Source organism: Ptychodera flava, assembly GCF_041260155.1.
Source record: "Ptychodera flava strain L36383 chromosome 3 unlocalized genomic scaffold, AS_Pfla_20210202 Scaffold_27__1_contigs__length_13241970_pilon, whole genome shotgun sequence".
Classification (NCBI taxonomy): domain Eukaryota; kingdom Metazoa; phylum Hemichordata; class Enteropneusta; family Ptychoderidae; genus Ptychodera; species Ptychodera flava.
Window position 1 is genome coordinate 12292194 of NW_027248281.1, and position 72089 is coordinate 12364282.

The 72089-nt window shown below is 37.9% G+C and overlaps 1 protein-coding gene across 1 annotated transcript; it reads right to left on the reverse strand.

Moving 5' to 3' along the window:
• Nucleotides 1-1874: 1874 nt before the first annotated feature.
• LOC139126360 (uncharacterized) lies at nucleotides 1875-56215 on the reverse strand. The gene is made up of 5 exons (XM_070692431.1): nucleotides 55952-56215; nucleotides 5781-6116; nucleotides 4652-4684; nucleotides 4098-4213; nucleotides 1875-3565 (listed from the first exon to the last, which is right to left on the reverse strand). The coding sequence occupies exons 1-5, from the start codon at nucleotides 55995-55997 to the stop codon at nucleotides 3524-3526; spliced, it is 573 nt and encodes a 190-aa protein (XP_070548532.1). The 5' UTR covers nucleotides 55998-56215; the 3' UTR covers nucleotides 1875-3523.
• Between the last annotated feature and the right edge of the window lie 15874 nt (nucleotides 56216-72089).

A 72089-nucleotide genomic window follows, 5' to 3' on the forward strand; every position in this document is an offset into this window, starting at 1 on the left:
TTTGTTTTTAAACAACGAAGGTCGTCAAATATCTCTAAACGACATAAAGCTGAATGTATTTCGGGTTTAAAAGTTGTCTTACACCCGTGGCCACTTTAGTGTTGATCAAGCCTGTCTGGTGCAAGCAGAAATTCTGTCTGCAGAAGGGTGATAAAACGGTTACTTTACCCTGTATCAGTGGTGATAATGATCCTACTATCGGTACCCCATGGACACGCCGATTAGCCTGAAATTAGGGAGTGATTATAAAATACACTGTATACAAATGATGTTGACCACAGTATTTGCCCTATCAGTATTTAGTTTCAGGTAAAACTCATGTGTTTCAAATGCAGTGAATGTTACAGAACATCACACATTTTGTGCCGATTTCAATATTGCAGTGAATGAATACCAACGATACTATAGCGTGTATCGTAAGTGTCGTGTTCAGACTTTGTTCAGACGCGGGAATTGAGAAAATGCCACTTTGAAAATGTTAGCAATTAAATTACAGACATCGCCCGTCTTGACTGCAAAACTTTCGAAATAAACATTCACTTGCACTAAGCCATGTTTCTTTCCTACAAACCGTGAATAAACTTACTCCAATTTCACTCGGTACGGAAAGGTAAGAGTAAAGTACAGTCGGGGTAGCATTTTACATGTGCATGTATTCACATGTGTGTAACCATGAACGACACTTTTCTCATCCCGGTTGAAGGGAACCTGTCCTGATACATGTATATCTCTTCCAAACTTTTCTGGCTCCCTCCACGCTTATCTTAAAACGGTCGCTTGCTTGTTTTTTGTAGCTCCTCGTGGTACCTCGCTAGATGTCAAATTGCCACCATAATGTCTTATATTTTGAACAATCAAGCTACCCACGTCCTTACTGAAGGATTTTCCCGTATGATATTCGCGACCGTTGTTATTGATGTTCATTGTCGGAGTGCAGACTTACAGCGTGTCTACAGTGCAGTGTCGTGATTGATTTGAATTGGGCAGGCGAGACATTTTAGTAGAACGTTATCTCAATCCTAACAGTGGGGTGCCGATAGTGAACCTTACATTTATTACACCGACCACCACTTAGTTTCGTTTCTACAAACAGAATTTCTGCTTGCACCAGACAGACTTAATCAACACTAAAGTGGCCACGGGTGTAAATCAGATAAATACTTAATTTTTGAATTAAGCGAGGCGTCTTCATGTATGAGAGAGATGAAGTTATCGAAAAAGCTTGGCCATTTCATGATTTCACCATAGAATTTTTCTAGAGTTTGTTTCCGTAAATGACTTCCCTTGTGTCTAATACCGGGGGTGGAACTTGGCGCCGATGACAACTATATCCGAAGTAGTCGGCTCGTCAGTATGTTTTCCAATAAATTGTTGATAAATAGTCAACTTATTTGTGATGTGATCTTCGTATTTGTCTCCTGCTTCAAACTCTTCTTGTAGCCTTTCGTTGTTGTTGATGCGTTGAGAAATTTAGTCGTCCGGTTTCTTGATAATTTATAGCTTGTTCGAGATGTTGTTGGGGGCTTTTGAAAGCGCTTCAATTTTTTTCTCTTATGGGGATTTCCTTGTGGGTTATATCGTCCGCTTGCTTCAGAAGTGTTGTTAACTGATCGCGTCTTCCATTTCGTTGGTATTCCAGCTCTGTAGGTTCCTTTGATCCAGAGAACCCGGAGGAGTTTCCGTTTCATTGCATCGTTGAAAGAATATTTTAGGCTGTAGTCGGTAGTTTTGCAATCTTGGTCTCGGTACCAAATTTTATGTTTGGAATATGAACAGGTCTGAGAAAGCAGTCGGGAGACGAAGTCGACTAATACTATAAAGGACTTCTTTATTCTATACTAATAATAGAGTGAAGCATAAAGTGAAGCATAACACTTGGATGGGAGACCGTGCATAGAGTCCAGTAACGTGAAGTGTCTCTGTTGAGTGTGGAGAAATGTCTCTGCCTTGGGAAGATGAGGTTTCACGTTGATAAGCACTTTTGGCGGGAAAAGTGTCTATGAGTCACGAGAAAGGCAATTGATGGATTAGACATATTGCCTTAGCAGATGGAATCTCTGGTTGGTAAAATAAACAGTGATAGGAAGTAGTGCCTGAAAGCTTAGTCTTAGAAGGAATGCTATCTGAGTATCTAGAGTAAGGCACTGTGCTAAAAATGACGTAATACAAGAATATATCTCCTAGCAGTGAGCAACACAACACTGTATATTTGATAAAATAATATCGATAAATAACGTTCACTACACGATTACAGTGGAGACTCTGTGCCAATTTGCCGCCGTTCTGTAATTTTTCGAATTTACTGCAATTTTCATCTTTCATATTCACACATTTTTTATAAACCATAACAACTTGACAGGTATTTGGTCTGTAAAACTTACGAGACGCTTACTGATTAAAATGCGTTCATTTAAGACACTTGTTCTGTATATGTAAACGCCGTCAGATCGCCATTTTACTGAGGGCAGGAATATATTTCAGTTATCGGAATAAATACAATGCAAATAAGATAAGTTTCGTAAGGAAATTCAAAAATTTAAAACAAAGGAATGTTGTATATCAGTCAAAGGATAACCGTGCCACTTTTCACCGTCATTGGTGTAGAATTGAGGAATTCGAACCCGCGAGAAGTGTGCAATATGTTTGGTACATTAGACGCAATTGTTTTCTACGGGAAATCGAGCTTATTCGCCACCTCGTAAAATGGAAATACATAAAAAACCGTTGGTTGAACTTTTTCATTTTGCCGTTATTTTTTACAATATGCGAGATAACACATCTCATGAAGGTTAATTTTATCTCTATGGTTTATTTTTTAGTTTCCCTCTCGTTTTTATTTTATGTAGGTTATGAGTGGGAGGTTGTAAAGTATTGTAAGGTGGATGACCCTAGGGTGATGAATTTATGGCTATGTAGTAATGAATACCGCAACCGTTGTGCTTTCGGCTGAGATCGACCATAGCTACGACCGCTTGGCCTAACTAGACTGGAACAGTAGTAAGTTGTCGCCAAAAGTACGTGGCACTCTCCATGCAAAATATTCATCCAGCAAAACGAAAAATAACGAAACATCCAAAATCGTATCATATCAATGACTGCAAAATACACATCAAAAGCGGGATAATTCGTAATGTCAAGTACATTAGTTTTCATGGTATAACTTTGTCAAACAATGCAAATTTTCACACTATAAGATAAGAGTTAATCACCAATTTAATCAAACCAATTCAGACGGGCCTATGTTTCGTTTATGCCAATCATTAAAACTATACATACCATTAAAAGAAAGGAAAAAACGTGATCCAATTCATTTTTCTGACTTAACAAACTCGTTGACTTCATTGAACTTATGAAGAGCGGCAAACCTCATTATAAAGTATCTGCATACACTTTCTTAAAATCTATAAAACAATATACTTGACAAGAACTTTTGGGAGCACGTTGTATTTTTGACAAAATATAATGCTTTAAACTCCACTAACATATAACATGCAATTCTTTCTCAATTACACTCTCCGAGGTTTCAGGTCACTTTCGGGCTGTCCGACGTGACAGGCATGTATGTCTGTAGATTAATAGGCAAAGAGACGGTGAAAGTAAAACATGAAGAGATAGGCAAAAAAAAGAAAATCATGAAGGGTTTTATCTCATCAGATAATCATAAAGAGAGATTAAAGGCGACAAAAGATATTTAGAATATAAAATGCGACACATCCTCAATAGTGGGAAAAGCTTTTGATCGATTTCGCATCTTTAAGTTTTTTCTTTAAATGATGATTTAGAATTTTCACTCGAACTAATGTGTAAAAGTGCATCATTTTCTGATTCAATTAAATCCAAGCTAATTTCACGATGTATGTTTTACTCTTGCCTTAAAACAAAGTGGTATCCAATTACCAGTTTGAACTAATAGGCGACAACAACTTCTCGCCTATCGACCCAATACATAGATTTTATGTGATAATCTCTTATTTTGTTACTCAGAGCAATGGCCCTGCAATAAATCATAGTCATATTTATGTTCATAGATACTGTCTTCGCACCCTGTTATCTCCAACTGTAACATATTTAGTAGACGTACAGATAGACGTACTCACTTTTTTCATGCGGGTAATAATTACCACCAGAACAACGACGATAACACAAAGAACAACAATAATTGTGATACAAACGGCATATCCAGCAAATGAACTCCCCGTTTGCTTCTGCATTCCTTAAAATCACCAAAAGATTAAACAAAAAGCAATGTTAACACCTGTTTCCATAGAATACAACCAATGGAATTCTCGAGTGTTCAATTATTTAAAAAAAGAGAGAGGTAGCAATGTTAGTTGCATCACACTTGTGAAGACCCAAATAAGCTACTTTTCGTATAAGCCGAGTGGAAGATTTGTAGGTCAGCGAAAGGGACCTTACATTTCCTAAGTCATCTATGTATTGAATATTTTCATATCATGTGAATGATATATTTTTGTACACTTTCGGTGAGTATATGTAATCGGTATACCACAGTGTTCACGTTGGTCTTTCTTCAAGATAAGGCGATTCAAGTTCGACTGTAACATTCACTTCTCAATGCAAATAAAGGTGTTTTCAAGGAGAAATTTGGCGAAATTAAATCTCAGACCAAATATCGAAAGTTACTACATACCATGTGTCGCATTTCCAATATCAACCAGTTCACCTAAGTTTAAAAATGTAAATAATTGTATAATGTAGAAATAGTTTGGACAGTACTTTAACAGCTCATACACTTGCAATTAGACCTTGGGATATTATGTTCTTTTGAAAAAAAATTTGGACGAACATTCATCCTTAAATATATTACGAGCCGTCTCCGTTAAACTGAATGTTTCTGACTGTTAAATCTTCGCTAGATAACTGGGTGCAATACGTTTTGAGTTCGAATCAGTTAGAGCAGTTACAGAATTCGAAAAAAAATGGAGTTTTGGTTTGTCAGGTAGATTTGTATTGAATCAACATTACCACCCTCTCCCTTGATATAGGTTTGCAGAAGGATTGCCAAAAGTATCTCGTGCCATCCATAGCCATAATCCCGACGTTGCCATTTCAGTCAGTACCACTGAGAAGATAATAATTGCGCTTTTTCGTATAAAGCTCAAACCGAAGTTGAGTGCCGGGGACTTGTGTCCGGCAAAATATTTAAGCTGGACAGACTTCTTAATTTTATATGAGCGTAGCAAAAGGAACAGAGAACCGTCGACTGTCTATTTCATTAACTTATGTTGCAACGTCTATAATACTTTTGCACAAAATTCTATAAAATGTTTGACTGGTATTTATCTCACTAATTGAGAAACTTTCTCGACAAGCTTAAGTATGTTTTCAAAACAAGGGTAGTTATTTTGTGTAAGTATGTGATTCGATCAAACAGCATCCTTGGGGACGAAAGGACCGTATATTTCCATCGAAATTATTTTTTTGTTCACTGTGAGGAAATAATTCATGAAAGACTCCAAATAAAGTGCAGTATTATTGATATTTTTAACTTTGCCAATGTTCATTTTCTGGAATATAACTCAACTTACAGTGACATTGTTTTGTAAAGAGTAGAGACAGTTGAAAATGTGGCGTTGTGTATCCATAGTCATTTGCACGTTCGTCAATTGAAACACTTTGTTGCTTATTCCGCATAGGAGACAGCAAAGGGCTTTTCTCGCCTTGGCGAACGAATATCTAACTATAATTATGTAATAAGTGGAAATGGGTTTCGCCATCGAGGAATTTTAGTTTAGTTTGTTAAGTTTATTAATACTTACTTTTGCTGACTAGTAATTCAATTGTATGGTGCAAAATGACATCGTCTTCATCATGGTTTTCCGAATCGATTTCAGCCTTACATGTGTATTTCCCTTGGTCCGAGTACTCGATATTACCAATCTTTAGGTACATCATGTTATCATCGATGAAGTATTTGTCTTCCATGACGTACTTCACAACACCAGATACAAATTTCTGAGCTATAAAGACACCACCATCCTTTCCCCAACTTACTGTCACCAATTTACCCCGGAATGACTGATTGATACATGTTAACTTTGTTGAGCTTCCTTCGTTCACCAGAAAGGTTTCGCAAAGACATGTCTGGATACCTACTGAGGAAAATTATGGTATATTTTCATAGTATTTTATCATTGAGATAAACAAACAAGAGAATACACTTTGAATACAGGGAATCAAATAATTATCACCTGTAGTATTTAATTCCAAGATTGTACACAGAGGCTGTAAGCAGGTAACTTCAACCTTAACCTGCAATCGTTTACATTGGATTTAAGGATTTAAATGTATCAACTACGTATGATGCAGAAAAATACAAAACATGACTCTGTAAAGTGCCGTATTTTTACGCAACCTTCAAACATTGACGTCGTAGGTACACACAGTCTTCTGTAGATATTTCAAGAGAAAAGCGTCATAATGAGTCTCTAAATCAAGGGAACGATGCAATGCGAATCAAAAAACCCCATCCCTCGTGAAAATTGACGGTCCTGATTAAAATAATAACACAGACAATATACCTAAGTATCGAATATTTATTGCAGTGTAAGATGCCTTGTTGTTAATGCAAAAGGTGTTGAAGATGGTAAAGCTTCCGTTCTTTGTGAAATGGCAAAGTGTGAACTTCAAGAATAAAAGGATTAGAATGGACTTGTTATCTAGATTAGGCGCTCACTCTGGCAACAAGTGTATATGCAAAATATACATTTACTTCGAATGTTTACAGACTTCCGACATTTTGTGGAAAACTTTGACACCTATAAATAGTTGATGGGCTACATTTATTGAATTAGTATGGCATGAATAAAGTGACATGGTCATTTTTTTAATCATGTTGACGTGGGAAAACTTCGTATTTCATTTAATTCTCTCCAATCATTATTTGGTGAATATGGCTTTGCCATAAACATGGTAAACGTTTGGGAGGACACAGAGAACAGGGCCTAAACCTTAGACATGTAAAGGTCACCATTCGTCACCTAGTCTTAGTGCTTGGTATATGTACTCGAGATGTAACCTAATCAACCACCTCCTTCCCTCAATTATTGTTGTCAAAACCACTTGAGTCATCTCTGCCGTGTCATTACCCATGCCAATTTAACTTTTGCCACGCTCAAGTTCACGATTGCATATTTCAATTCAACCATGCCAAAGACAAAGAAAAGCAGAGGCCGCACGCGCGGCCACAAGTCCATCGACGAGGTCGAAGAGACGCCCAGCGCATCTCTACAAGTACCATCTCCAGTCAGCCCCGACAGAAACCTCAACCACCAACCCTGTTGTCGAAGTTCAAACAGCCGCTACTGCATCAGCTAATCCAAAAATGGCAGACCACATCGCCAAGCTGATGGAAGCCAGCATTGCAACTGCCATTGACTCAATCCAACGTGGCCGACACCTACTGATGACACCAACATTTCGACACCTATCTCGACACTCAACCATCAAGTCCAGTCCAGTTATACAGCCGTTGGTGTTCTATCACCCACTTAAGTCATTGTCATGGGTCCTCAATGCTTGCCGCTCCGTCCACCTCATTACTTGCCAAGGCCAACCCCAGTCATCATCCCGTCAGTCACGTTAATGACCATCAACCCACCATTACAACTACTCCAACTCACCTAGCCACCAGTGGTAGCGTTAAGCATATCAAAGACAAACCCACCATTGGCAGCGTACCTCACAACAATGACAACACACAAAATATGGCCGCGCCCATCATTCAAGCCAACTAGCCAGCTGGTTACAATGCAACGCCATGGCACACGCTGCCTAGGGCCGGGCCGACAAGCCAACCTGCTGCTACCATACGTCGAACAATCAACGCTCAATGGCCTTGCTAACCTCAGTAAGTTCATCGAATTTGGTGACTTCACCCTGATGCCCTAGCTCCTAATACATCTCAGGCTACCAAGACACAAGTAGCCTTCCATCCAGACAATCCTGGCGTAGACACATTCGCCACTCATATCAAACATTTTATTACCCACTCCTGGCTCGGCTATGGATCTATCCTGCTTCACCTGCTGTCAACGTGGCCACGTGAAGACTACTTGCCCAAAACGCCTGAGTTGGGCCACCAACCAGTTCTACTTGGAAAGCCTAGCAATCAAGAAACAATCTGACCCACTTCAGGTATGTCAATCTTTTAACCATAGTTTATGCAAGACCCCTACCAATATGGTAAACTACACAAGTACTCCTTGTGTATTGCGGCTGACCACACTGCCCAGCAACACCACCAACACAACATACAAGAGACCCCGGCCCTTTTGAAGGAGCTTCTGTCCACCCAGCAACAATCTCAATGCTACAGCCAACAACACCAATCAATCTCACGAAACTCTGCACGACAACCCGCACACACAGTTTACAGCCAGCCTCATACACAATCTCATTCACGGTGCTGACATCACCTTCAGCGGGACCTGCACACCACATTTCACCCAAAACACACAGTCAGCAATGATCGATCCTGACATTGTCACCAATGCCATAATGAAAGAACTGGACCCCTTGGCCACACAATTGGTCCGTTTAGCATGCAACAACTGCCAATCTTTGCTGTACTCCTGCTGGGACTGCGGCCTAAAAAATCAGGCAGCCACCACATAATCATGGACATATCAAAGCAAAGGGAAGACAGCGTCAACCACTACATCAACAAGGAAGACTACACGCTCACCTACTCCCGTGTGGACGATGCAGTCACAATGGTAAAAGGACTTGGCAAGAGTGCGCTTCTCACAAAAGTGGACATTAAATAGACATCAAATCAGTTCCAATAATTATTATCATTCAAGGTTCAAGGAACATATCGAAAATGACAAAGGAAATGGGGTCATCTTGAGCCACAAAATAGTGGTAGTACCAGGTGTCCGGAATGGGTAAGCGTAACCTGCCAGCTAGCTGCACGCATCAAGATTGACCCACAGCGACAAATCCATTGTTATTTGGTGAATTCACCAAATTACTTTTGTGAGTCATAATTTGGTATCCTTTCACTCATCATTCGAGAAACAGACAGGTCATATTTTGATACAACTTCTCCGTATCTACCGTAGAACTTCTTAAATGATTTCACTAATCTACTTTCTGAGAATCCTTGCCTCACTAGCTTTTGAGATAATAGGCTGTATCTAACTCGAAAGTCTTCATACAATTGCATGCTCTACTGTATCTAAGGAGGTGGGAAATATACACACCATACGCTGAAGATGATGGTTTATTGCTCGACAAAAAGGGAAAGTTTATGATTTAAAAATTGAAATCGTCCCTTTTGTCATACAGCTTAGTATATAGTGTATTTTGTCTAATTTCAAAAAATACGTCTAGGTATGATGCCGAGTCCACACTTTCAGTTGTTCTGCCTGTGCCTGGTGCAGAAAGCAGACTGGCACCTCCTCAGCTTCAAATAGCAGGGGCTGTTCTTCTTTGATCGCGAACTACCCTTCGGCCTCCAATCTGCACCATTCATGTTCAACCGCTTGGCCGAAGCAATCCTCTTGATCATCCCCAAGTGCAGAGCAAACTCACAGGACTTATTGCATTACCTGGACGACTACCTTGGAGTTGGGCCCTCCAATGCCCCGCGATGCAAGTACCTCCTCGACACCATGTTCAACATATACCACAACCTAGCCATACCTACTGCCGCAGAAAAAGTCGAAGGCCCATCACCCATCATCATGTTCCTGTGCATCACCTCAGATGCGCTCACCATGACACTACGCCTGCCGGACGATAAGCTACAGGATCTGCTTCAAACACTCCCCACCTTGTTCACGCACAAAACAGGAGTTGCTATCCCTCATTGGCACTCTCAGCTTCATATGTAAATGCATTCCAGCAGGTTGCATCTTCCACAACTGAATGATCAACTTAAGCACAACCGCACATAAACTTAGAGCCATAATCACGCTATCCCATGCTCTCTGTTATGACACAAAATGGTAGTACGTTTTCCTACCAACATGGAATGGTACTGCCTCATACCTTGAAAGTGGACTCTTTCACGGCCTTGACCTCTACACCAATGCCCCGAGCACAGTCAGATCTTGTTGCTACTACAAAGTTCACTGGTTCACATTGCCTGGCCAAGTTCTTTCCAAGCCTCAACGGAATGGATGGAAATGTACCCAATACTCAGTGCCTGTTGAATTTGGGGGCATCTTGGCATAGCCGCCACATGCTGTTTCATTATGACAATCAAACTGTTGTTCAAATCTGGAAAAAGGCATAACGAGATGCCTCGACATCATGAAACTAGTAAGAAGCATGTTTTACGAGGCCGCCAAAGGAAATTTCCATGTTATGATTGCCCATGTCAGTGGAATAAATAACTCAATTGCTGATGCACTTTCCCGTTCACAGATGGAGGGATTCAGAACATTGGCGCCTAAAGCAGACACGGGCCCTACGCCCATACCGACATGTCTGCTTCCGTCCCGCCTGCTATACAAGGACTGACAGAGCTAGCAATGATGTATATCCATAACAGAGTCGCAGAGAACACGCGACGCACATACGAGGTAGGACAGACGTGTTACGTGGACTTCTGCTCATTGCACAGACTATTGCCCTTACCCATATCAGCCAGGTCAGCCATAATCTTTGCAACAAGCCTGGCAAAGCAAGGACTAGCATACAAAACCATGAAGGTGTAACTGGCCAGGGTGATTCATCAACATGCTGAATATGGGTATGTTGATGATGTGATGACCTACGCTGTTCCGCAACAGACACTGCAAGGGATCAGGCGAAGCATTGGAGAAGTGCACAGGTCTGTAGATTTCCCATAATTCATTATGATTTGTATCCTCGGAGATTCCCCAGAGAAGTCTACCAGGTCTCCCATGTGTAGACAAATTCATAGACAAGTTGCAAAAAATTCTGAAAACGTACTTTTAAGGACACCATTCTTCTCAATTCTCATTTTAAATTATTTGGAAAATAATGCAAGACTTAGAGAGGAGATAGCATTTGTGTAAAATTTTCTACTGATTGTGTCTTCAACCATACGGAATAATGTGATGGAAAGTAGGGAGACTAGCTGACTGTTACTTGAAACAAAAGGATATTGATTTTTCCAATGGAAATGACAAAGAAACTCAGAGAATGACCCCTTCAGTTCGTCCTAACTTGCTGCCTAAAAAGTGTGGCATTTGTAGTACCTACAGAACGTGACTTCCATGGTTTTTTAATGGTTGTTTGGAAACTTTCACTGAAATTTAACTTGATATTATTTATCAATTATTCTGATGCTGCTCATTATTGTATCAAATTGTAAAGAAGTGTTCTTGCTGTTCTGAATCAGGAATGGGAACTTCAGACCACAGTACGCGTAGATGGAGTAAATGTATAGATCAGGTGACACAGGAATTAACGTTGCGCTCGAAACTTTATTTCCCCAGGTCAGCCTGGTGGCTGCCTGTGGCAACTCTTAGCTCCGAGAGCCTGGAGATATGCTCACTCCAAGGCCTCAAAGTCTGACTCTCCAAATTTACAATACTTTGTCGACAAGAAAACTTGCCATAGCTAGTTTCACAATGATTAATACGTAGTATGCATGAGACATGTCACAACACCATTGTTTTAAATCCAAGATGTGAAAATATGAAAAGCGATACTTAACAGCTACAGTTCTGATAAAAGTTCTACTACATTGTCTTTCTATCGTCCAACCTTGCGTGACACATTCCATGCATAATCATAGGAATTCACGAGACATGCGGATCGCTGGAATGGCGCTGCCATCAAATTTAAACAGAAGAGACTTGAAAATGTTATTTGCCGCCAATTTTGAAGAATATTACACCTCCGGTCAATTGTGGAAATTGAAGCCTAAGTGGCGAAATATTGAAATTTAGCGAATTACTAGAATGAAGATTTACAGTAACCGGTACAAATTATAGAAACATGACAATTGCTTGCACACAGAACTGAAAAAGTTACAAGAAAAATAACCTTCAAGGATACAAATCAAAGAGAATTGTGGGTAATTTATTGTACTGTGAAGTGCACCAGCTGCGACTACCAATCACTATTGACTGCATTGACCGCAATGACATGTGCAGCAACAACAAACTCATGATATTGGCCAGCTTTCTGAGGCTTGCTGAAAGTAAGTGAGTCAACGCCAATGGAATCTGACGTAAACACCACATCGCTCGCCTGGAACATAGTGCTAACGGACGTAATTGAAATAAGGATAAAACCATCCAAGACTGACCCATATGCCATAAGGCATACCATCCGTATCGCTCTAGCTGGAACCTCTGTGTGTGTGGTCGGCGCCTATATGAAGTATAATGAGAGATGCGGCTTCGTGTGCCCTTAGGAACTGACATTCTGATTTGCAGACGGCACATAGCTAACACAACAAAGACTGAATCAATGCCAAAGGGAAGTGCTAACCTAGGCAGGAATTACCGACGCTAAGCTATATACAACACAAAGCTTCCACAGCCGTGCGGCTACAACCGCTGCTGAAACCTGTGTGCCTGACTGGATCATAGAAACACTAGGTAGATGGAGGAGTGACGCGTACCAGATCTACACAAAAATGTTGTGAGAGACCCTCGACGTGGTACCAAAGGCACTTGCTACAAGGAGAGTGATGCTCCAGCAATTCAACACTGGACTACGTCAGCGTGCGAATTTAACGCTGGTCCGCTGGTCCGAGACCAACAGAATCCCCGACGGACCAGCAACTTTTCCAGACCACTGGTCCTTCGGACCAGCGCAAAATTCACATAATAATTTTGAAAACCGAATTTGTTTGGCTATATATCCAACTACTTGTTGGTCCGATCCAGCTCCGCTTGCATGAGTTGTTTTTCCTAGTTTTGCTACTGCAGTACATAACGAATTACCAACTCTTCGGACAGAGAACGACAGCCACAATAGCTAAAACGTTTTAAAATAACGCACGCTATTGGCCGATTTCGCATGCAGGCTATTATTTTGACCAATCACAATTTTAGACACAGCCTATTAGCTCAAACGTTAGTGAGGCAAGTTTTCTCAGAAAGTAGATTAGTGAAATCATTTAGGAGGTTCTACGGTAGATACGCAGATGTTTTATCAAAATATGACCTGTCTTTTACTCAAATGATGAGTGACAGCACACCAAATTTTGACTCACAAAAGTAATTTGGTGAATTCACCAAATAACAATGGATTTGTCGCTTTGGGTCAATCTTGACGGGTGCGGCTATCTGGCAGGGTACGCTTACCCATTCCGGACACCTGGTACCACCACTACTTTGTGGTTCAAGATGACACCATTGCCTTTGTCATTTTCAATATGTTCCTTGGACCTGGTAACTTTCTTAGTTACCTTGAATGATAACGATTATTGGACCTGATTTGATGTCTATTGATACTAACAAAGTTTGTTAGAAGGTCATAGGTCTTACAAGTCTGCTGTCACACATGCGCGACCTGACTATGCTGTTCTAATTGCTCTACCAATATGTGGTGTGAGCCCCAAAAGAAGAATACAAAAACAAACAACAAGGAGAAGCAACAGGCAAGAAGGGAATACGATGCAAAAGAAAAAAAATTGTACTGTTCAGATAACCCGACCTACCCTATTTTGTGCCTGCCTACCCAAAACGTTTTAGAACAACGTAAACACGGAAGTAAAAAAAAAACAAAGAAAAAACCCGTAAAATCGAGTGTTCGTTACTTGGCGTTTGAGTTTTGCTTGAACGAGGATGTCTCTTACGTTTTTATTCCTTTTATATGTATAATAAGTTTTCCTGGAAATGTTGTAGCCAGTGTTTGATCGCCCCAAACCCCTGAAAAAGTGCATATTTGAAAATAAAAATATTTTGGAAAAAAATCCCTGTCGACCTACCTACCCTTTTTTTAAAAGCCACGATATCAGAGCAGCACAATTTATTATCATTTTTTCTTGCCTAATCCAGAAAGAAAAAACCGCGATCTTTTCGGCATGCATGGCAGAATTAGTTCCGCGACTGGTTATTATTTGATAAGTCGAAGATGTATGTACTGTATGCCATGCCGACGAGCATACGGTGATCTCTCTGCCCATAAGGTAGCGGCATATCTTGTAAATCTGCTTTCTCAACTTATTCTAAGGTCCGTTTGTGGTTAGTACTGACAACTTTAGACTCTTGAATTTAGTCTCACACGTACAGTTGGTCAGAGGTTCATAAAATCGCAGTGGAACACGCTAAGAACCGCAATATACTACTGAGACTTGTTCCCATGTAGTAGAGATTTGAGATGAAAACTGAAAGACTTTTCCCCTGTTTATTTGAAATGAAAACTGAAACTATTTCCCATGTTAATTGAAAATGAGGACTGAAAGAAATTTTTTCATATTAATGTGGAATGAAAACTGAAAGACTTTTTCCCCCATGTTAATTTTGGAATGAACTATAAAACCTTTTCCATAGAGATCTGGTTCTTGTGATACCTACCTCTAGTCATGGCATATATTATTGAGCAAAAAAAAATAAAGTTTAAAATATATATTTGTTCATTCATTTGTATCAATATTACATAACAACACCAGAGTCGGAGAGACTGATAATGTACCATGTTATCAGCTCTTTTCAATTGAAAGTACATTTTTGAAGGGCTTTTTGTCTGTTTTCTGTTGGACCAACATACGTCAAGAAGGACCAGTAGATTCCCTTTGCTATTGGTCCTTCGGACCAGCATGCATTTTACGTTAATTTCACACACTGGACTACGTTCCTGGCAGATGTTGCAAACGGTGTAACAGCATAACATGAATTTTTGAGATATGAAACATTAGGAACAATGAACATTAGCTACTGGACATCTTCCAGCAGCATGTGGACACCATAGGGGGGCATGTTGCTGCTGCACCGCAGCCATGCATGCACGCAGTTCTGACATAACTTAGCATGTTCCTCGATATGTGGTGGGTCCCATGAGGGACTCAGTACCGCCGTCCAGGCTGCCATGATGCCTCAACGCCCCATCATGGCAGTATGTTCATCCTGGTAGCATGCTGCCCTCCCCTGAGACCATTCAAATCTGCGAATGGCCATGGCCTGGATGTCGAATCACCCCTGGATTTTAGCCAAACCTTTGTCTCCATGTTGTTCTTTTTGTTTATAGGTTATTATTGCTTTGCCATAATCATGGTAAATGTAGAGAAGGATACAAAGAACAGGGCCTAAACCTTAGACGCGTATAGGTCGCCACATTTGCCTAGTCTTATTGCTCATGATATCTACTCGAGAAGTAACCTAATCTACCACCTCCTTCCCTCAATTACTGTTTTTCTAAACTACTTGCGTCATCTCTGTTGTGTCATTAACCATGCAAATATCAGTGTGATCAAGGCTACCTATTGGCCACTTTAACTTTTGCCATGCTCAAGTTAACATCGCAAAACTCCCATCCACCCTCCACAAAAAAGGAAAACATGCGCTTTGCTGCAGGGTAGCAGCTCACAATAAAGAGAACTATACTTATTTCTTCTATAAGGATAGCTTAAACATGATAAAGTTCCAGGGTGTTACTGTCATGGGCCTCTGGTGGGTGCCCGGTAGCACATTACCCAACATGCTCTGATCCTGTGAGGGACTCGATACCACCATCCAGGCTGCCATGACACCTCGACACCCTCGCTGTGGCTGTACGTGCATCCTGGTAGCACGCAGCCCTCCCCCAAGGCCATTCAAATCTGTGAATGACCATGGGAGAAAGATGGTAACAACGCCCGGATATGCCATCGCCCCTGGATTTCGGTCAAACTTTTGTCTTTGTTTGTTTCTTTGCGTTAATTGGAAACTATAGATAAATAAGTTTTAACATTGCTTATATCATCGTGACCTCCAATTTGACTGAAGTATTTAATATCAAAAGTTATTATACATCTCTGGGTAACTGTAGTAGTATCTGGTCCATGTCAACTGTCGGGAGACCGGGTGATGCAGCAGTTAATAGACCCAACCTACTAGAATTGCAAGACCGTTGACTGCCGGTTGTATCATTGTGGCCTGCAAACCAAATGTTTCGCTGGACTCGCTTATACCTGTGGCACTCACCATCGAGCGTTTGGCTATGCGAGTTGAGAGATGAGAACATTCTGTCGTATCTGTAACATTGGCTATGCCGGTATGTTTGGCCAAGAGGGCAAAGAACTCTGCCACTCAGAAAATGTGAAAATTGTCAAATAAAGAAACCATCCATTAGACAGCATACTTGCAGTTTCTACAGAAATGGTCAACAGAGACACCCCTTTCTGGTCCAATCATTCATGCGAAGGCTCGCATTGTGGCGCAACAACTCCTAGGAGATCAGACTGTTTTTGAGGCCAGTGCAGATTGGTTCTGGAATTGGCAGTACAGGCATACTCTGAGTACAGACACATTAAAGTGAGTGGTGAGAAAACTTGCCCTTTGTGACAAATACAACAAAACTGTCAAAATCTACTCCTTTTACAAACTTCTACGGTGTTACACGAGACTGTCCGCATACACTGACGTACTTAAAATTTGAGTCATGTTCACACGGGATTGTCTTAGCAATTGCTCGTGGCTTGCATATGAACTCAGTCACACACCTACAAAAATCCTCTCCTTCCCCATGCCAGCTCAAAGCTGAAATGTTAACCTGCCCGTATGTATGAACAGTAAAATGTAAATTTATGCATAGTGCATTGTCAGCTACTGTGCCAGCTCCAAGCTGACGCTAACCTGCCAGTATGTGTATGTACAGTAAAATGTAACTTTATGCATAGTGCCTGAATAAAAATAGATCATGATGGATAACCATATGGCACAGCTTAGCCGAAGGTCACTTCAAATTCAGTCACGTGGGATGCATTGTGCACATGTCACATCGATATTGCATCATCCTATGTGAGAGTGATACTGCATCGTCCTGTGTGAGAGTGATATTGCATCATCGTGTGTGAGAGACGGGAAAGCTCTCACTTTTCCATGACGTCACCTGGGGACTATACATGTAAAATTCCTGGTTTTAATATTTTCAAAAGACGAAAATTTTACAAGGGTGTACCTTTTATAACTGTAAGTATAATTTACTATGTACAATGGAGAAAATAATGAGTTCAAACAATATGTTTTATATTTATTAGCATGTCATTTAATTCACAGTGATTTCTAATGACCTTGTACAATATGATGGCTTGTTGGGAGCCGTGTTATGACTAAATCGAATTCGTGTTTTTCCTATCGTGTAGATTGATATTTGGTGGATAAAAATTACAGAGGTGCATAGTGCCTGAATAAAAGTAGATCATGATGGATAACCAATAGCTATTATTTTAAATTTAAACCCTAACAGGTGATTATTTGAAAATGTATAATAATGAGACTGTAGTGAACATTTTATAAAGATTTTGCTCAGAATAAATTTTCTTTATTGATGATGAAAGCATGAATACATTAGCATACATTAAATTTGAACTTTTATCTCTTACAGGCATGGTAGTAGTTTGAATAATGGATGGATGGATCATATGTTGATTGCTATTTGATGACCTTTAAACTTCAGACATGCTAAATCCTACTTCTGCTAGTTGACCTTTCAACTTCAGAGAAGTGAAATTCTGTTACTCAGATAAAATGTTATGGCTTCTCATATTGCTAAAAATTTAGTAATATCCTCCGAGCTCAAAATGTGTCGGAAGACCACTATTTCAAACAAAATGAGTCGTTTCAAGTAAAGGACACTGATATCCAAAGTGTAAGTGGTTGTGCAATTTCAAACAAATGAAGTTTTGTTATTTTCTATTATAACATTGACAATAATATCTAAATTCTTATGGTCATTAACGATAGTTATGATAATAGCACAAGGTGTTCGTGAATCTGCTTTCATAGAGATACTTCTAATTAAATCGTCAAAGTCAGTTCCTGTAGCTAATTTTATGCACCTAATAAAAATGCACCATTCTGAAGTATTTTCATAATGTCTGTCATCTGTTGATTGGCTGTCTGTTAAGTTAACACTGTGGCAACGGCTTCCTTTCTACGAAGGTTTCCTATGACCTCATTGCACAGTCGGATCTCAGCAAATGCCTCATTTATATAAATAATCTGACAATCTGTTCTCTCGAGAATATTAACATATTTACATATGAAAGAGAAAATTCATTACATGAATTTATTATCTGTAATAGAAGCATAGAATACACGAGAAATATGAAGTGCAAGTGAATGTTATTTGTCATCTGTGATTTTACTGTTTCTCTACCTGGGAAACATGCATCCATTCATGTGATCTCAAAGTGTTTACACTGTACACAAACTTTAGTAATTTTAGACGGCACATCTGTTGTTGCTAAAGTAAAACATGTTCTCATAAAGCTCATCTTTTTCTATCGCTTGTATATTTCAGGCAGTGAGAAGCCATGATGCAACAAGAAATCAAGTGTAGACAGGAATACAACGAAAGGAGTATTGCCGGTGGTACCGTGGACAGACCACAGACCCACGAACTGATACTAATTTTTCCGGAGTTGATTGGTTCAGAGCTTGGGCCTAAAAACCCGCTGCCAGATGATTCTTCAGAAGTCGAATGTTTTTTGCAAATATTCGACGAGGATCTGATAAGATTCATTACCCGATGCACTAATCGTTATGCTAGATAGCGGAGAAAGGCAAATGCGAGGGAACGTGAATGAGTGAATGCAATCAGCTAATTGCAATGAAGCCCAATGTGTGAACTGGCAATCGATGAAGGAGTCATCCTCCACCAAGGCCGCACAAAGAATGTTCTACAATCCAGCAAAACCGCATAAATATGGTATGAGAGTTTACACTCTCATTGAGTCCGCCCCGGGTTACGTTTACAACGACGAAGTCCATCAACCTATCTCTCATAACGGTCATCACCCTTTTGATTCTGATGCTGCAGACGACCTTCCAAGTTTTCAGGGAAAACAAACCTAGGCGAGTTGTTTCCCGGCTGATTCGACCGTACTGTGAGTTAGGATATCATGTCATTATGAACTCATATTAAATTTCTGCCCTGTTGTTTGACCATCTGTACATGAATAATATTGCTGCCAAGGGAACCTGCAAGATGAATACTTTGGGTTTACCTGATGAAATAAAAAAATGCCAAGAACTATTTTCCACATGTTGTACCGCCTGATGCTGATGACGAAGAGCGATGGCCACGTGGTAGTTTCTCAGTATTTCAAGATGGCGCAATGACAGTGTGTGCCTGGAAAGACACAAAAATGGTGCAATTTATGAGTATGGCAGTCAGTGTTTATAGACTGAACCGGCAGCAACTGAGGGGTGGATGTAAAGATAAAAGAACTGGACTGGTGCTTTGAACGAATTGAAGTAATATGCCCGAATGTTGCCTTAATGTACAACCAGTACTTCAGGGGTGTGAACTTGACTGATCAACAGCTGGCTTACTACATACTGGGTCGATAATCGCCATGATGGCATAGAGCTGTGTTTTACCATGAGCTGAACAAGGCACTCATGAACGCTTTCCACGACATGGCATCAGTTAATGCGTACAGCCAAAGTGGATTGAGATAGAGACGTCAGTTCATGTTTTCCGCCCAAGTAGCAAAACAGCTGATCGGTAATTTCTCATCAGGTAACGTCTCCCAAGAGCAACTTGTCTGACAGAACCACGTCTCATTCCTACCAATGCCCAAAGAGTTAGTCATCGAATGGGTCAAGATCCGGGCGGAAGACAGGGATGCGTGATGTGTTGATGTGTAGGGTGAATAGTAGGCCATGGAACTCGTCTTAATCGTGTTCTTGAGACTAGCAACTGTTGCCTCACTTGCCAGTTACCACTGTGTCATCCACAGTACAGACAAGCGTAATTGCAAGAGTATAATGTGTTAATGTCTTTGGCGGAGGAGCTTGACTCTGCACAGACTGAACATTTGTCGGTGTTATGACCATTTATTACACAGTTTACATGGAAATTAAAAAAAAAACACTCGCAAACTATCAGTGATTACTATGTACGTTTCTGTAGGACTGTGTGAAGTGAATGATTGAGTCTTTCACGTTTGTGTTTGGGGAATGATTGACTTACTACGATGGTTGCATCAGACGATTGCTAGACACGGTCACAACCAGAGCAGTTTCTTTTTCGGAAGAGAGCAAGTAAATGTGTAGTATAAAATGCGTCACAGTAGCTAATGGTCGATTTCCCCAATCTGTCATCTTTCAAATGCATAATAGAATTAGTTTTGATTATGCAAATAGTGTTCGAAATTTACATACGGCTCCCTAGGCTGTAAGAAGCTCGAAAACATCAACAAGGTAAAGATCTCATATCAGCTCAGGGTATTTCAAACTATAACTGCTCAAGCTGACAGCTGCCGACAGACAAACATGGAAAACTGATACTCTGTATTGTGGAAACCCATCGCCAAACTTTTAATACAGCTATCTCATCCCCCACACTCTTCGACCCAGTTTCTTTGAAGTTGTGTCCCGAAATAATCTTGCTGGGACCCCACTAGCAGTATATGAACAATAATTCTCCCCAGAATTTATCCATTTCCTCAGTGTATTATCTGACTTCATTATTGTAGTAAGAGAACTGGGTCTAAATTTTTGACTAGTTTCATTCAATGTCATAGCAAAGGGAGTGGGATCATTTGCAGCCTTTGTGGCAGCTGTACTTTCATCTACATCTTCCAGACTAAAAAACTCTACAGAATGTTTATGTTCTTGAATAGAAGCAGCTGCTAAGACAAAGTGTTTCTCTCTACCTTTATATCGAAGGATGTAATCCTTATTATGGTTACCTGAGACCTTGGTGTCATTGTTAACTTTAACACCACGCAGATCTTAGAGTTCAAGATTTAGCCCATAATTTACACCTAGACCGTAGTTACTAGTGCCAGACATGATTTTTGTAATATATACAACTGAGAAATTCATTAATAGCTTGTTATGAGAGACAAAATAGAGATGATTATTTGGATGGAAAGCAAAACTGGTGATCCGGTTACTGTTGATTTTAATCTAGCATTGACATAACACGGTTTACGAGGGTAAGATTCTTACAGTGCACACTTTTCAATTCATGGAATAACATGACATAGACAAACTTGGTGTAACTAAGACCTCCACCAACTCCACTTACAGACAACCAATGTTCAACAAATCTGAAATTTTGGCAAACCATAAGTAATTCATGGATAATTTTAATATTACCACAAAGGATGACCATAATAAGTTGCCTAGCTTATACTGGATACCAAAGCTCCACAAAACACCTTACAAAGCTAGGTTTATTGCAGGATCTTCAAAATGTTCAACAACAGAGTTATCGAAGATACTGACTTCTGTTCTTTGTACTGTTAAACGGGGACTTCAAGCATACTGTGATGTTGCCTTTTCTCGGAGTGGTATAAATCAAGTGTGGATATTAAAAAATTCGAAGCAACTCTTGGGAAATTTGAAATCAAGGTCTGTTTAAAAAATAACATCTATTAAAACTTTCAATTTTTCCACATTGTATACCACAATACCACATGATAAATTGAAAGAACGCTTGAAAAACATCATCAACCAAGCATTTTTCTACAAAAACAATTCACGCCGTTACAAATATGTGGTATTAGGTTATAATTCTACATATTTTGTTAAAAATATTACTAACGCTAAAGTGTTTTATACCGAGAAAGACATTATCAGTATGCTTGATTTCCTCATTGGCAACATATTTATTGAATTTGGAGGACACATTTTCAAACTGTGTATAGGAATTCCCAGGGGCACTAACTGTGCTCCCTTACTTGCCGATTTATTTCTGTTCTCATACGAGGCAGAATTTATCCAGAACCTTATCAAGCAGAAAAAGGTCACTGTAGCTCGTACTTTCAATCTTACATTTAGATACATACACGATGTTATTTCATTGAATAACTCTGAATTCAGTAAATATCTCACTATGATTTATCCTCCAGAATTGGAGATTAAAGAAACTACAGAAACGGCCTCTTCTGCTTCATATCTGGACATTTTACTTGAATTTGACTCCAATGGTCCCCTTTCTACTAGACTATATGACAAGAGAGATGATTTCAACTTTAGTATAATCAATTTTCCACACCTCATCAGTAATATTCCCGTCTCACCTGCTTATGGGGTATACATTTCCCAGCTTATTCGATATGCAAGAGCATGCAGTTCATATGGTGATTTTGTAGCAAGACATGGCTATCTCTCTTACAAACTGTTAAATCAAGGTTACACCAGAGCAAGATTTGTCTCTACATTGAAACGCTTTTTTGCAGGTATCGCAAGCTGGTAGATAAATACAATATCTCTCTTTGACAAATGATCACTGATGGCATCAGTGACATGGGGCCTTAGTTAGTGACCACTACCTATCTGACTTACAGATTGATATATGGCGGGTGCCACATGTTGGGCAGGATGCGCTTACTATTTTCGAAACACCTGACATCACTTCTTGGTCTTTTGGCCAGAGGTCCATATATCTTTCTTTCATGAATTTGACTTTGTTTGTGTACCGTCTATTTATTGTCTGTTTTGTGTTTTTTTGGTCTATGTTTACAACTATTGTCTTACAAATTCTGACCTAGAGTTATTGGATTATGGATTGGTATGATTGCGATTATTATGACATTAGAGAATAATGTAATAAAATGCCAAGAAAGCGGCCAACCAAAGACCAAATCAATACGTCCAGGTAACTACAATATTGATACCCTCAATAAAGCCCTTGAGATGCAGTAAAAATCATTATTTTTGAAAAAAGTCTGCCAACACACGGCATTTATTTAACACTGGCTGAAGATGTTTAACTCTTTTTAATGCCACAGGTAGCTTCGCTGACCTCGTCAGCTTTTCAAAACGTCCCGAGAACAACCCCATGATGGAAAGTACCATGAGTCCAAAGTGAGTAGATTCTGTAACAGTCACTAAATACACAGTTCATTCAAACGCTATCGATGTGACTGGAAAATACGTTTCAAGCTGCTCGGGTTAATATATACAGGGGAAAACCTCTGACTGTCTACAAATACTTATAGTCCGAGATACAAAAGAAATAGGTGAAATGGTCATCTACAACATTAAAAGCAGCTCTTTTCCCCTGCCACTGAGAAAGGGCTCAGCAAACATGAGTTCAATGCGTATTTGGATGACTGATCAAAATGGAGATATAGTCGATTTCAATAACTGGCCCACTAACTTTTGTATCGAACTGCTTTAGCTAGCGTATCATCGCAAACCATCCTATATTTAATCCAACAGCGATATAGATCATTTCATATTTTTTTTTGTTCAGGGCAGGGCTGATAATAATCTGAGAAATTTATAGCTTGCGCGATAGCCGTCTCTCTTGCAGACGCTGCTTCGAAGATTTTCGCATCTCTATCTGTATTTAATTCGGCGCCAGCATGTACTTCTTTTGCTTGATTTTTATCTTTCCAAATTAGCTTTAAGTTATTTTTTCTGACCAGATATTGCGGTCATGTTCAAATTTTTCAAGGTCCTTATCATGTCTCTTCTTTCTAAAACCATACTGATGTTTGTACAGTATGTTAAACTTATTAAGGTATGAGTTGAGCTGCTTGTTAACTACTTTTTCGATGACTTTACTGAACAATGATAGAATAGACACTGGTCTGTAATTCCCAACAATTTCTCGTTCTCCCCTTTTAAAGATGGGCATAACTTTAGCAATTTTCAAAGCGGTGGGGAACATACCTGTTGAAAAAGAATTATTTATAATATGGGCAAGAGATTTCGAAATGACAATGGCTGCATCAATGAGAAGTCTCGGGGGCAAATTGTCCCATCCACTTGCTTTTTTTGACATCCAAATTTAGCAGCAAACAGCATGCCACATAAGAAGAGAAAAAGTAATTTTAACATTAGGCGATTGGCAGTAGAACAAAAAAGAGCAAAGCAGATAGCTAGGGAGGCAGAAAAACATAGACTCCTTGAATGTCAGCGAATTTTGAAGGAGAAAGTGGAAAACAATACACTACTACTGGTAAGATTAGAGTCAGGACAGAAATAGCATAAATTAAACATAGCAAAATGGAATAGTGAAAGAAAGCATAAGATTGAAGAGGAGAATAACCAGATCAGACAGAAACAGCAGAAATTAGAAATAGGGAAGAAACTTGTTGACAAGGCAAAGAAGCGGTTAAGGACACTAACAAATAGACGGAGAAAACTTAGTCAGAAAGAAGACGGGGTCAGTCAGGAAGTAAGATAACTCTCTCTCTCTCTCTCTCTCTCTCTCTCTCTCTCTCTCTCTCTCTCTCATATACACACTGTATATATATACGTATATATAATGAATATGGATATTGTGTTTGTGTTTTTGTGTGTGACCATTTACTGTTGTCTTCACATCTTACAGATCTCAACACTTAATTCAGGGAAGACTAGACCTTGCATTAATAAGAGCAGTCAAGTCAGTCCCAACAACAGTGAGTGTCTAACTGTATCTCAAAGTCTCCAACATGTCCAGTGAACACAGAAAATTCTTGCTGCTACAGCTATCCATCAAGCATCAGCAGAGTCTAACTTCCAGCATAGCAATGTTAGTATCACAAACTCCCAACAGCCAGCACTTGATGGGCTGTGGGTAACTCTTATTAATTCCGCCACGCCTAGTCAGATCGAAACTCGTGTTCAGATAAATTTAAAGAAATAATTATGCCATCATTGCTTCAAAAATCTGTGTCAAATTTAGAAGAAAGCGAAAATATGAAAATAATCTCACCAGAAGCATCGAAGTTCTGTACAAAAATGGTGTATTATCAAAACGTAAATACAATGCCATAATAAATAGTGAGCTTAACTGAATTTTGAGATTAAAACAACCCAAAAGAGTTTTACAATTTCATGCAGGTTACAAAATACCAAGATTGCTACCATACAATAAGGTCGTCAGTTATGTTCATGACCTTGATATAGGTGACCTCCAACCTGTTATTTTATAATAAAAAGGTTGTTGGCATGAGGAGGGATATGGAGCAGATGCTCTTAAAAGTTGCCAACCTGTATTTAACACAATGTAAACACAACCCTCATATTTTGAATTGGTTTTGCAAGCCAGAGGTGAGTTTTCAAATTGCCCTTGGTGATGATGGGGCACCATTTGGTAAGTATGGCCAAGAAACAGCTTGGCTAATCAGTTTTGTGAATGTTGGTCACAGGCTGGCCAGCCCTGATGACAACTTCCTTGTTTTAGATGCTAACCTAAAAGAGAAAGACCCTCTACTAATAGAGTACGCTGGCTTCCTAGCAAAAGAGCTACAGGTCATTGAGTCTAAAGATTATGTGATAAATGACCTTAAGGTAAGTTTCGAGGTTTCTCTCCTGCCTTTTGATAAGAAAGGTTTGGCGGTGATTTCAGGTGAACTGGCAAATGCAGCTGGATACTTCAGCTCATTGACCGCTCAAAAGTGACTCGCTTCATAGCAAACAGGAAATCCAGACAAGAATTCATATCTAGACTAGGTAAGTATATAACATGTGCAAAGGTAGAGCCACTCCACCTCAAAGACAATGCGTGGCAGTATTTTTTCCAGAGACATCTGTCAGATGCTGTTGCCAAAACTGACCAGAGTGTTGTTGACAATGGTGTAAAGCTGGAAAAGCTACCAACTAATTCCTATCTCTATAAATTCCTGTATGCCCTTAGGTATAATGTCAAAGCAGGTAAACTGGTACAGCCAAATTGTGAAATACTTTGCAGAAAACAAGGTAAGTAACAGAGTCAAGCAGTCAAGGTACATCGCTTTACTGGGGAAGAGTCCAGGAAGGTAGCTTGTTACTTTGTATCATTGATTAAGGCCCTAAGGGGATCTAATGATAATGCACAACAAAGGGCAAAGTTTGCCTTGTATGCGTACATTGGCATGCTCTTTCGTGATATAACTTCACTGTGTTCAAGGTTTAATCTCAGTGAGGGTGATATCGCTGTACTTAAATAAAAGTGACGGTTGTATTTCTATTTACATTCTCTGTTCCTCGCAGTCAATTACACTGTCTGGCACATTGGATATGTTGTACCAAAGCACATATCTGAAAACTACAGGAAGTTCAATATGGAGCTGGGTCTTAATACAATGGAGGGAAGAGAAGCCAAGCATTTGCGCTTACTTGAATACGTTTGTAATTCAACACCCCGGAACAGGTGGTCTCTCATAATTAAGCATGAATACGTACTACTGTATTGGTTACGTACAAAAGACCCCTATTTTAATAATTATAGGGGGGATCATATGGGATTGAAAGCCGTAGAGAATGCCAAATATATTCCCGAAAGATATTATGATGACCCGAGTTACTGTTTTTGTGGCGATGAGAAGCAGTGTTCCTCTGAATCTTGTGAAATTTGGAGCTGCAAATTTATGGATGGAATTAAACGGTCCGCAGTGAGTGGGAAAATAAGCAAATTCTGAAAAATATATTGAAGTAGTGAGCTTTTGATGCAAAGTTGTGCATGCCTTCACATTGTAAATTTGAATGGATATAATAGGTATACAAAGATGTTGATAAGTTTTGCCTATGTAAGTTAGAAGGTAATTGTTTACATTTTGTAGGATTATTAGAAAATCATAAACAGCTGAGAATGAAATTTTTAAATAGTTAAGTGTAAGATTGAATTCAGTGTTTCTCTGAGAATGATTTTTGTGCTTTGATACATATATCAAAGAAATTTCAATTTTTTAGAATTGAGTGGGATCATAATTTAGTTTCACAATCACTGCTGAGCTTATATCCAAATGTTTTTGAAGTAATGTAATTTGAATATTTTGGCTGTATTTTTATGGAATTGTAAAATCTGAATTTGTAAATTTTAGTTTTAAAAAAATCTTCTTCATGGGACTGCAAATGTTCACTTCATTTGCTGAGTTACACATTGCAGCAGAGCTTTCAAAGAGGTGATACTCGAATACATGTTTGACCAATGCTTAAGAAATAAATCGGATGTTTGAGGGCGCTGTACTAGAAGCAACAAGGGTGTGATTGCGCTCCGCAATTTTTTAACGTCTACTTGTCCAAACGTAAATCTACAATGAAGTGCCACGATTGCCCGAGCACTAGGGGCGTGAAGCTCCGTCAAGGAGATTGTATGTTGTGCCAGAACTGCAATAAGAAGAGGTTTGGAAGGCTATCGACAGACCGGATCACTACACCAACCAAGATGGCCGACAAAAATAGCGAAGTGAAGGTCATTGATGCCAACTCTGATCAACTTCAGCGTCTAATACAACCGGTTTTAGCTCAGTTAGCGGAGATAGGGAGGGACTTACAGGATGTCAAACATCAACAAACACATCTGGCTAGCTCTGTGGACTTTTTCAACGCCAAATTAGAGGAGATGTCAACCGTATAGAAATCATGTCTCGGATCAACCTACAACTTCAAGAAGACAATCGAGAACTGGGTCAACGTGTACAGACAATGGAGAAGGAACTAGCCAGTCTCAACCAGTGTCATTTTAGGGTTAATCTAGAAGTCTCCTGTGTCCCAGAAAGTGACAACGAGGACGTTACCGCAAAAGTGCTGTCAATTTTTAATAAGATAAACCCGTCAATTTCCGATAACGACATTGACATAGCCGACCCTACGAGAGCTGTTGACCAATCCAGTGGTACGTCATCCGGGGCTCGACCTAGACCTATCATCGTTAGATTTACAACAAGGAAAGCCAGAAACTCCATATACGACAACAGTAGAAAATTAAAGGGTACCACTGCCAGAGACTTCGGACTTGATAGTACGTCAAAAATTTTCATTAATGAAAATCTACTACCAGCAACACGTCAACTACTATACAAGGTTAACAAATCCAGAAAGGAAGCCAGATATTAGTTCATGTGGACTTACAATAGAAAAAGCTATATCAAGAAAGACATCAATTCACGACCACTCATTTTTCCTTTTTTTTCCTTTTTTGACTTTTTTTTCTAATTTGATCTATCAGTGCACAGTAACTCATGAAAAACAGGACAAATAATTGATCCCATAATGATTGAAAGCAACAAACCTCATTCAAATTAGGTAGTTGGAATGTAAATGGCCTATATATAACGCATTGTATGAAGATAATTATTGACTATATGCTTTCCCATGATGTTGTTTGTATTCAAGAAACATGGTTAAATGATAATTTTAAGGATATAATATTACCCAGTAAACTGGATCAGTTGGAAATCATACGAAAAGACCGAACCAAACGGAATAAGTGCAACCGTAAGTGAGGTGGTGTTGCGATAGTTTACAATAACAAATTAAAGCCTTTTATTTCCATCGAAAAATCTAAATCTAACAATTTCCTGTGGTGCAAAATAGACAAAATATTATAAATAAGCCAATCCCAAAGGATCTTTACATTGGTTGTATATATATCTCCCCGGAAAATTCCGTAATACACAAACATAATATAGATCCATTCGACCAATTGAAGAAGATGTTTTATTATTCTCCTCAAAAGGAGATATAATACCGCTTGGTGACTTTAATGCCAGAATTGGTCAGCTTGATGACATAATTGACTACACAAACAACCAGTATATCCCTGTCGCACCTAACTACATAAATGACAATTTTAATACAAGAAATAATTATGATATCTTTTCAAAATGTAGTGTAAAAGAATTTGGTAAAAAACTGTTAGAGCTATGCTTAAATTGTAATTTACTTATTCTGAATTGGCGTACCATAGGAGACTCTATGGGAAAATATACTTACTACGCTTATTATGGAAGCAGTACAATAGACTTTGGAATCATATCAAAATCACTTAAGGTAAAGTACTACGAATTACGTCAAAATTAAGTTGTGGTGTCATTTTCTTGAAACTTTGCACAAATATTCTTGGAAGTTGTGCAAGTGCAAAAATGAAATAAAAAATGGGGGTCACCACGCTCATTTCCAGGGAAACGGACGTTAGAATGGCGTCGTTAGAAATAAATAACCAGATATGCTCCACGTTTTACAATGGGTTCATTAATAGCAAAAAGCTTCAAAGAACAATAAGATATATGTTATCACTATATGTAGCAGGTTTTTTCAACTTCGCACAGTACTCGTAGAGTTTAATCACTAATTACAAAACTTTATTTAATTTGCAAATGGGCTGTTAATTAACTTGACACTGCTCAATGCTTGATGGGACAATTTGATATCCATCAGATTAATATTTGTAGCACGTTTTATTTAATTTAATGCTGTAATTTTAGAGTAATGTCACTAATTACAAAGTTCATTGAATATGCAAATAAACCCTAAATTAACTTGATACTGTTCAATGATTCATAGCACAATTAAATATTTATCAAATCAATATCTCTATTTTAAACAAAACTTTATTTGTTTTGTGGAAAAAAAACTATATTGCATAACTTCATTAATACGCAAGCCACACCAACCAAAATCTAATCAGTTCTTCCAAGTAGCATATGGTACCTGTGTACACAATCTGACTAGAATCCGTTCTGGCGTTTTTGAGTTATCGTGTAAACAGACAGACAGACAGACACACACACTAACACACACACACACACACAGACGGACAGACAGACAGACATCGCTATGACATTAGCCCAGGTGTTTACACACGTGAACTAAAAATGATATAATTCACTTAAACTAAAGAAAGCAATTATAAAAAATCTTAGCAAATGAGTAAATTTTAATAAATACCAAGACTTAAGATCCATATCTATCGAATGTATAGTTTTCATGATGTTTGTAAAGAAATTTTTACATGAGTATAAATTACAAAATGACAATATCGAAATTATATCACTACATAATTTTCGAACTTTCTTCCTGTCGCTCTGAATGGTGTTATTTTGACCAAACTTGGCGAATAAAATCTTGACATAATACCATTTTGTTTACACTTTTAATAAAAGGGTGTCATCACGCTACTTGTTACAATATCTCAAGGTGAATGGGTAATATGAGCCATATAAATGGGAGAGAAATGTTAATTTTGTCGCTAATATTGAATAAAAACCAGCTTCCTTGGGGGTCAAAATATGGCAAGGTTATAGGTCATATGTATTTCTAAGAGACTGGGTCAAAAAATTAGGTAAAAGCGCAATTTCAACAATGACAGGTGATGTTAAATACATGCGCAGAAACGTTCTAAATTCGTTCGAATTCGTCGCACTTTACCTTAATGAAGCAGTACAGGATTTCAAAGTTAATAACCTAACACACGTCAGACCATTGTTCTATTTCCCTTGCAATTTCAGCCAAAATAGAAAATAAAGCACCTGAGCCCCAACATGTTCTTAGTCCCCTCCCAACTAAATATCTTTGGAATGAACAAACCAAAAGAGATTATGTTTCATGTTTACAGGCAGAAATAAATAAAATAAACAAGTTTGTTGAAAATAAGTATAATGATGCAAATGAAGCAGCAGCAGAGTTTGATGCAATGCTGAACAGTGTAGCAGAAAAATGTGTAAAAACAACCTCGTCTGCACCTAGAAAACGGAAAAAGCAAAAGGTTTATAAAAAATGGTTCGACAAAGATTGTCTCCATTTCCGGAAAGAACTTCAAAACGTTACTAAAATACTTCAAAAATTCCCTCTTGACCCTATAATACTAGGAAAATTCTTTACTTTGAAGAGAAAGGATAACAAAAACATTAGACAGAAAAAGAAAGAACTTAAATTGGCCCAGATAAAAAAAATTGGATTTCTCAAAAGAGAATTCTCAAAATTACATCCCACCTTCCAGCCTAACTTCTGATACAATACACCCTAATGAATGGCTCTTCTCACTGCATGAAAACCCGATAATTCAGATAAATTCACATTAATGAGTTGCCTGTATTATAGTATAATACACGTGAATTCACATGAATCCACATGAATACAGGCTTGCTGAATACAAAAAATGGATTCTTGACTGTATTCATCTGTATATGCACTCTTCAGCTAAAATACAGGCAATAATCCATGTTAATACAGTAAGTATTATAGGGTTTTTATGCAGTGTCTATTTTAAAAATCTTCTCTTTTAAAAATCTTCTCAATAGTAAATACCCCAAGACAAATACTGATAATAGTAGAGATACTCTAGATACTCAGGAACTAATCCCCAACCCATCTGATAATATCTTTATAAACGATAAAATACTGGAAAGCGAAATCAGAAAAGCTATCAGTCATCTTAAAAATAACAAGTCCTCAGCAGAAGACAAATCATGTAATAAAAATGTTTAAATGTGGAAGTTATTATTTAACAAAAACTATACAAAAATTATTTCATATTGTTTTTGAATCTTGCAAATTACCACAGAGAAATGGAATACTGGGCTAATAGTACCAATATGTAAATCTGGGTCTAAAACAGACCCTTCAAATTACCGAGGCATTGCAATATCTAGCTGCCTCGATAAATTGTTCACCAGTGTGTTAAATGCTAGGCTAGTATCTTTTTTAAACATGAATAATCTAATGACTAACAAACAATTCGGATTCAGGAAAGACTCCCGAACAACAGACAACTTGTTTATACTGAAAACAATTATCAACAAATATTTACATAGTAAACACACCAAGGATGGTAAAGGTCCAAAATAAAACCAGATATGAACTGAATATGCTCACGTGTTTTACAACAGGTTCATTAACAGTAGTGCGCTTCACAGAACAATGAGATATGTGTTATCACTATATGTAGCAGGTTTTTTTAAAACTTCACACAGTACTCTCAGAGTTTAATCACTAATTACAAAACTTTATTTAATATGCGAATGAGCTGTCAATTAACTTGACACTGCTCAATGCTTTATGGGACAATTAGATATCCATCTGATCAACATTTGTAGCACATTTTATTTAATTTAATGCTGTAATTTTAGAGTAATGTCACTTATTACAAAGTTCATTAAATATGCAAATAAACCCTACATTAACTTGACACTGTTCAATGATTCATAGCACAATTAAATATTTATCAAATCAATATCTGTAGCACATTTCACAAAATTTTAGTGCCGAAATTTCAGAGTTATATACCTAATTACAAAGTTTATTAAATATGCAAATGAACCCTTAATTAACTTTATACTACTAAATGCTTTACAACACATTAAGATATCTGTCGTATCAGTATGTGCAGCAGTTTCATCACATTTGATGCAGTTATTTTGGAGTTATATGACTAATTATAAGACTTCATGGAATATGCAAATGAGCTAATTATTAACTTGCCACTGCTCAATGCGTCTCAGTACAATTGGATATTTATCAGATCAACATCTGTAGCAAGTTTCATCAAATTTATTGCTTTAATTTTGGAATAATATCACTAATTACAAAGTTCATTAAATATGCAAATGAACCCTTAATTAACTTCACACAACTACAGGCTCTACACCACAATTAGATATCTGTCGGATTAGTATCTGCAGCAGATTTCATCACATTTGGTGCAGTTATTTTGGAGTTATATCACTAATTACTAAACTTCATAAAATATGCAAATGACCTATTTGTTAACTTGACACTGCCAAATGCTTCTCAGTATAATTAGATATTTATCAAAACAATATCTGTACCCAATTTCACTGACTTGGGTGCCGTATTTTCAGAGTTATATACCTAATTACAAAGTTCATTAAATATGTAAATGAACCCTTAATAAATTTAACACTACTAAATGCTTTACACTACAGTTAGATATCAGTCGGATCAGTATCTGCAGCAGATTTCATCACATTTGGTGAAGTTATATCGGAGTTATATGACTAATTACAAACCTTCATGAAATATGCAAATGAGCTATTTATTAACTTGACACTGCCTAATGCTCCGAAGTATAATTAGATATATATCAGATCAATATTTGTTGCAAGTATCATCAAGTTTGGTGCAGGAATTTCAGAGTTACGTCACTAATAACAAAAGTTCATTAAATATGCAAATGAGAAGATAATTGACATGACATTCACAGTATCATCATAATGTTCTTAGATTGTCATCTGTGAAAAGTTTCATGAAATTTTGTGCAGTATTTCTTGATATATGTCTACACTGTCATTACCGTCTCCATAGGGAAACCATTGTATGGAAAAAAACGATATTGCATAACTTCATTAATATGCAAGCCACACTAACCAAAATCTTATCAGTTCTTGCAAGTAGCACATGGTACCTGTGTACCAAATCTGACTTGAATCCGTTCAGGCGTTTTTGAGTTATCGTGTAAACAGACAGACAGACACACACACACACACTAACACACACACACACACACACACAAGGACAGACAGACAGACATCGCTATGACAATAGCCCACGTGTTTACACACGTGAGCTAATAAATTGTATGCCTGTTTCATTGATTTAAGGAAACCTCTTGACAGTCTTTTGCATGAGGGTCTTTATTAAAAACTAAGCAATAATATTATTTGCGGTCATATGTTTAATATCATAACAAATATGTACAATAATATAAACTACAGGATAACCAGATATGAACTGAATTGCCTCGCGTGCACATTTTGTAAAGTACTTCTTGGGGTATTGGCTTTTATGACATTACATTGTTTTTATTCCCGAAATTAATCCAATCTATCTAAATTTGACATTATCCCCACTGTATTACGCAATGAAAAAAAAGAAAAGAAACCATTTGAAAAATTATGATCCAACAATATCTGTCGATGCAAGTGCAAATGGCTGAGCAGGCTCTTAACTGGCAGAGGTCGCGTTTGCGTATAAATTCTGCATATTTCACATATAATTGCCATGTAGAACGAGTTGACCTACTTCACAGTATCTCAATGCGCCCAAAAACGATACAATCATCTGTGCCGCGCCGTGTAGCAGCAAAATGAGTTCGTGACCTTTGAAGTACGCGTTTCAAAAAATAAATACCCATGGGAACCTGCTCACCACGCCACGCAACTCATGTACAGCTGACTATGGTGCACTTGTCAGGCGATGGTCGATGATTCTGGTTATTGCCTATATTGTCAAGTTCAATGCCTAATTTACGGAAACACGAACTCTGTCTAGTGTATTCGAAGCTCTGCGTACAGGTTGTGCACACGGCCTCTACCACGTGCTGTCCTGTGGACAGTGTGGTACAAGCCGTCGGCCTACCACCGTACCGCCGGGAAACGCAGACCTATTGTACGCAGGAGCATGGCAGGAGCTAGCCTACTGCTCCTGATTTAACATCAATGCTAACATGGAAATCTCATGAAAAATTTGTCATTGTTGGTTCTGTAGCTAATACAATCTTGAAAAGCAACTTAAAAGACACAGACTGTTATTTTCTCGATCCGCTATCTGCGGACTACGTGCTGAAGTACATTGACTGTTCATGTCAACGATCGCTTCTCCCTCTGCAGAGTTTCTGTATCCCGTTCAACAACGCTGTACCTCGATCACACGATAGTGACGCTATGTAGCTGTGCAGTATTGAAACTTATCATAAAATGGCCACCTCGTCTAACAGTAACACGTATTGTCAGGATTATCGTACGGAAAAAAGACTGCAAAACTAAGACTTATGAATCTTCATCAGAATTGAACACATCATGATTGTACACGAGTATCAACCGTGAATGCACGTTGAGCTCGGCAGTTACACAAGCATGGTACGCTACATGCATAGCCCTACGAGTATGGCGACAGTGTCCGGCTTTGGCTACGCCTGGGGCTACGCCGCCTACCGGAGGTGGGAGGCGGCGTAGCCAAAGCCGGACACTCTCGCCATACTCGTACGGCTAGCTACATGCACTGCCGCGATGCCGATCGTATGCATTCCAAGGCCTATCCCGGAATTTGTTTCACAAACAACCTCAAAGGAGAGCAAACATACTTCTATGGACAATGACGAATACGTTTCTTGGCGAAGCAAAATCAAAACAGTGCAGCAGTACATGAAGTAGGTCATGGCCTTGGACTCTGTGCACGAACCTGATTGGACACTTCAATACCTTTGACCCAAAGTTATTATTCATCAGCACTTCCATGCCATGAGGCTAGGTAGAGAACGTATTACGTACGCAGTGTACGCTGTGTGTTAGGAACGCACACAGGAATGCACAGCGTACACTGCGTACGTACGCAGGGCTAGCGAGAGAGTTGCCGACATCGACGGTTATTTACGAAAAAAGAATAAAAGACTGGCATTTTGGAAGCGATCGAGTAGCTGCGGTAGGCAGGGATACGACTTGGGCCCAAGAACGCTGAATTTCGGCAGTAATTGGCTTTTTACGTCAAGTCCAAAAATGGATTTGAAGTCACCAACTCTACGTACGGGTCTTTGCAGGGCTGTGGTGAGCGGGGCTATTAATAGCTGTAGCGGAACACACAGCATCGTACGCAGGGCTAAGAACGTATGTACTCATTTCTGGCGATCGAGCAGCGAGGGAAACAATCAATTACCAAGGATGAAGCTAATTTGCTAAACGATATTTTATCTTGAATAGTGAGTTGAATGAGTAATAAAATATCATATTTTTAATGTTCAATACGAGGTTGAAACACGGAGGGACCGTGGTTGAAACCAGAGCTATCCAGCTGTAGCCAACCTGGACAAGCACATTTCACAGCGCCCTCAAACAGTCGATTGTTTTCACTTGTCATACGCGGCGTAACAGAAAAATTAAAACTTTCATAACTTCATTAATATCCAAGCCACGCCCACCAAAACCTTTTCAGTTCTAGCCATTTGAATTCTGAAGATGTCTACCAAATTTGACTGAAATACGTTCAGCCGTTTTTGAGAAAATGGACCAACAGACAGACAGACACACACACAGACAGACATCGCTGCGACATAACCTCGCTGCGCGCATGCGCACGCGAGGTAAAAACGAGTGAGGGATTAACAGAAACTTTTCAGTATACCACAGGAGTAAAACAAGGATGTAGCTTAAGCTCATCCCTTTTTAATATATTCATAAATGATCTTCCAATTATTTTTGACAATGACAGCTCTGACTCTCCTGCATTGCTTGATAAAGTAGGTAGCTGTTTACTTTATGCGGATGATGTAGTAATTCTATCAAAATCAAAGACAGGCCTTCAAAATTGTCTAGACAAATTATCAACATATACCCAAAAGTGGAAATTACATGTCAATACAGACAAGTCCAAAGTAATGACTTTTAATAAGACAAATCGGCTACTACATAACAATATATTCTTTTTTGAGGGAAGGGAACTAAATGTTGTGAATCAATTTAATTACCTCGAGGTCACGATAACACCTAACGGTAAGTTTAAAACAGGCATGAATATATTAAAGGAAAAAGGTGTGAAGGCTCTCTTTGCCCTGAAGGGAAAAATAGCCCCGGGTATCAACTTATTAAGCATTCCCCTACAACTCAGTTTATTCGGCAAATTGATCAGACCGATTCTTACATATGGTAGTGATATATGGGCTGATGAAAGTAAATACAATTCGTCTATTGAAGATGTGCTCATAAGTTTTTGTCCGTTTATTTTAAAATTTTTCAAGGCATACCCCGAAGATGGCAATATACAGTGAACTAGGGAGGTACCCGATTGAAACTTTTGTACAAGCTCAACTGATCAAATATTATAATAGAGTGCTAAATAGCCAAAATCCATTGGTAAAAGAAGCCGTCATAGTGAATAAAAATAACAAAAGCAACTGGTACACTAAAACTGAGTCGCTCTTAACTAGAATGGAAGAATCACAAATATTAAATTCTCACGACATCTGTACAGATAGTAAATTATCAACTGTCAAAAGAAGTTGTGTAATATCTTTAAGTCCAAATGGAAAGAAGAAATATTTTGTGACACCAAAAATAAAAAATGAAATGGAAATACGCTAAGAACATATAAAATATTCAAGAAGGATATAGCACTTGAAAAATACCTTATAGAAATAAAAAAAATCCATAGGTAAGAGAAACATTAACAAAATTCAGGCTCAGTAACCATAAACTCCACAGAGAAACTGGAAGACAATCTAAAACCCCCATCAACGAAAGAATTTGCAAAAGATGTACACATAATCATATTGAAGATGAGATTCATTTCTTATTTATTTGTGAATACTATAAATCAGAACGAGATACATTATACAATACTATTCAATCAGTTCACCCAACTTAAGAATCATTATACACATAACAGTCGATTAGAATTCATGATGAATAACAAGAAATTATACATTCCCATAGCCATATACATTAACAACTGTCTACTTATGAGAGATCAATAACAAACAGCAACAGTGACAAACAAATATTCTTTCCAGTTTGTGTTCTATGTATGTATGTACCTTTCTTTCTTTCTTTATTTATTGCTGATTTTGCATTTTTTGGCTACTTGTTGTATTGCTTCTTTGAAGTCTCTATGTATGACGATGTTAACCCTTTCCTTAGGGTAAAGTGTGTCAATAAAGTAGTAGTATTATATATTATTATTATTATTATTGGAAGTTTAGGGGCTATAAGTATTATATAGAAATCTAATAACAGTTTATTGAAGCTGTGGGAATTCTGAAAAAGAGGTGTTCGAATGCAGGCCCATCGTGGCAGTCGAGGGCGTGCACAAAACAAGGCACAGCGACTGTGGAGAGTCTATGCCAGTGTATATTTGCTGCAAATATACCTTCACGCATGCGCACTTGTCTGCCAGTGTAGTCTGCCAATATGAGCATGCGCAATTGAGTTTAACTGCGCGTGAATGTGCAGTCTGTACACTACGTCGCGTGCTATAATCTTGTCGTTGAGCTTTGCATGTTGACAGAAACTGGAATTACTGCAGAGAATACTTTTCAGGACATCACAAGTGAGTCCCTAAGGTAACAAGTAGGACGTTTAGGAAATACTTTCAGAAAGTTCACGCCGCCTGTGGCCATTTCGTGGAGTATAAGCGTATACGTACCTGAAGCGCCGGTATACTGTAAAATACAGTATTTCTACTATACATATTGCCAGATAATATGCGATGGAATTTTGCGATTCATGTCGTTCAATCATTCAGATGGAAATGTCGGCCTTCTCCAAACTTTGAAAGAATCAGGGTGACAGACTTTGGAATGATAACTCTTGTATAACATGACGTAATTTAATGAGAAGACATGTGTATTCAAGCTCGGCAACAGTTTTTGATTTGAGAACTCTCGTCATGGTGGATTGACTGAAACAGTGAGTATTCAACAACTTTTTCCTATATCTATGTCGCACTTGTGCAAAAATAAGCGAGTCCACAGGTTTTTGGCGAATCAATAAATGCGTTTTTCACCAAGCTGAAAGGCTAAGTTGAAAGATGCGTCCGTCACTTTGGGACGAGCTAGATAAATGCAGTCAAACCCAGCTGGGCATAGGAATTTGCCACTGTATGACTTTGTTCTGGAGATGACTGGCCGTGCGGTGGAACTTTGCAACAAAGTTTCCCTATCTGAACTGACGTACTTGAATGACAGGCAAGGATACGATGGCCAATAAAAATACATTCTCATTGCATTTTGATAATAACGTATCAATCACAATGACACGGAAATTATGCCTCCTCCCAACAGAAGGGCCATGGTCTATTTTTAGCCCTGCTACAGTATGTCTCAGTGCTGAAAAGGCCATATTGTTGACATGTTGTCATAGTGACTTTTAAATTTGCATACAACTGTGAGAGTGAAACGGGTTGTTTATAGGTCACAAAACTTTTGAGTCCCACTGTCGTCCATTAAACCTGTTTCCTTGGGCATTAAAGGTGTGCAAGCATACACATCAAAAGACTAGAAAATTCACTTCATGGGCAGAACCTTGTAAAATAGCCCTTTCTTGTCTGGTTAACGAAAAAAGATACACTTGATCTAAAATATGCATGGGCTACCAGCCAGTGTCACGGGGCTATCAACTTCAGAATATGGTTGCCCAAGTGGACTACCTCGGAAAAAAGTTAATTTCGAGCCCTGGGCAATATTAAACATGAAACATTTAACTTGTAATATTTCCCCTTGTCTTGGCCTGCTGGGTTTAAAAAAATGTTTAAAGGTATATAGGGACCATGTTCAAATTTAGCCATTGCTACCATGGAATGGGGAGATCTAGCTAATCATCAGAATCATAGAGTTTATGGGGTCACGCCAGGTCACACAAAAAATAATGCACCACTACATGGCCATAATTTTACTTTAGTTATACAATCAGAAATAATTTGTCTTCATTATTCTTCCTGGAATTAGGCAAATAAATCAATATAAATTATTATAAAATGAATATTATTATACGTCGTTAATTATATATCCATAAAATAAATAAGTACCAGTGAATTATGTTTTGAATAAAAAAACTGCGCTACTGTTACTGCTTGTGATAAATATAATGGTACATTAGGTGATAAGGAGGATTGGGTTCGGATACTAATTTCATCACATAAAATTAATTTGAAGGCACAAACTTAATTCGATAAATGCATAATAAGTTAGTAATATACTATCTAACACTTATTTGGGATGACTGCATGAAACACAATTAAAAGTGCTTGAAAAATTATTTCTGGTCTATGTAAAATTAATTCTAACACACTAAAATTAACGGAAAACATAATTTTGACCACAATGGCCCAATATACATTATCTTTATTATTCTTTCTAGAATGAAGCAAAGAAATTACAATTATTATTATACACATGTTAAAAGTTGTTACTTAGAAATCCATAAAATAAATAAAAAACAGTGAATTATGTTTTAACATAGACCCTCTCAAGGGTCTATGGTTTAAAATAAAAAAAACTGTGGTTACCGAAATGGTTACTATGGCAACATAAAACAAAAATGATCATGGAGTTCCTGCTGTTATAAATACACTTAGTAGAGCATTTGCATAGTAACTAGGATTACTTTTAATGGACTTAGAAAAAAATTGAAATTTTAAAACGCAAATAGCCTACTATGGAAACACAGGGCAGTAAAAACGGATATCATATTCTGTCTTTCTTACCCGAAATAACCCTTTGGTATAATATTTCTGTTGATTACTGGATTTTTACACTGGATATTTGGTCTTTCTAACCCAAAATATCCCTTTGATATATAACACATTGTGTTGATTCCTGGGTTTTAGATGGAATCTTTGAAAAACTGGTTATTTTTACTCTTGAATGGTTGCCATGGAAACGTCTCACATTAAAATAAGTGTGATTTTTTTTGGTGTGCTAACCAGAAAAACCCTAATTATCAATTTTTACATCAATTAATAGTTCTTTAATAGGAATTAGGGAAAAAGTAACATTTTCAATCCCAGAATAGTTACCATGGCAACTCCAAACATTAAAATAAGTCTGGTTTTTGTGTTCTCTGACCCGAACTCCCACCGGAGGATAATTTTCATATCAATCAAAGTAACTTTTCATTGGATATTAGAAAAACTGAAATTTTCAACCCCTAAAATGGTTACCATGGAAACATGAGGCGATGAAATCGATATCATATTTGATCTTTTCGACCTAAAATATCCTATGGTGAAATTTTCACGGAAATTGAACCTATTATTATTCGCGTTATTATTTCTATATAATACTTATATTAATTATTCTTATTATTCTTATTATTATTATTATTATTATGAAATGCATGTAGTGTTTTTTATTGATAAGTTATCTTGTTAATATTTATGATACCTTTCATTCTAAAATCACCTTTGTATGTTAGGAATATGGACTCTAATTTACGGTATGTCGCACTTAACTTTAAAACAAGGTAATAAAGATCACAAACTTTGATGAAATGTCCAATTGTTTTCTTTATTTCTGTATGATTGAACATGTGCAGAAACATCTGTTGATTTCATGCATTGAAAAAAGGCTAAAAAAATGTTGAACTCTTCACTGAAATGAAATAATTACAAAAAATGAACAAGAATGTCAAACATCAGCAGTTCAAAATTTCTCCATTACTATTACCAATCAAAAACTTTTCAGCCAGAACCTTGGGGTCACAATGATGTGGTAGAATCAGGGCATTGAATATGATGGTTTCGCCAGCTCTGCTGCTGATTCCAAGCAAGACACTTATAATCACCGGAAGCATAACAGAATACATCAAGAAGCTGCAGTACGCCACCGCCAAAATGAGTTTTGGCAACTATGATGGCGTCACCACCGAACCGTGGAAAACGTGGCCTACGAGATGGAACGGCCTCCTGCCAAAATAGACAGGCTCATGGGTGAGAAGCTCCGTGCAGGAGAAAGCCCCTCTCTCACGACACTCCAGCCTCATGCTCCTCCGTTTGCTGGAAAGGGGTGTGTGGCCCGCAACCCCACATCAGAGCCTGACGACGAACATGACCCAAAGTTGACAGGAATATTGGATGCCAAAGTGGCTCTTGAAGGGCTATTTCATTATTTGTCCTAAAGATGCGTCCATCATTACAGGGCGATTTTCAAAGACAGGCGCGGTGCATCCTTGGATCACATACTGGTGGAGTATGAGAAACCATACATTTGGTACGCTGGCTCAAGTACAGCATGTACGTAGGCAAGGAATGTTGGTCGCCAATGTTCTCCTTATCTATGTCTCAGCTGTGGCTCTGGCGCAGGCAACCTCTGTAGGACAAATGGGGATGCTGACAGTAGCTCTTCTTATCTTTCAAGCCCACAAATACCCTCGCAAAGAGATACTCAAGGCATGCAGGAGATACTATGGATCCTTTCTTTCAAAAGCCAAACAGGGAGAAGATCCTTGCGTGATGAGTTGCATGTGTCACGCTCGTAGTTAGGGTAATTACGAGTTGAGGTACCAGCCTGGATCGTAATGCTTTCAGTAACTGAAGCTGACACACCAATATTGTAACACAATTGTAACACACACCAAGATTGTAACACAACCTTGTACTTTATTGCAAGATAGCGACCGTGTCGTTCACCGTTCAAGGTCTCATCCCAAGTCCTCTAATCTACGCTCTCTACAAAGTTAAATACATCTTCAAACTTACATAATTACAAAAGTTATCATGTGGTAATTTTTCCGCCAGTCTTTGATTGTTTCTTAAGATTAAATAAGATCACACCATGGAATATCCCATTCTCGATTGTTCTCATTGAAATCTTAACCAATAATTAATTAAACTATCACACTATCTCTTATCTGCTTCTCATACGATCTGGGTCAATGACCTTCACACGACTTGGCCACGTGAGGGACGCTTCGGGATAAAATCTCTACAGGGAGGGGCGTTACACATGCATTTGCAGCGAACGCCATGTTCACATGCCAGTACAGTGTGTATCGTAACAAGCATGGGCACAAGCTACAGAGATGGATCCCCTCACTACAATGGCCCTAATCCTTATCTACTTTGTTTGATACAAAAACCGCTGCACAATAATATTTGTGCAACCCAGAAGAGCGATGGTCGAAAACGTGCAGACGTATTGCAGGAAGCAGGCTACCCCCCCCCGCCCCGGAGGGGGAAGAGGAGGACCCATAAAAAAGAAAATAAGATACTATGGATCCATGCTTTCCAAAGCCAAATGGGCAGAATATCCTTGCATGATGAGCTGCATGCTTTTTCAGTGAGCCCCATGTTCACATGCAAGTACAGTGTTTATCGGAAGAAGCATCGGCACAAGCTTTAGAGATGGACCCTTCACTGCATGGCCCTACTGGTGCCGTGGCTACTTATCTGCTTCTTTTGATACAAATACCACTGCAAAATAATAGTTGTGCAATGGATAGAAGCAATGGTCAACAAAGTGCGGACGTATTGCAGAAAGCAGGTTAACCGGTTAACTTTCTTGACAAATTTAGCTCAAGTTTATCATATATGAAACGGAGCTTGACTGTTCCCTGTGTTGACATTTCGCTGAAAAGATATTTTTCAAGATCATATCCTAATATTTTATTTTACTTTATTTTACTTTATTTTATTTTACTTTATTTTATTTTATTTTATTTTATTCTATTTTATTTTATTTTATATTATTCTATTTTATTTTATTTTATTCTTGTCAACAGCGCCAGCTAGCAGCTACTTACAGAAAAGTCAAAAAATAAAATATAAAATACAACTCTATTAAAAGAAAAATTGAAAATGAAGAAACTACACAAAAGAAACATACGACAGAAAGATTAAAAATCACACAGACAAGACCGCAAAGATGTTTGTTTTGTAAAGTTTCATTGAATTGGCAAGGATGCCCATAACACTAGTACTGTTGAGTGAATTAAATATGGGGGAAATGCGACCAATGAACCCTCTCTTTGTAATGTCGACTCTATTATGAGGTTTACAAATTAGGACCCTTCGTCTCGCACTCAAATGAAGAACATTTAGACCAAAGAAAGATAAACTATCTGTACAATTAAAATGTGACAAAAGACATCTACTTAGGAATACACAATCAAAAATATCCCTACGAACATGCAAGTGTGGAATATTGTAAAAATTGCAGAGTAAGTCATAGTCACAATTACATTATACACTGCTGGCCTTACGAAAACCATGTTTGACATGAGGAAAACGGAGAAAGCGTTTTTGGATTAACTCCATTCTCATTGTTTGGTGCTTTGAGATAGAATTAAAAATAACAGTGTTGTATTCTAAAATCGGGCAAACAATTGTTACAAACAAACGGAAAAGAGCAGGAGAATTGTCAATAAGACTAAAATTACGCTTAATAAAACCAACAGTGCGATTTGCCTTGGCAACAATATAGTCTACATGTTTGTTAAAAGAAAGTTTTGTGTCAAGTATAATACCATGGTCTTTCTCATGTTTAAGCCTAGCAAGAATTTTGTATCCGATGTGATAGACGTACACAATGGGATTCTTTTTCAAAGAAATCGTCATTATGCCATATTTATCAATATTTAGGGGTAATTTTCAAGTATTTGACCACTGTAAAAGTTTGTCTAATGATGACTACAAATTGTAATAGTCTTAAAAATTATAAATCTTGATGTAAAGTATGGTATCATCGGCAAATAATAAAGAATTGCTCTTAAGAGTAAAGGGTAAGTTATTGATGTATAAAACAAACAAAAGAGGACCTATGACGGATCCTTGCGCTACACCAGACGTTATGTCACACCACGAAGACAAGGTACCATTAATAAGTACCCTTTGCCTTGTATTACTTAAGTAACCACGAAACAACTTTAACAGATCCTTATGAAAACAGAAATATTGTAACTTATGAAGCAGAGAGCGTCATTTATTTTATCAAACGCTTTTTTTGCTTAAATGACATCTTATTGTGCTCTATTGTCAATGGCATCGTATGCACTTTTGAGGAGAAAAGTAAGATTTGATGTAGTTGGTCTATGCTTAACAAAGCCATGCTGCTCTTCAACAATCAGTGGATTAATATGGGCATAGATCATATCCGTAATAAGATGCTCAAAAACCTTAGATCATGTAGGGAGTAAAGAAACTGATCTGTCCTTAGTGACCATGTCTCTGCTGCCTGATTTATGAATTGGAATGATGTTTGCTTATTTCCGGTCACAGAAAAAACATCCTTGATAAAGAGATGTTGAAAACAATTTGTAAACAGTAATGTTGAAACCTGTAACACACCACGATAGGATGTTACTACAGAGATTATCACATCCTTAGGGTTTTCTGACATCCAAGCATGACAGAAGGCCGTGCACCTTGCTCAGCTCTGTTTTCACCAAAGGCATAACATTGTCTGAAAAGTTAGGAACATCAGGATAAGAATCTATGGCTGAGTCATTTGAATCGGTGCAAACTGATCTGAAGTATCTGTTAAAACGTTCTGCTTTCTCAAATGGATCGATGGCGGACTTATTATCATACTTTATAACTGGAAGGAATGGTCCTTATACCTTGGTCTGTAAGATGAAACAAAATCCGTAATCGCTGCAAAACCATATCATAAATCAGTTCAATAGAGTCATCAATATGCAGATCATCTAGCATACACCATGTCAACAATTCAAGAGCCCTAGTCATTGAATCATTGAAGTTATAGATAATAGATAAGACTCTGTCTTATTGGTGAACACGTAAGAACACGACAAAGAATCGTGGTCGGACTCAAAAATGTTCAAGCTCGTTCTGACATTATCAATAGGAGTGGAACACAACACCAAATCTTTACATGATTATTGCGAGTAGGGTGATAATTACATTAATATAAATAACCAGACTTATAAATGACATCAATAAAATATGAATGCAAAGAATCCAGTGAGTGATCCAGACCAGCTGGACTAATTTCTGTCCAGTAAATGTCAGGTAAGTTAAAATCACCAATGGTTAAAGGTTTGCTGCCTTTTCGAGTAGCAGATGCGGCCAGTTTTTGTAGTGGCTCAATATTCTTATTCGGTGGACGATAAAAGAGACATACCAGCACGTTTCTCTTCCTTGATAATTCAATTTCAACCCATTATAATTCTGTGTCGTCATATTCAAGATCCTGTCTGCGTCGAGCTTGGAACTTATAGGAGTAGCGCAACACCTCCACCTTTCTTAACAGATCGATTACGGCGGTGTAGTGTGAAATTGGGAACACTCAGTTTGGAATCCAAAACAGAACCATTTAACAATATTTCAGAAAATGCAAAAGCATTGTATGACTCGCTCGCAGCAAGTCCAACTAAGCTGGATTGGCTGGTGTCAAGTTTATTTTTCCGGCTCCTTACATTCTGATAGTACAAATCGAGCCTTTCAGCATTACGATTTCTGTTTCCTGGACAATGTGGTTCCGCATCTTTGCTATGTGAATGACAAGGACCTGGATGAGGATGAACGTCTCCATCTATTATAAGAGGATTAATTTGTGGTTCTGGTTAAACAATGCCACATGATTTGCGTAATACTGGTGTCTTGAAAAGGAAAACTTGGGTTTAACCTTTTTGACATGGTTGAAGATTGCAGTGTCCTTTCCAGAGGAATCAGTGAAATGAGTTTCCGGGTTGCTACAATTTTGTACATGCAAATGAAAGCAGCCAATAGTACAAGAAGTATTACATAACCTTAGTTGACCATCATGAAAAGAGTGAATTCCTCTGCAAACAGGTGGCAGTGCAGTTTTCTCTACCATCCAATGCTCCAACAGATATTTTCACAAATTTGAAAAGAATAAAACCAAAACAGTATGAAACTGGACGCTTTTAACCAAACCAGACTTACTGGACATTCACAGATTTACAGCTCCAGATATGGTGGGATCCGATGCTTCGATGTTGAACAAAGCTATTAATTCGGTAACGCGGAAATTTTCCGTGTTCAGGGGATTAGCCTAGATACATGCTTTGTGCTGGCCAATCCTCCCATGTAAATGTTAAAGGGTAGAATCTAGTCTCAGGCTCTTGTCGTCATAAACCCTTTTTGTCTGTGACTAGACAAATAGTAAATATTTTCAGAAAGTACGTCTTTGTTAAATTGCGCCCAAGGGTTCAAAATCCATAGGGCCAAAAGGCGCCCTGTTTTGGGCAATACACATTTGGCCGCACATACGTTGAGTACGCGTACAGGGAGTCAAAATAATCTATGACGAATCGCGGCCAATCTTGTTTACTACAACAATATTTTAATAAAGGAATTCGAAAATAGATTTTTTGTTAATTTTCATGCTAGGCTAAAATCTGTCGCATATTGAAATATACCCTATTTCTTTTTTCCATTTTCAATATCAATTTATCATTTCTAAATAAGCATTATGGTGCTACTGCGTGGCAGAAAGCGGCCAATCGCCTTGTCCAGTTTATCATCAGGCCACCGTGAAATGTAAATAGGAAATGTAGGCTATTTTCTATTTTTAATTTGGTGCAGACATGCGCAATGACATGTAGTGCCACCAACCCAGACAGCAAAGGGAGTCCGACATAATTAAATAATGATTACATTGTAACAAAATGTATCACAATTATCCCACGAAAAGAACAGAGTTTGACGTCAAGATACACTGACCCCTGTGGTACGTGCTGGTGTCATTACCTCGAAACGAGAGAAGGCGGATAAAAAATGTCATCCCCTATTCTGACTTGAATGACCGTCTAGGGCACGTGATCTTTGCCCCTCGAGCTCAATGGCCCGCCAAATTAAATTTAGTACAGGCATTGCATGCATGAAAAGTAATAATATCGCTAAACAATTAAAAATGGACTCCCAAAATCGGACACACTTGAAATGAAACAACATTTCGTTAAGTTTGTTGAGACTGTCGACAGTCGTTTGCTCTGGATTCGGCTGAGTCAAAGGGTCGATGCCTTCGCGCAAGTCTTCGGCATTTGCTGGCATTCCTCCGGTGGCGACACGTTCAGAGAGCATGGGCATCCATGCTCATTCCACAAAATTTCAAGATACCCCTTGTCTGAGATTTTTCAACAAAAACGAACCCCTTATTTTGACTATTGACTCGTTCATAGCGGACCATTTTGGCGTACGCGATGCTCTTTTATAAACCTGGTCTTGGCACTCACAGGAAAAGCTGGGTAGCTATGCTTGTTACGCAAAATTTCAAAATACTCCTTACTTGGATCTGGGGTTTGAAAGAAAAAAGACACCCTTATAATATTGCGAAATATAGGAAAAATATGAACCAGAAAAAAAGGACCTAATTTATAAAGAGTCAGTGAAGTAATTGCAGATACAGTTACAACCATGTCAATGACCAATGACTTAGTCTTGACATGTTAGTGTAATCTTTGTTGATGTTTAACAGCTTACCACCACTATTACAGTCTGGGGCAACAAGACAACTTTTGGGAAAAAGGTGTTCATGATAATGCCCCTATTAAAATAGTCATATTTTCACCTCACTCTGAAATGGTTGTACGTGTAAAAATATTGTTTACAATATTTCAAAGACTGATTCCAATCCTTTCATGGATAAACCTTAGCAAAAAGTACGTATTTTCACGGGCCTAGATGATGAACAAATAGCTCCCGCTTTTCCATGATGTTGATAATACGCTTGGGTATCCAAATTTCCATAAGAGAACCACAATCAGGTTTGTAAGCCCCTTTGAAGAGCAAATCTGGCACCAAATACGAATCCACTTTCGGGCTGATGATTCGATGAATGTAATGTATGGTCACAGTCCCTCCGAGGAGCTGTGTTACAATGTAACAATTACCGTGCGATGCACCGTCTCTGACGTCTGCGTTATCAACGCAGCATGCCACTGCGCATGTCTGCACCAAATTGGATATAGGAAATAGCCTGTATTTCCTATTTTCAATATACGTCGGGCTGGTGAGTGAACAAGGCTTTACGTTGGCCGCAATCTGCTATCCGGAATAACAATTATGATTATTTTGAAATCATACGCTTATATTAGAAATAGGAAATAGAAATATGAGTATATTTCAATATTCAATAGATTTTAGTGTACAAGATAAACCAACAAACACGCTATTTTCAAATTTCTTTATTAAAATTTCGTTGCGGTAAACAGATTGGCCGCCATTTGTCACGGGTTAAAATCCATCTCCCACGTCTTGTTGAACATTTCGCGGATTTCCTCGCTGCACAGTTATTTTGGCAAGATTATCACACAACAAATTGCTTAAATACCTAAACAATAATAGTCATAACATTCATGAGATGTGTAATCTCAAATATTGTAAAAAATGACGGCGAGATAAAAAAGTTAAATAAAAGTTTTTTTGCTCACGTGTTTACACACGTGAGTATATGTCGCAGCGATGTCTGTCTGTCTGTCTGTCTGTCTGTCTGTCTGTCTGTCTGTCTGTCTGTCTGTTGGTCCGATATCTCAAAAATGGCTTATCAGATTAGAATCAAATCTGGTACATATATTTAGTTAACAAATGGCAAGAACTGATTAGTTTTTGGTCGGTGTGGCTTGCATACTTTTTGCTCATTTGCATAATTAATGATTTTAGAAAAAACGGATATACAGTAAAAACGACTACACACAATTTAATGAGATTTGCTACAAATGTTGATCACACCAAGATATATCAGCAGTGGGAAGCATTAAAGGGTGACACGAAAGATTGTTGCTAATTTACATATTTAATGAACTTTCCTAATTAGGGATATATGTCTGATTTGACTGGATCAAATTGACCAAACTTGGTATATATATTAAAGATACTATTATTTAACATTATTGAAAGTCATTAACCGTTTTAACTTTAGCCAAATCCTAATTTGCATATTTAATGAACTTTGCTAATTAGGGATATATATTTGAATTGACTGGACCGACGTTGATGGAACTTGCTACATATATTTGAAGCTACTATGATACAATATTTTTGAAAGTCTTTCAGCATTTTTACTTCAGCCAATTCCGAATTTGCATATTTAATGAACTTTCCCATCTAGGGATATACTGGTATATCTGAATTAACTTGATTGTATTTGTTGAAACTTGCTATATACATCAAAGATACTCTGATATAACATTATTGAAAGTCAAAGGACATTTTTACTTCAACCAATTCCTAATTTGCATATTAAATGAATTTTCATAATTATGGATATTTATCTGAATTGACTAGATCAATATTGATGAAACATGCTATGTACATTAAAGACACTATAATTCAATATTATTGAAAGTCATTAAGCATTTTCTCTTCAGCCTATTCCTAATTTGCATATTTAATGAACTTTCCTGGTTGGAGATATATATCTGAATTGAATTGACCAAAGTTGACAAAACGTGCTATATATATTGCAGATACCATGATACATTATTGAGAATCATTAAGCATTTTTACTTAAGTAATTCATAATAATGTCAAGATAATATTTTAATCATGACCAAATAATCGCATAATAAAGACCAAATAATGACATAAAAATGACCAAATCACCGAATAATGGCAAAATAATGATGAAATAAGTTCCAAATCAAGACATCAATGCTGAATAATTGAAAAAGAACCGAGTTAACATAATAAATTCGTAATAATATCAAGGTAATGTCGTAATAATCACCAAATAATCGCATAATAAAGACCAAATAATGACGTAAAAATGACCAAATCACCAACTAATGGAATAATAATGATGAAATAAGTTCCTAATCAAGACATCAATGCCGAATAATGGCAAAAGAATCGAATTAACATAATAAATTCATAATAATGTCAAGATGATATTGTAATCATGACTAAATAATCGCATAATAAAGATCAAATAATGACATAAATATGACCAAATCACCAAATAATGGAATAATAAAGATGAAATAAGTTCCAAATCAAGACATCAATGTCGAATAATTGCAAAAGAACCGAATTAACATAATAAATTCATAATAATGTCAAGATAATATTGTAATCATGACCAAAAAATCGCATAATAAAGACCAAATAATGACATAAAAATATCCAAATCACCAAATAAAGGAATAATAAAGATGAAATAAGTTCCAAATCAAGACATCAATGCCAGATAATGGCAAAAGAACCGAATTAACATAATAAATTTATAATAATGTCAAGATAATATTGTAATCATGACCAAATAATCCCATAATAAAGATCAAATAATGACATAAAAATGACCAAATCACCAAATAATGGCATAATAATGATTAAATAAGTTCCAAATCAAGACATCAATGCTGAATAATGTCAAAACAACTTAATTACCAAATAAGTTCATAATCATGTCAAAATAATATCCATATAATGATCAAATAATTGCAAAATAATGGCCAAATACTGACATAATTATCATTAAATCACCATACAATGGAATAATAATTATGAGATAAGTTTAAATAAGGTTTTCAAGATAATTTTGGCGGTGTTCTCACCCCATAGGTGTATGACACGGATCATTCTGTTATCCCCCATGGATTTGAAACTTCCAGTAAAACTACTGCTGACCAAGGTCAGACATTTTCTAGATCAAATCTCGTTGCAGAACAACACAAAGACCCAGATATCTCGTGTTTGTTTGACAGGGTTTTTGACGAATCTTAAACTTCAGATATCCCTGTTTCCTATTATACAAAATCTTGGATTCTCATGCGTAAATTGAGACCTCCAGATGTCTTTGTTGATGACGATTGGGCTATAAAACATCAAATTGTGGTTCCAAAGCCCTATTGTGCTGAAATATTGCGCCTGGCCGATGAAACCCCCTAGGCTGGTCATTTGGGAGTCAAATACTTGCATACTTTTGCCAAAGTCGGATCACAGTTATCTTATGTGCACGGACTACAGGAAAGTGAACACTTTAACAAAGACAGGCAATTTCCCAATCCTGAGGATTGATGATTGCATCGACTGAATGGGAAAGGCCAAGTATGTGACGAAATTTGACCTACGGAAGGGATTTCGGCAAGTCCCTCTGATGGATCGTGCTCGTGAAATATCCGCCTTTGTTACACCAGACGGATTGTTCAAGTACAAGATGATGCCATTCGGAATGAAGAATTCTCGACAGAGTTAGGTAAGACCTGTTGATGCCAAAATCAGTGCCATTTCAAGTTTTCCCACACCAAATTTCAAGAGACAACTGATGCGCTTTCTCGGTATAGCTGGTTACTACAGAAAATTCTGTCGAAATTTCTGTACAATTACTGAGCCTTTGACTAACTTACTTAAAAAGAAAGTTAGTCAAAGGCTAAGTAATTGTCAAAATTTCTGTACAATTACTGAGCCTTTGACTAACTTACTTAAAAAGAAAGTAAAGTTTGTTTGGTCAGAACAATGCCAACAGGCATTTGATACACTTAAAGCCATACTTCAAAGTGCTCCAGTTTCGTCTGCACCAGATTTCAGTATGCCATTCAAATTAGCTGTAGATGCTAGTGATATGGCTGCTGGTGCTGTTTTATTGCAAGAGGATAGTCATAGAATCGATCATCGTGTTTGCTACTTTTCACGCAAATTTAACAAATCCCAGAGAAACTACTCTACAATTGAAAAAGAGTGTTTATCTTTGCTATTAACTTTACAGCATTTTGAAGTTATGTTACTTCTTCAAATCAGGCAATAGTGGTTTATATTGATTACAACCCTCTTGTTTTTCTGCATAAATTAAAAGGTAAAAATCAGGGATTGTTAAGATGGAGTTTAATTTTACAGGAGTTTAATCTTGATATTAGACATATCAAAGGTAGAGACAATTGGATTGCAGACTGTCTCTCTCGTATTTAGAGTTTGTTGTTGTTTACATTTTTAATATCACATTTGTAAAAGAAATTTTTTTTCTTTGAAAAATTTTGTTTTTGAAGATGGGTTTGTTTTATGTAGGTCATTTTCACACACTCATCATGACCTGAGTTCAATTAGTCTAGAACATTCTCAAGGTCACTGCCTGAATGACCTCATAACCTTAAATTCTGATAGTCATGTTTGGAACGTTGTGGAAATTTACTGAGTTGTGCAAGAGAGATAATTTTAGAACAGTAATTAGCATGTCAATAAAAGTTCTAGATTGTTCTTATTTGCTCTTATGTAAGCACATGGGTATAAATAGGAACGTTCACAGCTTGCAGTCAGACTTTTTGGATTGTGTCTCTTGCGTGTTACTTCAAGTCTTTGGAAACTCCAACAATATTAATTTTAAGACTTCAAGACCTTCACTGCCACGGTGGTTTTATACTGTGGACTTTGTGCTACGCCAAGCCTGCAAGCCAAACGACTGTTCATTCATCCAACTGACTGTCACAACTCTGAGACTGGAGCTTTGCCGTCCCAGCTGAGATAAGTAATCTGTGCACTTTTACAGTTTGTATTCTATCCCTGACTTAGCAATTAGTTTTATTTTCGTAATAAATTTTGTTTAAACCGAAACTGCTGAGTTCATCCTTTTGTTCGTTTTCTCTGCACGTAACAATGGGTCTTGTCAATTTTTGTCGTACCTCATGAATGTTTACACATATTGATTAGAGATATATAGTCTTGATGGTCAAATACTTGGGTGGGGGAATAAAGATGGTAAACACCCAACTCATGAAACCTTTTTGTTTGCTTTTAATGTTGGTAAAAATGATATTCCATAAATGATTAGTATAATGAAATAAAAGATATCCATGTTTACGCCTTGAGTAGAGTTTTACATCATAGAGTACACATCGATTCTGATCCTAATTGATGAAAGTGCAGCAAGTAATAGGGGTAGTTTTTCATGTCACCGAAAGCCTATGCAATACGCAAGATCCTCGTCACAAGAGGACGCTTCTGATTAGGATCTATATCAAAAAATGTTTACAACAGTTCAAACTTTTAAGGTGCCAAATTTAATCCTTTTAACAAAAAGTACACAATTGTCAAAAAAATCTCTGGTTAGCTGCTAACCGTACAACAAAAGAAGCTGTCGTTGGGGAATGTTGCCGTCTCCCTATTTATTGTCACACTGTAAAACGTTGTATCATATTCTGGTTGAAACATCTTGCAATGCCTTCTCATAGAATCCCAAGACAAGCATATCTGAAGTAGTGCAATATTGACAACACGGTTAGAAATACGTGGGCGACGACTGTTAAGAACATTTTATATTCATTTGGCTTTGGTTTTGAATGGATTTCCCAGGAAGTGGGTAACAGTTTTTTTTTGTATACTTTTGAAAATAAAGTTAAAGGTGTTTTTAAACAACGCTTGAAGGAAAGTTTAGCTTTGAAACCAAAGCTTCGCACATATATTCACTTTAAGAGTCCTTATCACTTTAAGAGTCCTTTATCTGTACCTACATTGTAATTGACGAGGCATTCGAATGTTTACTTGTTTTCATTGCTAAGCACTTCTTTTTGCAATAGAGGAAGGCAGAAGGTACAACATTGCTCCAGCCGACAGTCTCTGTAAAATTTGTAATATGAATATTGTAGAAGATGGAAACGCTTTCTTGTCATTTGCCCAGTGTGCAACAACTTGAGAATTAAATACTTACTCATGGATCTATTTCTGGAACCAACAGAGCATTTAAGCTCAGAGGTAATATTGGAATAGAGTTTTACACATGTGTACTACTGCGTTTTCACTGAATATTTGTTGTGTATTGTAACTTTTACCACGTAGTGTAGCACATGTAGTCTCCTATTTATATAATTTGTTTAAATATTGTTATTCAATAATTTTGTACTCGACACAAAATATCGGATGTAACCTCCTTTGCATATTGGCCGGTAGCCTTGACACGCAAATAAAACTTCAATTTAATTCATTCACATTTGATAAAAAAAAAGTTTGGTAGCGCATCGATGTCGACACGCCGTGATTGTTTTTTTGTCAAGGGTATAGTAGAAGAAGTAGTTGTATTTATCTAGTTATTATTTGAAGCTAGAACGTATCCTGTTAGCTGCATATTCTTGTCTCATCGCCAGTCGCAGATGTCATTTTAACCCTATGAGTGCTACAGTCAATTTTTGTCATTTTAAAAAATATAACGAAGATAATTTTTTTTCAGATTTCCCCAAAGCGTTTACGAAAAATAAACTTTAGGTCAAAATTGTGTGTCCCTTTTGTCAAAAATTATCAAAACGATAGGAAAAAACTTGGTTAAAATTTTGCACTAACTTTTTGGTGGGAAAAAGTACAGCACTCAAAGTGTTAAAGCTCATTGATAATATCAGATACAGTCTCAGATCAAGTTGCATTTGGTGTAAACTGTAAAGAATGAGTCTCAGGTATAATCGCAACTGAAGTCTCATTTCGAAATGAGTCTGACGTTAAGTCTAACTTCCTCTTTCTAAGGGGTCATAGATTAATAAAAACAATCAACACTTGTGAGTCTATATAGTTGTTTCCATCATACAAGTTTGCTTTGCACATGCTTGATAAATACAATTTGTTGCCCTTTTTGATAGACAGTTCTTACGTACAGCATCTTATTCCACTTGATGCCACAGTTACTATAAACTTGTATCTGCTAGAAAACCTTTCTTTTTGAATGACAATACTTTGTCAGATTCACCAGATACACGGAACTAAGTAGAGTGGTTAGAAATGTCAGGGTTCAACAGGTAGCTTACACCTCTGTGCATGTGATTTATACCTCTGCTACTTCCATATTGCTACCAACCAACGCACAGTATACTGTGTTCACAGAAACCGGTTGAGAGGTTGTGTCACCACAGAGTTATGAAAAGTCCATCAGTATGATTTGTCACTTCAGTTATCGTGTCGTATTTATCGTGTAAGCAAGAATCGTCTAATTATTCGCCTAAGTTGTTTCCCAAGAAGCAGCATTAACAGCGCTTTGGTCATTTAGAGTGGGAACGTGATGTGATAGGCGAACCCTTACAGGCGTAGACCATGTAGCTACAACTGTAGATGGACTGTGACGACTTATCAGGAGGTAAGATTCCAGAGTATCTGTGCCGAGAGACCAGAATACTTCTAAATGTGAGCATTGATTCTGCTAGCCGTGAGTACTTTGCAACAAACCTGGCTGGGCACCGACCGGTCAGCATGCAAACGGAACACAGGTACATAAGCTTCTGGACTTTTTTGGAGAGAAGAGGAGCCAGACGAGAAGAGCGTTATCTACATGTATGATTGCACCCCGCGTAGAAGGATCCCTTTTATGTAATCGATCGACCTTTAAGTGGGACGTAAAACTAAAATGGTTGTTCAAGCATAGATAAGCACGAGGGGCAGTTTGCCTAGTATCGACTTCGACTCACCTAATATGAACTAAACCATGTGTCACTAGTACTTTTAGAAACAGTGTTATAGTGAAAACCGGAGCACTATAAAAAATTCAAATTTAAAAAGCATGTGCCCACGATTATTTTATGACAATAAGAGCTGGTTGTTACATAACATCATTCTCTTTCGGATTGTGGGAGCTGGTTGTTACTTAACATCATTCTCTTTCGGATTGTGGCAATATTTGTAGAGATAAAAATGGCGGCCTTTGCCAGAGTCATTCCACGTTGCACTTACCCAACACAGCTTAGCGTCAATCATTATTGTTTATTACACCTGTGAAGTCAGTAAAATTGGTCAAAATAAGCAATTGATAATATCGTATTCATCTGGAATTCCTGTAGCTTGAAATGTGGATGGTATATCATTGTACTTACCGACCATTCCGAGAGAAATTAGGCAAAGCGTAAACTTCAACATCATCGCCAGATTAAAATCAGTCGCAGATTTTCAACGTGTTTGTGACAAAATGCTTTGTCATTATTATTCATGAGCTTCCATTACTATTCATGAGGCAATATATAGGTCTTGGCCCACTTGTATACCTGACAGTCTCCAGCTCACTTAAAGCTAATCATCGACCTCTGTACTGTAGTATATTGTGTAGTGGAATAGTAGCATTTTAGATTATAGTACTCGCTGCCTCCAGTCTTCCTAACACCCCTTCAACATCAGCCTTGTTAGCCCCGACACACTACCAAGTGACCGACAACCCATCATAACCCCGGTGATGTAACAGTGATATTTGTATCAATTATTTTCTTAAAACCATAGATCCTCGCGAGGGTCTATGCTGTCATTAAGCAATGGTATTACTGCTGTAAAATTAGAGCTAACTGACCATAAGAAGAATTGTTTTAGCACTGCTTTTTGTCGGTTACTCATACTAGGTCAAAGATAACTATCAAGCGTGACTGTCGATTCATTATAGTCATTACTGGTCAATGTTTGACAACAAGCAATGGCTATCATGCCGCACTTTATTTACAAAACAAACACTAGGTTTTAATATATCACCAATAAAGGGGAGTGGTACACCATTATCAGATAGTTTGAATACGATACTTCTACAATACCGGGAAAGGTTAGCTGTCTACAAAGACGTGATTAACCATAGACAAACAGACAGAAGTCAGTACGCCAAAGACTCAGAGCGTCTGCGTCAGTATTGTCAAAGCGAAAAAGTGCGAGACCTAAGTTTTACACTTAAGGAGCTTAGTGTCTAGAAAGTGTACAACGTAAAACCGTTTATAAACCTGCATGTTGTAATGATTTCGGTTGCATCTATAACTAACCAAAACAATGTCGGCAAAAGCAAAGGAAAGGCAGGTCGCTCTCATCTAAGTACAATCATGTCAAACAGGATTAGATGATTTGTCAACACATGATAACTAGAAGGTCCTGACACGACGGCCGGTCATTGTTAATGATTTAATACTTGTTTAAAAATAGCGTTGATGGCGCTGAAGCACCACTAACTATGATTCACGGTATATTTATTACGTAAGAGTAACCGTTATTTACAACTAAAAGATCTTACTTAGTGTGAGAGCCAGCCAAATCCAAAAACATATTTTTTATGCACAGGTAAATTCCAACACTAAATTACCCAGGTCTTGAATACTTCCGCGTACTATCACTGCGATGACTCTTATCGTTTAACACGCAGTCTCCGGATATGAAACCACACGAACATGTCACATCGAACAGGATGTCGGATTCACTATAAATGTTTACAGTTACAGATCTGAATTTTTAATGATAAGAGTTTGTATTTTAAATTAGAAAACCGCTTTCCATTAACACAATGAAAATCATGATAAATATTACTGCGCCAAATTTACAGAAATTTTTGTTATAAAAATCTTTCATATCCTTTCTATTTCTTGACCAATTTTGATGAAATTTTTAGAATCACGTCTTGATAAAAATGAACATAGTGGCAACATTGATTAGACACATATGACACCGATTCGATAGAAATATATATTATAAATACTTATTTGTATAAACGGGATAAACGACTACAGTGAATATATTGTATTTTTGTTATTTCTCAACCAATTTTCATGAATTTTCAGAAAATAGAGACTGCATGCCCTTCTACTGAAAAACGTCATATATTAGAAGTTCTACGAGCTCAATGGTTATACTAAAGAATGAAAAGAATGCATTGTAAAATGTGTTCTACAAAGTAAATCTGCCCAATAAAGGTCACATGATGGCCTTAAAAACAAACCTGTATTTGTACAAACGTATATGAAATACGCATACTGCTACGCGCGCTTGCACACGTGGGTTTGTTTGTACGGTTGTTCATTCGAAAGCCGGGTTTGACCTATTCAGTAAAATATGAAATCATAAGTGATGATTTGCAAGAATCATTAATATCAAAAATGCAATCTGAGAAAACTTGTATTTCTAGTTATGATAAAGAAAACTGCATCCATTGGCGTACTAACAGCGAAAACGAAGACTGGCCTGTCTCTAGACTGTCTCTTGTGCCGCGCGACAATATAAACGCAGCCACTGACATTTTTCACAGACAAAACACACTCTTTTTCTATTGAAAAGGCGTGCTGGCGTTACCAGGACTTAGTATTTTGAACGTGTTGACAAATATATCCATGTCTTGAACAAATAAAAAAAAATTGAAAAAAATCTAAATTCCAATAATATTCGATGATTGTATTCAAGTCAATGGAAAAAACACACTATCGACCCGACCCTAGTACGGATTGTCGCTGGTGGGGCAGAGGGTGAGAGGTGTCCGTCAAACAGTCGAAGGTGTGCTCGCTGTCTTCAGAATTTCATCTAGACGTTTATAGTAGACGTATGGTGATGAAGGTGTCATCGAATAATGTAGATATGTTCAATAACACTGACATTTCGATGGCAGCAATCTAAATTGAGCTGCTTGATGAAATGTTTGTCCGGCTGATGCTTTCTCAGTTTCGCTGGAGCTACCACCTCGATTGACCAAGGAAGTTTGTGTAGATGCGCACTCAGGAAACGTGATACCGCGCCGTTCAAGCTCTTTGTGTACATAATAACTGTTGTATTCTCAACTCTTCATGGAAAACTTTTTGTAACAATAAGAATACAAATTGAATCTTTTGTTTAATTTGTGGGATTGATTGAATAGATGGTGTGCCTTTGATGACGTTTTGTTTGGGAGTTCTCTCTGAAGAAACGTCTGTGGCTGCGTTTATTTTTTGGCGACGCACAACGGAGAGTCCACACTGACTACGTTTTCGCCGAAGCCAGGTTTGTGATTAGATTCATATCGATTAGTTTTTACAAAAAATGATTTGATTGGAGTAAATCATTAAAAAATGTTTATTGCTGGTATCTTGTGTTAAATTTTAATTTCATAAAATTACTCATCTCACAGTTCATAAAACCTTAAAGGGGCAAAAGGCAACTACTTTTGTTTTTCGTATCTACTAAAGCACACAAGAAAATGCCCTCTACGGCCTCGGGAAAGTCTACTTTTGGGGGTGACTCACAGTCCCTCGGGGAACAGACGTATGCTGTTGCCCTCTTGACCAGTCAATATGTGTATAATGACAACCACTAGAGTTCGATCTGCACAAATCGTAGCTGTAACTGTTATTTGGGTCAGGCCCATGTGAAATTAAGCTTTGCAATTTTCCAGAGTTACTGCTGTGCATAAACACCCTCTCGGCAGCCATGCTATTGTGCGGCAAGAATACGTGCTATTCAAAAAATTACAAAATATTATGTGATCGTTGGCCTGACGTCAAACTTTCATCACATACTCTTCGAAGTATCCTCTTTCATTGTATGTCAAAATTTTAGATAATTTGCATAATGCTCAATTTCAAAATTAAAGTTGAGGTGGTCGATGGAGATCAAAAACAAACATCAGTCGTATTTTGGCAAACAAAACAAAATCCTTCCAAGTTGTAACCTAGTTTCAGCAACCGCCGTGCAGGCATTTTTGATTTTCAACGGTTTACGGACAGAAGTTAGTGTTTTCTATCTATCTGCACATCCTTCCAGCTAACTATACATCACCAATAGTCTACAGACACACAAAATGCCTATAGCACAGACTGACTTTCAGTCAATTGTGCTTAAATGGTTACTTCAATGTTCAAATAAACAAGGAAAGACCATACATTCCGTCGATGCAACTTCGTGTAAAGGGGTTATATTGGTCAGAGACATTGTAACTTTTTGGCACTGAAATCAAGAAACTAAGATACCAATCAATCAGTAGGAAATATTACTTTTCCAAAACGAAATCCAAAGGCGTCCTCACTCGATCTCCAAATTTAAATGAACAAAAATTATAAAAAAGTATGAAGGTCAAAAATCATTAAAATTCAATAGTGAGTAATCAAAGAAAACTGGTGTTACAAGAACTATGTAATACAGTTCATTACAGTTACAATCATTTCTCAGAGTTCGTAAGAGTTCGATATTTATTCGATTACAAGTTCATTATTGTTAATAATCTCCAATGATAAAAATAGATATTCAATATCAGATAATCAGTTCGCACATATCAGTACGCGAGTCATTGTTGACGGCTTTGGTGTTATTATCTCCCATAGCTTCGTTGCCTGTTTTGTAATCAGGTCAACAGCATAGATGCATACGTTTATTTTTTTTAAGGTGGCGAATTCTTTCGTTGCCAGCACGATATATACACATGCTCGTTTACCCTAAATGTTCATCAATGTCGGTAAACACGCATTCCATGAACACCTCTTTCAACTGGGTCATCGGATCATTAAATCTGTCTCGTACATATCAAAGTAGCCCCTCAAAGTATTGCCGGGCAACATCAGTCGCGGGTCACCTGCCAGCAATTCGCCGCGGTCGCTACCTCGGTCCTCTTCAAAGCACGTCTGCCTAGAACCGAAATTCACTGGGCGATCGTCGTTACGTGAATCATTATCACCATCATCATCGTCATCTATAAACTCAAACGTTCGCTGCATAGAAGATAAGAACAGGTATCACTACTTTGAAATTTAAGTAATTTGTGTTACAGAACAATGCCATGCTTATCTGGCCTTGAGATGAAGGTCATAGGTTATTAATAATGTAAGGTTATTTACAAAATGCACGAGTCCATAGTGCAGCGGATGTAATGTATAAGTCAAATAGCTTCAAGGACAATAACGAGCCGTGCGATGTACGAGGACCAAATTCAAGTCTTTTGTGAATACCTTAGTAATGATACTCACTTGTCTAGTTTTATCAGAAGAAGTAGAAATTTCATGGTTTGTCAGACCGGACGCGCCGTGCACTGCACCGTGTGATCACCAGCAGAATGGGAGCACAGTCAGTTCATCCGCTAAGCGCACACAACGAAACTTTTGAATTTTGAATTTTTGAATTTTTGAATTATTCATCTCTCTAAGCCTCCAGTGCTGTGCACATGCTAGAAATTGTAATTCACATGTTTCTCACTACGGCAGAACCCACGACCTTGGAGGTGGCTCTGTTAGTCAGGTGGCTTAACAAAAATATCGTTACACGGATGACAAAAGTGCCAAATTTGCTACAGAAGTTCGCATACACGCGTAGATCAAAATTAGCTATTGCTCCAAAAATTTGGGTCACCGGAAAGGCTCGATGACGTCATAAATTTAAAATGGCCGCCGTTATATTGCTTAAAATGGTAAAATACTGCTAATTCGGGCAGTTTTCAATATTATTTTGAATAAACTGACACAAACATCCCAAATTATAAATACAACATGAAATTGATGCAAATAAATTATTGTGATGACGTCATAAGGCCAAAATGGCCGACCAAATTCAAAATATCCCCCATAATACCGTGTGATAATGTTCAATTACTGTTGATGAAGCCTGTGTCCAGCATTTTAGTGCTTGCACTGAAATTAACACCCCAAATTACAGACAAAACATATAATTGATGCAAATTAATTATTGTGATGACGTCATAAAAACAAAATGGCAACCACAAATTACAAAATGGCCTATTATGAAGTTTACTATGCTTAGTACAATAGCCCATTTATGTGACGAAATAATAGTTTCAAGGTAATGTACAATTTGTCTTGATGATCTGTAAACTCAAAATAAATGATAAATGTACCAAAACTTAGCCAATAAGCTCAACACAAGTTGCAAACTATTATGAAATTATTGAGTTTTTAACAATGGTCTCTGTCTGAAAAAGTGAATCACTTTAAAGGAAATGAGGGCAACTTTACGTATCGGTTCTACGTTTGAAAGTGTTACGATATAGTGAGTAGTGTGATTTCATGATAACGAAAAACATGGCGAGAAACCGGTGAATAAATCATGCCTGGACCCTGGTCACGTGACTTTGGCCCCCGAAAGAAGTTTTATGTTTGTGATTTTGGTCTTTTGCTTCCTTTGTTTGAGAAGCCTTTTTCGTTTGTTGAATTTTCTTTTTTTTCATGTCTCGATGTGTGATGACAAACACATAGTTTTGTGCTACAGTAGTTCTCTTCCTCAGGGTTTTATGAACAAATGAGAGAAGACTATTTTGACTTTTGAAGCTTTTCGTACCTTGCTTTTTTGCAGCTTTCGTGATTTTTATGAAAGCATTTTTGCCTTTCGTTTTTGGTATCGGTTTGCTGTTTTGAAACATAAAATGTAAAAAACGCCAGGAAGAACATATTATAAACAGAAAGTCGAAGATTAAACAAAAGCAAGAACTCAGAAAGATTCTCAGATTCATCAAAAATCTTGCAAATCAAAGCATCAAGCAAAAGCTTGAAATTTATTCCCATTCCGAATTGCCTATACAGAAAAATTATCCTATCAGATATCAACAAATCTATTCGCATCATAAGAATGTGCAATATCATGAGAAATAAACGATCAATTCATCAATCAGACATCTGTTATAAGATAAATCCAACGTCGACACTACTAACGGCGGAAAACCCAAAATTGTAAAACTGTCTCGAAGCAACTTAGTTCGATAGAGGAAATTCCATTCGCAACCCACATCAGAAAGAACACAACTCTAACAGAAAAGACTGCTCTGAACAATCTGTCTAAAAACAAATAAATCACAATAAAACCCATCAATAAAGTAAGAGACAAAGCAATTGTGAATACGACAACTGACATTAAAGAAAGTTATTGACAGCTCTATTACTGACATACATTAAGGCAACACTTGGCGACATTAACTATACGTTGGAAATTGTATATGATATCGTTTATCTGCGACAAGAAGCTCATTGACGAGGTGATTTACAGTTTCCCCATTCCCATAAGTAGAATAATTTGTACAACACGATGGTATCTCCTGCCAAAAATACACAAAACCCAAGCAGAAGGAACAATCATCATCCAACGTCTCAATAGAAATGGCTGCTCGAGCCCAATAAACCAAATCTCGGAATTTCTAGACTTTGTCATAAAACAAATCATGCAAAGACGACTTACATATGTTAGGGACCCAAAAACTTCATTAACTGGTTAGAATCAATAAAAATACCAGCAAACTCTATTCTTGTAACATTAGAAGTGTTATCAATCTAGAAAAACATGCCAAAAATGAAGCCATAAATGCAGAGATCGTAGCGTTGGACTCTGAAACATTACCAGCCAACTGATACGATACAAAAATCCCCTCAACGTTTAAAAGGTAACATTTTCATGATTTACTCAGGAACAGAACATAAACTCATGACATTCAGAACATTTGTCGGGGAGTGCAACACCCTGTACCCTACGTTCAACTTGGGAATTCGTAATTGAACATTTCATCGACAAAATCTAACACCTAGACCTTGTGGTCTTCAAATGTCAGACACGCAATCGAGAGAGATGGCTCGATTGTAAAACCCACACAAAACCATCTGACAATATTTATCTGCCACCAACCTTCAAATGCTTCACTGAAGGTGAATTACTCAGTTATGTTCGCACATGCAACAACAATACGGACGTCATAAAAAAAGGTCAATTTCTCAACGCAAAAACTTCAACAACGAGATAACAAAAAGGAAGACATAGCTGGTATCAAAACGAAGTTAATGTAACAAAACGTCAGCCACCCTCCATCAACAAAACTAAGAGTAATGATGTAACAAAACCCTTGTCAGCACAACCTCATCATAACCAGCCTAATCAAACTATTTGATAAGAAACTGGAAAATAATGAAGGACGATTATACGCTGGCCATGGTTTTCCAGAAAACCTATAATAACGTATAAAAGAAAGAAAAACATACAAGATATCCTCCTTTAAGCAAAATTCAAACACAAGGAGAGTACAAATGAACGGTCTGAGCAACAATTCATGCAACAATCAGACTACAACATAATGATCTTAGCATCTCTCTTTGATGGCTACCATCAAACTAAGCATGTTGGAATACAAGACCATTCAAGTGACTAAAGAAATGTCGCTAGGAGGAATCACCAACATAAAACCTTTTCTCTGGGACCAAGGTCACATTATCAGGGTCAAAACACTATCGATTCACTGGATTCTCACCATGTTTCCCCAGCACGAAACCACATTGATCTATTCACTATACTGTATCATAATTAAGGTTAACCAGTGTGTGAAGTTGTCTTCATTTCCTTTTATATCGATTCGATTTTTCAAGCACAGATTATTGTTTAGTAATAAATAATCTCATAAGGGTTTGTTATTTGTGTTGAACTTATTGGCAAAGGTTTGGTACATTTATTTTTTTATTTTGAGTTTATGGAATATTAATACAAATTGTACATTACCTTGAAACTATCATTTTGTCACGTAAATGGGCTATTGTACCAAGCAAAGTGAACTTCATAACATGCCATTTTGTAATTTTCGGTTGCCATTTTGGTTTTATGACGTCATCATAATAAATAATTTGCATCAATTATATGTTTTGTCTGTAATTTGGGATGTTAATTTCAGTTCAGGCGATAAAATGCTGAAACAGGCTTAATTAACAGTGCTTTAACATTTTAGACAATGTTACGGCAGACATTTTGAATTTGGTCGGCCATTTTGGCTTTATGACGTCATCATAATAATTGCTTTGCGTCAATTTTATATTTTACTTATAAATGAGAATGATTGTGTCAGTTTATGCAAAAAATATTGAAAACTGCCTGAATTAGCAGTATTTTACCATTTTAAGCAATATAATGGCGGCCATTTTGAATTTATGACGTCATCGAGCCTTTCCGGTGACCCAAATTTTTGGAGCAATAGCTAATTTTGGTCTACACATATATGTGAACCTCTGTAGCAAATTTGGCACTTTTGTCATCCGTGTAACGATCTTGCTGTTTTTTGTTGCTAAGCCACCTGACTATGTGGCGTTTCGAATGTATTCGAGATACCGTGTACGTAGTCTGTCGCCAGTATTTTTCCTCGCGTCGCTCGGAAAGTCACTGGCGGCAAAATACGTACCAGAGGGGACTACCTTCGAAACGCCACAGAACAACCTCCAAGGTCGTGGAGTTCTGACATATGTTCCCAAATGTTGTCGATCGCCGTCGAAGAAACAGCCAATCGCGACACGGTTAGATTGCATAAATATTCTATATAGTGGTGATTGAAATGCTGTGGATGACCTTTTCATCAGCTGTGAGCTCTCTGATTGGTTAAAGGAAACCCCATTCGAATTTTTAGTTCAGTTGATCTTGTTGCTCTTAATGCCAAATTTGTGCACAGTTTGACTGTCTGAATCTTCAACATGGTGCTGCGAAATTGAGTCTGCCACGATGCTGAATGTGAAGTTGTAACTCTTTGTAACTCTCCAATGTGCATTGTAAATATAAAAAAAATATGTTGTAATTTGTAGAGGGGTTTCAACTTATTTTGACTGGACTAAAATAATGTTTTCCATTAATTCGTCATGTATTTAATTATGTTATATGAGACCTACGTTTACGGATACAGCCGAAGAAGGCAGGAATAGAAAAAAAATGCGTTGATCCTAACGTACCTACATGTATCAAATCAATGATCTAGGGATCACTCTTGTTCTGTGAGTCGTGCCCTTTTAACCTGTCAATATATAAACAGTGTTCGGATCGCCTTTTCATGTTCTGACAAGTAACTCGGTATGCAACCATACTAAACAGATAAGAAACCAGCCATTCGAAATAAAACAAATTCCAACAGGACACTGAAACGTAGTTAGACAAAATAGCGTGCTTTGGTCTCAAAGCCTACATTGATAGCAAATATGATTGCCCATTCGACGCTGCCAGTAGAGTCAAAATGAATACTCTTAGGCACCAGATTATGAACTTGTTCAAAGTTAATAACAAAGCAACGGCTATCACGTTTTAATGGTTGAACAACCTGAAAGGTGCTGGAGGCTAACTAGTCTGTTGTCAACTTGTATTATTAAACGTAGCAGACAGTAAGTGCAGAGCAACGCTTATTCTAAGATGTGGTGTCCAAATATCAATTTAGTTTTGGAATATCCCTCGAAGGAATCTCATTAACCCGACTTGCGGCAATCCAACTGGAAGATAAAAAAGCTTTTTAGGGTAACGCTTGGCTATAGTGTAGTTGCATACATATATTGTCACGTAGTCGACTGGAGTGGCCCATTACTCGTACATACTGAGGTCAAATATATCACACATAAGGGGAGTGGTATCATCAGATAGTTCAATCATGGTACTTGTACATACTATCATTAGTTACAATGTCTAGAAAGGTCGGCTGTCTACAAAGACGTGGTCAATCAAATACAAACAGACTGGGCTTCTCACTGACGTCAGAACGTCAAAGTTTCAGAGCCTCTACATCTCTGTCTCTATGTGGAGACGTGCGAGTGCCAAGTGTAATGTAAAGAAGTGTAGTGTCTAGAAAGTGTACAACTTAACCATATCCAAATCAAAATACTGACACATCACTCGAATACGACACGGTATCGCCCTAACTTCGTGTAATAACCCCTTTATCATACATACATGAATGCTTTGGTTATGACTGTATTCCTACAAATTAGCGACGAAATCAACTGAAATCGACCTTGCTTCCTCCAGGCTGTACTGATAAAAAGGTGGTTGCTAAGGAGTGATGACAACCGTACCACCTCTTAATATTATTCTGCTATTGGGCCATTCCACTTCACAGGAGGATTTATGGAGCACTTTGAAAGCGGACAATTTAAATATAACGATGTCGACACAGGTTTTCACAATTTGAAGAAAATTTTTTTTAGTTTAAAATGACGGTGGATGTAAAACATAGGCCGGAGATTGTAAAGTGGGTGTGTTCTCGTGTTTTGATACATAACCTCATCCGTGCGTGAAAGTTATGAGGCCGCCAAAATCGGGTCAAAATTCTCGCGCCACGCAAGCGCGGTTTCGATTTCAAACTCGATCGAGTACCAGTCAGTTTATCTCGAAGAATTATACATGTCCCAAGACGTCAAATATGCCGAATTTACCATCTTAGTAAGTCGATTAGGGAAAACATGAAGTGAGTACACTGTAAGCTGTGGTGTCGTAACTCGTTCGTGATGTTGTTGCTGTACGAATAAACATTTCAAAGGTATTTCCGTCGTCTGCTCGTATATTTTCGTCCCTGGCTTGCCTAAATAGAACTTAACTTCCTTTAACAACCTAAGCGATAGTTTAACTTTCCCTATATGTTACATTGTATCTGAAACCCGCACCGCAACGGTACCTACAGACACGATCATGACCTGTGAAGGTACAAATCGGAAATAAAATGTGCAACTTCAACCTTGTCTGTTGCGAGTATTTTCAGTGCGGTTGGATTTTTTTTGGCTCATTGACGGCTGTAAACGATGTAATTCATCGCTTCGCGCTCAGATACTTGAGCTCATCAACAGGAAACATGTCGTAAAGCGGTTCTATCATGATGCTCAGTCAACCGATATCTTACGTGTAATCTTCAGCAGCGTAGACGACACGGAATCGCTGCATCACCTCGGGACCGGCCGTAAATTGACAGGTGTCGGCAAATGATACAGATTTTCAAAACGGCATCCTCCGAACAGATTGAACATCATGAACAGAGAATTTGCTATAAATGAACGGATACATTTGCTCTATTTAATTCTTTATGTGACCTCACAATCTCACAGGGAGTATTCGAAAGCCCGTGCACGTACCCAGGTCCTCACATGCTAAATCGACGGAAATTCATTCCAACTTTTCCCCACACAGAAACTGGGCAGTTTGGATTATTCATACCTACTTTAATCCTACTGTTCGTAATGTTTATGTCTTAAACACATCTATCGAACACATTTAACACCTTTCCCGGGTTCTTGAACCCGGTTGGTCAAAATTGGCTGTTCTAGCCTTTTTGATCACCCCTCTTAAAATGCTTGGATAGTTGACTTGGAAAACAATTGCAGGAGAGCTATCAGTTTGGTCAGAATGCCTTCCAAGAAAGTTATCCTCCGTGGTCAACTGGCAGTCGGCATGCGTCACTATGGCATTGGGCGATCCCTCGGTATCGGTGAAGTGTTTGAACTCACCAGAGATGCGGCCTGTATGTACGACAGGAATGCGGTGTCCATAACATTAGGCGGCATTAAAGTTGCCAGCCTAAAAAGAGATGCTGCCGAGCTAATGGCCAAAATAATGGATGCGCACTTGCACAATGGCAAGATATTTTTAAAGGTGAAGAAGAAGGCGTACTTCCATTCCAGAAGAAGTGGCGTTGCGCAAGAGTGCCGACGAAAGGGTGGCAGGAGTGGTTGAAAATATCATCAGTGGTTCGCCATTCCAATACGCCATCCTTTAATAGGCATAGGTACAAACAAAACGGCCCTTTTCAGGGCCAACACATCCTCCAAAAAGAGAACTACCGACAATAAATACCAGTCAAACACACACTCAAATTATAATTATGTGCAGCTAAACGATTAAAATGGCTACGGTTTCTCAGGCTGACATGATTTTGCTGCACATTGCGTTATGTTGTGACAGATATTCCTTTTTACTATCACTTAGGGTCAATGTTTGCAAGCCGACCCCGTTCTTTTGCTCTTCTGTGGGGGGTTGTCAACCTGATGTAATCGCAAATCCTCAGATTTCCATCTGATATAAGTATTTACGTAAACAAGAAAAGTAAACTCATGAATTTTAATAGACGGGGTGGCTGAGACCAATTTCAATAGAGATTGGTCTCAGCCACCCCGTCTAAGTCTGTGTGGGGAAAAGTTGTCATGTTTGGCCAAGCAGTCCGTAATGGTGTGACAAACAACATGAAAACGTTCTGAAACTTTGACATACAGGCCGTCAAATTTATTCTTGTACAATTATTAACACTTAATGGCTCAATTAAGCGCAAAATGTGACACTCGTATAATATTCGCGGCACGACCGATAGTAAAGAAACCTTCATTATCAGCTTTTGTCTCAATAAATTGATGGTAAAGCAAAAGCAAACTTGGATCAGCATAATTTTCCTTACATGTCGAGTGGAATCAAAGAAAATTGTATCAGCAGTACCAAAATTAATAACGAATACTCTCTTACGGCTCCCGACAGCATGTTGAGCTTTCACTCTGGACTCCAATTCAGTTATCATCGATATTTAGATATACAGGAAATTATTGACAAGCTGAATATTGTGTTTCAGTATCAGGGGTACCGAAGAAATTCTAATTCCGACATTTAAACTGCAGACGTGTCCCAATCACGGTAATTTATCGCTATCGTCTGGATTTGCGGACTCCGAAAAATCGTAACAGCCCGAAAGTCCATGTAGTACTGACCCCTAAAAAGCTATTTGAGAACTGTTTTCGAACGCTGATGGCGCACTCAACATGGCGGACGAAAATCAGGAGAACGGCGACGGTACATAATTCGTGACCTATCGCAGCTGATATTTAGCCAATATTTTATATCAATGGCAGGCAGGCCGTACTGACAGATATAGGGGCAAAGATATTATTACTCATGAAAAAAGTATATATTGACAATTCCCGTAATCTTCATGAAATGTAATCAAACTTCTCGAGGGGAAATAGTCGCTGTTCAAATAAACACGTTGTCTTGCATGTCAGCAAAAGTATGCACTATACCGTTCGATCAATTTAAGTTTGATATTGTCCATGTCAGCATGATGTACACCTTTCAACAGGCTAAGCATTAACTAGCCCCCAATTGTCGGGGTTCCATACATCGCGAGTTAGTATCGGCTAAGTTTAATGAGAACAAATCAGAATGAAGCAATCGCCGAGACCTGCCAAAATGTCAGGAAAGGTTATCATATGGATGAGCTTGTTTAACTAACTAGTCTGCAGGCCCGAGAAAAACTGTCAACAAAGTCTCCACAGCTTGCCCTGGGTACCGTATTTGCCCATATAAAACACTGACGTAGACACTGTGGCTAGGTCAAGGAATATGACTTTCCCGACGACCTAAAGACTAAGGACTAGAGATTAAGGGGCGAGTGTAGAAGGCGCGAGAGGCATTCTCTTATCACGGGCATCTAAACATACGATCTTGGCGTATGCCTTTCTCAGAGCCAGGCGCTCTCTGCAGCCCGACAGCAGTTTAGACTGGTACCGAAGAGCGGACGCATGCCATGCGTACATACCCGGCCTTCATGACTCATCGGCGATTTCTCACCCTTTTTCCTCGCTGTATCTGAACATTCAATTTCACGTAGTAAAGATTTTTCTATAACATGACAAATGACGCCTTAGAATATTACTTGCAATGATAGCCCTAGTCTACCAAAAACCTTCGGCAGCTCTCGGCCATCGCTACATACTGTTTATTTATTTTTCTGGTGTCACGAGGGCCGAGAGCTGCCATTCAACATTGTGTAATTCTATGGAACCCAAAAAAGATGCCGGTTTACTGCAGCAGCTGTCGGGCATTGTTGAGATGCATTTTATTTTGTTTCATTAATTTCAATTTTGTTTTATTTCCATTTTACTTTGAATTTACTTTCATTTTCATTTTACATTTTTCCATATCAATTTTACTTTAACTGGATTTTCGCTTAAATTTTGATTGATTCTCTTTTTTTTTTGTTTTCTCTATCGAATAAAATTGTTTCAAATTAAATTTTCCTGCTTTCTTATCAAAATTGAAAAATAAAACATTTTGTTTCAAATCTCTATTGGTTATTTTTCATCTGCAAAACAACATTTAAAATTTATTTGTCTTATTTACAATCGTTTTTTGTTTTCATATACCTTTGTGTAATATGAACTATTTTGTCACAAAATCACTTTCATATAATATATAACATAAAGCTAAACACACATAATTTTGACGTATCTTTATCGGCGGTAGCTTCTGGCCACCATACACGACAACGGTGTCCCGTATGACGCATCACGTCTAAAAGCGGACGACTGTGTCGTCACAGCAAAGTTCGCTCCTGTCGCAGCGCACATCGCTAGAAGGACGGCGACAAATAAAACTGTATAATGTAAGTTACACTCTGTTTATTATAGCTTTACTTCAGTGGAGGGTGGTGGAGGAAAAACAACAAATAGTTTGGCATATTAGTGATTAGTTTTCTTGCTTTGGTGTCACGTTGTTATTATTGTCTTTTCTCCTTTGTTGCTATTGACAGCGATAACAACATTCGACAGGATAACCATTTCGTTTTATACATGTAAAGCTTGGATACACAAAGGTTAACCATTTTAAACCATTACATCGACTCAAAATAAATGGGCGAAAACTGCAGTTTTTACAGAAAAATATTAAGGCGCTGAAGGTTGACCAATAATGACCAAAGCGATGAATGGCGACGAAAAAACGTACCTAGCTATTCAGTTTGTAGACAGAAACAACGCCATTTTGTGTTCCGTGTTGTAGTAGTTTGGCCCCACCTGCTGACCTTCAATTTATGGACCGGCAAATTACGTGCGCTGCACATTTCATGTCGTTGTTATCCATAAAAGTGAATTTCGTATATAATGTGAGATTTACAGAGCTTTTTCTCGTGTATCACACTGGATCACTTAATAACGTTGTTACTGACATTTATGTGCAGTAATTATAGCGGCTGGCGTCACCGTAATTGACATGCCAGCTCGGCCAAGCACATACAGCAGCTATGCACTGGTAGTGTCGTAAGCACTCTTGTCACCGCACCAAGGTAACACAAGAAGGTCATACTGTAAACACATCGATCTACCGTAGGTTACAAAGGTGTAGTCAAATAAACCTCTTTTAGTGGCGTATCCAGGATGGCTTGGGCCTGTTCCTTCCTTCGCAAGTAAATCGGGCTGCATATCTATTATAAAATAGCATCTTACATGAAAATGAAAGAATATAATGTGGGAATGTAGTTATCAGTAGGAACAAGATACCATTTTAATGCCATAGTTGTAGGCTATGTGCCCTTTTAAAGAGAATATGGGTATATACCTGGTTAGAGTAGTAGACAGTGGTATGTACATGTGTGTCCACTATAATCCTCTGATTTTTAAAACTTTCACTGCTTAATTAATCTTAATACATACATTCCTATGCGTAGTTTTCTATGGAAATATGGCCTTATAAATATTGATTTACATGCATGAGCTGTGTCTTTTTTTATTATAA

Coding starts and splice junctions, on each gene's coding strand:
- LOC139126360 (XM_070692431.1), bottom strand. CDS start 55,997: ATGATGTTGAAGTTTACGCTTTGCCTAATTTCTCTCGGAATGGTCG. Junction 6,117..55,951: donor AATTTCTCTCGGAATGGTCG/GTAAGTACAATG, acceptor AATTTTCCTCAG/TAGGTATCCAGACATGTCTT. Junction 4,214..4,651: donor TATTGGAAATGCGACACATG/GTATGTAGTAAC, acceptor GGTGATTTTAAG/GAATGCAGAAGCAAACGGGG.